Genomic DNA, 72,089 nt, shown 5'->3' on the forward strand with positions numbered 1-72,089 from the left:
TCATATCATTCGTTGATATATTACTTTTAAAAAGGGTTGTTACTCGCAGAAAGAAGGATGTCAGATACTGCCAGCGGAGGTGCCATCATTAACAAAACACTGCGTCAAGCAACAGAGCTAATATTGATCATGGCAGCCACTTCTCAACAATTCAGCTCCACTCGTGACACCTCTTAGAGGTGAATGAGGTAAGTATATCCTCCCTTGATTATCAAATTTTTGAGTTAACTCACTTAGTAAAAAGCATTACCACAGAAAACACATAGCGAACAAGGGTGTGCAAAATTTGTGCACTTCCTGCACATCCCATAGACATGTGTCCTACGCTTCAGGAAGATGACCAGCAACAAGTCAATGCAGTGGGTGGATTTCCAAGTAAACCATAAAGAATATACGACCCTTTTTCCAACACTTACAACAATGGATGGAGAGACCACCCAAACTTTAGCCACAGAGAACGGCAACAGAATTACAGACAATATCTGAATAGACCTCCACCGCCACTGCAATTGGCTCCTCCAAACCATGGTATGTATCTTGAAAAAATTATTAAATCACTTACTACTAATGCCCAACAATTTCAACAGGAGAGAAGAGAAAGCATTCAATATTTAGAGACCTATGTTAGCTAGTTGGCAACCTCCATGAGCAGGATGGAGTCCCAAGGCAAATTGCCTTCCTAGACATAAGTGAATATGAGGTCAAACATCAGTGCATTCACCTTGCGAAGTGGGAAAAAACTACCAAGAATTCCTACAAAAAAAAAGCCTTAGCCGATGTTTAGAAAAGGAAGTAGAATCAAAAGCCTTGGGCAAGGCCACCAAGTTAATAGCAAATGACAGCGCCCCCTCAGCTGAAATAGACTCTGATCATGGCAATTCGATTCAAGCCTCCCCATTATTTCCATAGAGGTTTACCAAAATAAAGAAAGAAAAAGAGGACAAAAAAATTCTAGAGACATTCCACAAGGTTGAGGCCAATCTTCCCCTACTTGATATAATCAAACAAATACCCAGATATGCCAAGTTCTTAAAGGAATTGTGCAGCAACAAAAGAATAAGTGTGGAGGATAACATCTCGACTATCATATATAACAAATTACCACCCAAGTGTAAGGACCAAGGTATGTTCTCCATCTCGTATAAAATAGGTACCTTGGGCATCAGAAAATCATGTGCAAAGGCCTCCATACATGTAATGCTCATGTTTATTTACTCTAAGCTGAGTGACAAACTTAAAAAAGCGGGACTCATCCTCAAAGTAGTAAACAGATCTATTGTTTACCCCGAAGGAGTTCTAGAAGATGTGTTAGTTCAAGTGGACAACCTTATCTTCCCAACTGACTTCTACATGTTGGACATGGAAGATGACAAATCCCCGAATTCCTCTGACCTCCTGTTAGGTAGACCTTTTCTCAGCATAGCTAGAACCAAAATAGACTTCAAAATTGAACCCTCACGGGAATTCGACGGTGGAATTATAAGGTTTAATATGTATGATGCAATGAAATATCCTTCTTACTTATCTTATGTCTGGAGCATTGATCCCCTGGAAGTCCTGAACCAACAATATTTCAGTCAAAGTTATGGGGATGAGGTGAACATTGCACTTTGCAATAACCTAGATGCTGACAACTTAAGGGTATTAAAAGAAAACCATGTGGCTAGTCAGGAATTGTAAGAAGCTGTGTTCGAGTTGGAGTCCTTTAACTAAGTAAAAGGTACGACTCCTTAATTAGATCTCCCCACTGCTCATATAAAGACCCTCCCTCTATTTTGCAGGCTCCCAAGCTAGAGCTAAAGCTTCTTCCTGAGCTCCTCAAATATGTCTTCTTAGGTGAAGGAGAGACTCTTTCGGTGATAACCTCCAACAAACTCAGCCAAGCTAAAGAAGAAAAACTGGTAAGAGTGCTTTGTGAGCATAAAAAGGCAGTCGGTCGGACCATCGCGGATATTAAGGGTATTTCACTGTCTAACTGTATGTATAGAATTCTACTAGAAGAGGTTAGTAAACCTAGCAAACTGCATAAAGGTGCCTAAACCCACCAATGATATAGGTGGTGAAGAAAGAAGTTTTGAACTTATTAGATGCTGGGGTCATCTACCCAATCTCAGACAGTAAATGGGTGAGTCCAGTTCAACTTGTATAAAAGAAGATGGGGATCACAGTGATAGAAAACCAAAAAAGAGAGAAAATCTCAACTAGTGTATACAACGGGTAGAGGTTGTGCATTAATTACCGCAAGTTGAATGCCTCCACAAGGAAAGACCATTTTCTCTTACCTTTCATTGATCAAATGCTGGAAAAGTTAGCCAGTAGAACTCATTACTATTGCTTGGACGGAAATTTTGAGTTTAACCAAATTCTAGTCGCACTTGAGAACCAAGAAAAAACCATGTTCACATGCCTCTTTGGAACCTTTACCCAATGATGGATGTCGTTTGGCCCATGGAACACGCCTACCACATTCTAGAGATGCATGATCAACATCTTTTTTGATTTCGCAGAAAGAAGCATCGAGGTGATCATTGATGACTTTATAGTTTATGGGGACTTTTTTCATGAATGCCTCAACAACCTCACCAAGGTGCTGAAAAGATGCCTTGAATCCAACCTAGTGCTCAACTATGAAAAATGATAATTTATGATGGACCACGGACTGATTCTAGGTCATGTGGTGTCTTCAAAGGGTATAGAAGTTGATAAAGCAAAGGTCGATGTCATCAAGTCAGTATCTTACCCCAGAAACGTGCGGGAGGTACACTCATTTGTATGACATGCTTGCCTCTATAGGAGATTCATCAAAGACTTCTCGAAAATAACACAACCCTTGTGTCACTTACTATAAAAGGAGGTAGACTTCACTTTTGACGAGCATTGTAAAGAAGCATTCGAGATATTTAAAAAGAAGTTAGTGATAGCACCCATCAAATTGGAAGCTACCATTCCAAAGAATATGTGATGCAAGCAACCAAGCAGTAGGTGAAGTGCTCGGGCAAAGAATGGGAAAAGACCTGCATGTAATTTACTACGCCTTCTGCACCCTTGATAGTGCTCAAATGAACTATTCTACTATAGAAAAGGAACTATTTGTTGTTGTATTCACCCTGGATAAATTCCGGTCATACTTGCTGGGAACAAAAGTGATAGTATTCTCTAACCATGTAGCGTTGAAGTACTCGCTAAAGAAGAAAAAAGCCAAGCCAAGGTTGATGCGGTGGATACTTCTATTGTAAAAATTTGATCTTGAAATAAGAGACAAAAAAAGGATGAAGAACTTAGTGGTAGACCACTCAGCCAGTTGCCATTTAATAGGGAGTCTTCACTATTGAACGATGAGTTTCCAGATGAGCATTTGTTTTTAGTATAACAAGCAGCACCATGGTATGCAGACATCGTCAACTACCTTGTTACCCATAAGCTACCAGCTAATCTCCCAAGAGCCAGGAAGGAAAAGATAAAAAAAAAAAAGCAATGCATTACATATAAGATGACCCGTACTTGTGAAAACATTACACTGACCAGACAATTAGAAAATGTATTCTAAAAACCGAAGTAGCCTCAATCTTGCCACTCATATGCATGCGGGGGGCACTTTGGTCTTAAGCAGATAGCAAGGAAGGTATTGAAGTGTGGTCTGTTCTGGCCACCCTTATTCTGTGATGTATATACCTTCTGCAAAACATGTGAAAACTACTAGCGTACAAGCAACATCGGCCATAAAGATCATATGCTACTTGTGCCCATTTTAATGTGCAAAATCTTTAATGTATGCACATCAATTTTATAGGACCATTCTCGTCTTCCTTCATAAACACATACATCTTCTTAGTAGTAGATTATGTTTCTAAATGGGTCGAAGCAAAGACAATAAGGATTGATGATGCTAAGACAATTGTTAACTTCTTTAAAACGCAGGTCTTTGTGAGGTTTGGAGTTCCGATAGCAGTAATAGGTGATCGAGGAATGCATTTTTGCAATTGAGTGGTGAGAGTTCTTTTAAAAAAATACTATGTCGTTCACCATATATCCACTGCTTACCATCCACAAACCAGCAGACAAACGAGGTTTCAATCAAGAGGTCAAATCCATTTTAGAAAAGATTGTCAACCCAAACAGAAAGGATTGGAGTGTGAGGCTAGATGATGCTCTATGGGCATACCGGAAAGCATTTAAAACACCAATTGGAATGTTCCCATACAGACTAGTCTTCATAAAGGCATGCCACCTACCTACTGAGCTAGAACACAAAGCATACTAGGCTATCAAAAGCTACAACATGAAGTTGGAAGAGGCAGACAAACATAGGAAGTTGCAGCTACAAGAGTTGGAGGAAATATAAAATGAGGTTTATGAGAATTCAAGAATCTATAAAGAGAAGACCAAGATATTCCATTACCAATTTCTTTCAACGAAATAATTCTAGATAGGACAAAAGGTCCTCCTCTTTGACTCTCAACCTAAGTTGTTCCCTGGGAAGTTACGGTCAAGATGGATTGGGTCATTTGTTGTCACTAGCATCTCCCCTTATGGCATATCTAAAATTAAAAGCTTTGACACTAACAAAATCTTCAAGGTAAATGGGCATCGAATTAAACCTTTCTATGAGGGATTTTCCATGCACAACATTGAAGAGGTAACCTTGAACTTACCTAAGGCACATGACTAACAACAGCAGAACACAGTCCGGCCTTAGACAGTTATGAAGGGTGCTCATGGGAGGCAACCCATTTCTTTTCCCTTTTCTTATCTTTTAAATTTGTTTAATTAGTACTCATTTCAATCCCTTTACCATATTTTTCCTATATCTAACGTGAATTCTATGATGATTAAGGTGCAGAAACAAGGATTTCATATATCAAAAACCAAGGTAAGCTAAGGTCCTGGAGGACCCGCACAAGCCTTGCTTAAGGATTATGCGAAGAGCCTTGTAGCAGAGCTGTGCCAATCCCCACGAAAACCCCTTACACCACCTGACACCACTTTGTTTTAAAAAAAATCCCCTTTTAAAAACATTAAAACCTAGCCACCCCATCTCCACTTCCCCTACAGCCACACCCTCACCTTTCAAACTGAACCGCCTCCTCCACCTACACCAAAACCAAATGGGGTAGAAGAGATTAGTGAGAAAGACGAGTGGCCTCTGGCCCTTCGCTCACCTCCAAACTACCAACCTGGCAACCCAAGTTACTCCACCAACTTCTATCCCTCAAGCCCTAACCCGAGAGTAGTCTCCTCTAATCACTATTAACCCTTTAACTTCTAAATAAAGACGCGTAGCCCAATCAATCATTGACATCCCTGACTCTCATCCAACATCGAACAACTAAGCCTTTACATCGCTAGCCCCTACCACCGCCACCACTGAAGAAGAAGAACAATATGCTCGACCACCAAAGATGGCCAGAATCCGACAAGGCCAACCTCTCCACAAACCCACAGAGTTTGAACTTCGAGGGCACCTCACATTTGAGGACGAAGAGGAAAGGGCGCATTACAATGTGGTCTGCAAACTGCCATAATCCCAGGTAAGTCTGTTCACGACCCTATCTTTAAAACCCTGAGCATTTATAACGGTGTGCACAAGCTTCTTCATTCCATCAATTGGAAAAATTACTTTACCGTAGATGTAACCGCCTATGTAGAACTCGTTAAGGAGTTTTACTCAACCTTCAAATTTTAGAAATCCTCACATTTCACCCTCAACACTCTCAACCTTATTTCCTACAGACTGAGAGGGCAACACTTCAACCTCTTTATTGCCCAGTTCAACACAATCCTAGGATTTGATAACCCCGAATACAGGTATCTATTTTGTAATTTCTGTGATGATTTTGACCTTGTAACAGTCTACGACGAACTGTGCACCAACTACCTGGATCCCTATGACCCCAACAAATTGAAAGAGCTTTACCTATGTGACCCATACATGAAGTACATCCACAGGTTCCTCGTGTGCTCTTTTTTAAGGTGCAAGGATGCACCAACTATCGTGTCAAAAACCAAGCTCTATTTCTTTTGGTGCATGATATAAAGATGACTAGTGAATTTGGGATACTAGTTTGCCTCACAATTTGCTGGGCATTGTCTTATTCTGCAAGCCATTGATCATCGACTCGATCATCACCCGACTTATAATTTTCTCAACTAAGTTTGACGTGGATGACACCAACCTCCATATTGCTTGCCTGCAAGCCCCCTTGGACATACGCACCTTAGACAATATGGGTCTTTTGGAACTGAAGGACGTTAACCCTTGTTTCGCACCACCAGGACCACTCATACCCCATAATAAACGCATCTACAGTAAGTTGTGCAAGCAACAAACACACCAAAAAGTAGCCCCACCACCCCCAAAATTTTAAGAATTCATGGACCGCACCATCACATTGGGCTCATCAAGACTAAACTACACTCTAGTGATTTCACCATCCATTAGTTGCATATAAAAAATAGATACCTTGATGTAGCTGTTGAGTCAAATCTTGCAGTCCACCACCTACCAGTGCAAACAATGACCATAGAAGAGTTTCATATCTCCTTTACTTTCATTTTATATTTAATTCCTGCTTTAATCATAAATTATTTTATTCTCTTTTACTTTAACTGCAATAACTTTTGTCTCGCAGCTCACCAAGAGAAAAAATTACTGACAGATTAACTCACTTCCACCTCTGAAGTATTAAAATAATGCTCGCCTAAAGCTTAGGCCACCTTGCTCCCAACCAAATTGCAGAATCATTTCAAACACATACCGCTTTGTCATGCACACTATATTCATACAACAAACCCAGGGGAGTACTCTGTCCCTTTCTTTTTGTTTCTTTTCCATTCTCTATATCCCATTGGAGACAACGTGTGATTTAAGTGTGGGGGAGAGGCATTCTACATTTTACATTTTGTATTTTTGCATCAGAGATAGCCAGTTTACTTTTAGTGGATTTATCTTAGCATCGTAGGCATAATTTTTTTTCAAAACTCCTTCTCGCCTTTAAACAACTCAGACGAGGCAACTTAAAACCCGAATTGCACTTATCACCATCCCCTAGGAACTATAGTTGTTTTTTATCTTCCCATACCTGGAGTTATTACCTTTCGCTATATATTTCCAATATGACATGCTTGAGTATCGTTTGTTCAAAATCCAATTATTCTCATCTTTGAGGAAAGCCAACATCTAGAAAAGAACCCTACTGCAACCAATCTGGATTTGCATGTTTACTACTATGAGTTCTAATTCAAAAAAAGAGAGAAAAAAAAGAAAGAGCATGCATAATAATCTACTCCTCTAGTCACTTGAATTAAACACTTACTGAGTAAATTTCATTCATCACAATTATTCGTACTCGCGTCAAAAAGTTAGTGACATTTCAAAGCATTATGAGTAGCATTAGCAACCACTTGAAACTGTGACCAATTGAGTAACCAAGGCCATTCATCACAATTGTTTGCACTCAATCAAAAGGTTAGTGACATTTGGAGTAAGCAATAAATGTTAAGTAACTTATATATAATTTTTCTATTTTCTGCATAAACCGATTGCGTCAACCCTCTACATCCAAACTAGTTCGGTGCTTATTCTACTACGTGTTGGTTGTTTCTCTTGACTCACCTTAATCCAAAAAAAAACTTTTACTCTCCCATGTCGTGTTTGAATACTGTTAAAATATCAACTGCGGGTGTAGGTCCTTGCAACTCAATTTAGTTATTTCAGCAACTTGGTGGATGAGTTGTAATAAACGGATTGTGACGAAGCGATTGGGAATAAAAGCCTAAAAACAGCATCATTATTACCCACTCTTGGGTTATTGAACTTGATGGTACATCATCTAATCCAAGCTATTCTATGTGTTTTGTTACAGTGTGGGATACAAGGGCAGAATAGAGAAAAATTGCATAAAGAAAAGAAGAATTCATGAAGTGGATCTTGAGTACAGAAGTAAGCCTTGGGCAAGTCTTAGGTCCAGTACTTGGCGACCTAGCTTTTGGCAAGGCCAAGAACTGCGCGCAGTAGTCAATTCAAAAATAAAAAGGCACATACATGAAATTTGAAAACAAATCCCATTCAGATCAGATTTATGGAAAGAAAATCATGGAGACCAATCTAGAAGCTAAAGAATTGTCAAAAATCAAAGTAAGATTACAGATCATAATACAAAAAAAAACAAAAAACCTAACTCCTCTTCTATAAAAAAGGGAAACGGTTGTCAAAGCAGGATCATCTTTTTCTTCCTGCCACCGCATACAGTTGTTTCTATAATTTTTCTTCTTCACATTTCTTCTTCCCTTTACTCTTATAAAACTTTTTGTATTAAAAAATCCACCTATGAGTGGCTAACTTATTTTCTTGTCCTAGTTAATAGATCTAGTAAACTCCAATAATGTATTTGCGAGATCCAATCAAATTAATTTGGGTTTTAATCCAGATTTGGTATTTATTTACTTCTTGCACCTATATATATTTGTTGTTTTGAATCCGTTTGAATAAGACTCGTCATATGAGAGGAGAAACCGTAAGCAACTAGCCGAACTACTCAAATCCGTAATTGTTTGAGTGGTTCTGGCCCCAAGTAGCGATCAGTGTCACATTGAAGAGGTAAGTAATCTAGTTGACCGGTTCACGCAGATGAATCCAGCAACTTGAATCAAGTCCTTCTAGCTCTCAAGGTCGTTGATAAGTTAAATTATATGGACATTCCCAGAACTGCTCGGCAGCAAAAAACCATTCTTGGTTGGTTTAGGAATAAGAAAGGATTGATTGTCAGAACTTTCCAACAACTATAACTAATGTATTATATTTTGGGTAAAACGAATCCTTACATCTATGATCAATTACAATACAGAGTTAGTTATTTCATCAACTAGAAATTCTTCTTATAGTTGTTTTAGTTTCTACTTTGCAGCCAAGAGTTTGTTTAATATTATTTTGCTCATTGTTTATTTTATATTTTGTGTATTGGATTTTACAAAACCTCTTTTGTTTGCTTTTTATCCGTTGGTCAATGAAGAAAATTAAATTCTCTGTGGATTTAACCCTTCTTACCACTACTACAATACTGTTTTATTGGTTAATTAGGAATTTATTTTTGAAGGATTCAACATCCATCAAGGGACACAAATGAGTAATTCAGAAGCTTTAAATGCTCAAGAGAAATCGGTTAGACAGTTTAGTTTGGACATGTAGAGTTAAACAGCCTTTAAGGGTGAACCCATGAGGTTTTCTAGAAGAAATCTGACACTAGAGGTTTGATGATCAGTTCTAAATAACTCCTTACATTCCCTTAAATTGTTTACTTAAATAAAACTAAAAAAATAGAGCTTTTTAAACTGAGGAAGCCATGGAGACAAGGCGAACTTAGTGGTCTCTAAATGAGGTTTATCTGATTTGGTTTAGGTAATAAAAGAAGGTGGTTCTGTATATTGAAGTATGATGGACTGGTATGTAAACAGGCCTGCATCAAAGATGGAAATATAGTCCAAACAATCTAGCATTGAGGTATAACAGAATATAGAAAGGGAGTCAGCTTACCTTGTAGAAGAGGCTTTCTGAATGCTCTATTTTCTAGTCCTAACACCCTCCTAGCTTCTCAGTCGTTCTTCGCTCACTCTCAGTCTCTCCTGAAGCTCTCCTCACTCTTAGCTCTCTTTTAAATTTTCTCTCGGGGTCTTTCCCTCTCTCGCGCATGAATTAAAGAGGAAATAAATCAAATTAAAGGAAAAAATTATATCTTTTGTAATTAATTATAATTAATTGTCTATTTTTTTATCATAAAAAACCTGTATATTTAGGACTGTAATATTTAATAGACTGCACATCAATAAAAAAATTCATTTTTTAGTAGTTCTCATTATCCACTAAATTGTATATTGATTGTTTTGCAATATATTTTGCCTCTATGTTATTTTAGCTGCAAAATTTGTTCGATATATGTATATATAATATTATATTAAGAAACTAAAGATATATTGTTCTAGTTATTAGTAATACTTCAAATTACCACTAATTTTTTAAAATGGCTACATGAATCGATGAATCAAAAAGTAATTAAATCAATGTTATATTCATGCATATATATATTAAATTAATTTTATTATTAATTTAGATGCATGAATTGATTGTTTATATATATATATTAGAATATAATATGTTCTTGCTCACATACCATTTGAAATTATTTCAATTAGTTCAATATATATGTATATGTTTTAAACTATGATATCTATTAATGTGGAACCTAGGATCAACAATACAATCCTAACTCATACAAACATAATTAACACATAAACTTGATCTCTAAATAAACTCTTCCTACTTAACTCACAATTAATCTATAATTAAATTAAGGTAATGTGAAAAATATGTGTTATAAAACATCTCAAGAGTTATATTAATTAGAAGAACTAAATTTTCACTCAATAAGAAGGTTGAAGAAAACCTCACAAGTTGACAAGCAAGTCATTGGCTATGAAGCTAGAAAGCTTTGTATTTGATTGATGAAATTTAAATGATTACAACCAATGTATGAGACCTATTTATGGGTGTAGGTAGAGAGAATTACAATAGAAATTGAACTCCTAAACGATTTCTAATACTTATTTAGGAATCTTAAAAAAATTATAAATTACATATAAATAAAATAAAGACTATTTAGTGGAGATATGGCACGCATGAGGAGATCTCTTGCTTTAAAGAAGATCTCTCAATTATATAAGAAAACAAGGACTTTTTTCGTTGATGATATTTGATCATGCTTACATAAGAGGAGATCCCTTACTTTCTTAGGGATTTGAAGTGAATCCATCAATGATTTGTGGAGTAAGTTTCTTTAATTTCTTTACATGTTTAATATGCTTCTTTAGAAAAAAAAGATCTCGGCTAAGAAACTTATAAAAAGATATGATCAGATTCTCCTTCGTTTGATTTTTGGGAACCCATGATTTTGTGGATTCTTGCTATTTTGAGATGAGATAAAAAGGAAGAAAATTTCTCTTGTGAGAAAAAACTTCTCACAAGTGGAAAAAACCTCCTCTTTTAGGAAATCTAAGTTGTCTAAAAGCTTTAAGACATTTTTTGGCTCGTTTAGGATGAGTTGTTCATTGATGAAACTCATGTGGATAAATGAGAACAGCTTCCCATCATTATAGTAGACTCAATATATGTCATATATCTTTTAATGTTAAAGTACAAGCTAATTTAGTATGTACACGAATTGAATCGATACTCACTATATTTACATGTTGGGTACTACTAATCTTCAGTCTATCAATTTTTCCTAGGTTATACTAGGAAAATATTACTCTTAGATGTATTATGATAACATGTCACTTAATTAATGATTTGCTCAAGATAAGAATATGTGATAGTATTATAATGATTCTCATAAAAGGTAAACCCTACTAGTTCTTCACATTCTTTAAATGGTAGCTGCTATATTATCATCATTTACATTTTTTCAGTCTTCTAATCATTTTTTTCTCTCTTAAATAACTTATAGTTTCTCTTAAATATGACATTCTTTATTACAATGATAACATTTGAATTTCTCTTTTAATTAAGAATTTCCTATGGTTTACTATATCCCTGAAGATCTTTATTCTTGCTCCTACTCATGTTTTTTGTGAGAAGAGCCTATGAACAATCTAACCAACATCCCTGCATCTTGTCTCTTCATTTTCTATGTTATCTTTTGCTATCTGTAAAGTGACAACTTTATTGAGAGTAGAATTGCTAATAAACACTACCAATATTTTTTAACTGTCTAATTAATAACTCAACAAAAATAAGCCTGCAGTTCATCATTGAATTCTATCATCATGATACCTAATTGATTCAATGAATCCTAAAATTTACTCAAATATTTTACTATGAATCGTCCTTCTTTAAATTTTAAGTTTACAAACTTGTTGATTATAGAGGCTTTGTTATGTGCATTTTTACCTTTGTATGTATTTCCTAACTTTTTTCATAATACCTTAGCATTAAGTTTACCGCTAATGTGAGATTACATACAAAAATTTTTAAATTTAAAAGAATACTAATTAGGGCTTTAAGTTAGTAGAAATGATGAGGCAGTACTCCCCATGATTCTGATCCAGAGTATGCTCCTATCCACTGATTAAAGCAATGACTATTAGAAACGAAATAATCCTTTATTATTTTAGCCTACCAACTTTTTCACTTTTTCTTAGAAAGAAGAATAGGAATGAAAAAAAAAAAAGATCTTTTTTATTTTAGTCTTTCTTTCATATATTTCGAGAAATCAAATTTGTGTCATAAATCATGAACTAATAGAATGTCTAATTCTTCTTTGCAATCGAAAACGATGAGCTGAAATACTTATTGATATTTCTACAATGAGTATTTTATTGAAGGATTAAGTTACTGTTCAACAAATCAAAATGGAACTTTTTAAGGGATGAGATGAATTCAGAAGCATTTTTTTATTATAGTTATAGCAGACAGAATTCCATTGGTATAATTAGGGGTCTTTCGATAGATTTAGATTTTATTTATTCTACAACCGTATCAAGATAAATAATACTAATCTGGTCCTTAGATTTATTTGTGGCCATCGAGGAGCCGTATGAGGCTAAAACCTCATGCACGGTTTTATAATAACGATGGTAACAGTGATGAGGATAAAAATTGCATTCGATTTATTGCCTAATAGTTTCCATAGCTTTTTTGTGCAATTTTCTGCAATCATCATCAAAATTTCCATTGTATTTATTTTGTCCTTAATTTTGCAAGATCACATCAATCTTTATAACACAAATAATTCTTAATCATCAATTTTTAAATCGAGTAATTTGTACTCGATAATCATTGACTATGCTGAATTATCGATCTTAATTTACACAATTAATTTTACATCTTAAATAATTGAATTTTGATAATATTTGTTGTACTATAGATAATTTTAGTTGCATGAATTTTATCAAACTTAATTATAAAAAATTTAATAAGTGCAAGATAAAACAAGAACACAAGATCTTATGTAGAAAATCTTTCAATATAGAAAAAAAAAACTATAAAATAAATTTCGAATTAAATTTATTATTAAAAAATTGAGCAGTAGAAATAATTTTAAATTAATAACAGACTTAAACTATACCACAATCGTTATCCAAATTCTCTCTAGCGAACACCATACATCTATGTTTGTAGATAAATATTAGAGAAATAAATTTTTACATATCTTAAATAATAAGTATTCGCTAATTCTTCGTAATATCCAAAGATTTAAAATAAAAGAATCATAACATTTTTCTCCATTTTGTTTACAAATGTAAGCCTCATTCCTTTTGGCTTTTCTTTTCTTTGTTGTTTTTGGTTTTCTATATTTTTAGTTGCTATGCCTCATTGGCCAAAGCCTCTCATATCATAATTTTTCTTTCCTATTTTGGTTCTGAAAGCAGAAATCTATATAAATATGTATTGTATACTCTTGTTCTTTAGGTGAAATTAATGTCAGCTGGACCCCACAACAAAAATTACATATTATAAAAAATATAATAATAATTTTTATTTTGTACTTATTGAAATCTTGTGTTATGATTGAAAAATATTTGAATTTTTGGTAAAAAAAATTAAAAAAATAATATAATTATTAAATTTAAATTGTAATTAAGTTCATAAATTTAGTTATAAAATAAGAAAATTAAAAATAATAATTTATTGTATAATAAATAATTAAATTACGTACCGGTGTGATAAACAAACCGTTTTTTAATTTTTTATTTTTTATTTTTTCAAATTTTGAAGAGCCATTGTAACTAAATCATTCGGCACACTCTATTTATTCGTTGCACGTAACCCTTGAGAGGAGAACAAGAAAAAAAAAGAGGAAGACAAATCAGAGAAAATTTGTCCCTCTCATACCTTTCTCCCTCTCAACAAGTACCAAATCAGACATCCTTCCATAATACCTAGACCCTAAAACCTCCAATTTATATATAAACCATCATCATCGTCCGCCCAATTTCTTAATTTCGATCCTGTAAATGCTCCCAATCTGTTCTTTGCCCTAATTACCGATTCTTTGTTGGGAGGTGCTGAAGATGGACGTCGAGCAGAAACAAGAGGAGCTAATCGATCACTTTGTCAAACAAGCTTCAGCTCACAAGGGCTCCGCTCTCGGAACCGTCGTCGTTGAAGCCACATCGCATCCCTCCCTTTTTGCATTCTCTGAGATTCTCTCTGTACCAAATATCGTCGAGGTTTGTTCTAAGTCCATTCTTCTTTTTCTTTTTTCTGTTCAACTCTATGTTTTGTGTATTGCGCGCGAAAAGATACTGCCGTTTTATTCTGTTACATTTAATAAATGAACATGAATTGGAAATGTGATTTTCGGTCGTGTTTAGGGAAGTGCTAGTTCGGCTGCAAGTTAGTCTCGTGAAATGAACTTTGAGCCTTATTTCTGTTGTCTCAATTAGTGTTTGTCTTTCGATTTTTGAAGAGTTTGTTCTGTATTAACTAACTTTACTTCATGTTTGATTACTGATAAAATCAAATTGAAGAACATTAAGGCTTGATAATTTGTACTTTTAACTACTAATTGATGCTCTGTCCAGTCAATCGTAAGCGTTGGATATGTTGTGAATTGCATAGGTAACTTGGGGTTCCTTTTGTTTTTTTCTACTTTATAATGTTGGTTTTATGGGATTTAGCTAACGGATGTTTTTCTTTCTGGCCTGTCTGGGATCCTGTGCTTATCAGTGGTGGAGCATCATTGACACTGTTTGAGTATTTTTCTTTTTAACCTGTACTTCATATTTGTCACTTCTGGTTGTGTTATAAGTTGAACTTCTGAGGTTTTTTGGTGATTTGAACTTTCATGGCTGGTTAATTGATACTTTTTTTGCAATTTTCCATTGGGTTTATCGAATCGCTGATAAACTCTTGCAGCTTGAAGGGACTGAAAATTCCATTTTCTTAGATGTGCTTCAGTTGTTTGCCCATGGCACATGGAGTGATTACAAGAGTAAGCACACAAGCCTTGTTTCTTTCAGGATCAATATTTACCTTTAATCCACTTTATTCTAATGTTTCAATTTCCAAGGAACCTACAATGAGTTTAATTGTCTTCTTAGTCACCTTGATTTTGTAGTTAAGATTGTTACTTGTTTTTTTAAAGGCAAAGATGATCCTTTGTCTGTGAATGTTGTTTATGTTATGTGGTTAATTTTGTATTTAATTTGTAGCTCTGTATCCTGCATGTATGTCTATGTCTGTTTCTTTTCCTGCTTTTGCATGGAATAGGAGGGAGCTTTGATTACTGCAGTTATTTGATTTCATAGGCAATATTAGTCGGTTTCCTCCACTGGTTCCTGATCAGGTTCTGAAGCTAAAACAACTTACCGTCCTTACATTAGCTGAGACAAACAAGGTAAGTTTCTTGAAAATCTGAATTCTTTCCTCATTTATTTTCTTGCTTGGTATATGCTGATATTCTACGCTTCTTGTGTGATGGTGATCATTTTCAATTTTTAAGTGTGGGATCTTCCACTTAGTGTCACAATTGTATATTATATATATATATATATATTGAACGGGAGAGGTTGGCTCCTACTCTTTTTCCCAATTCTGTCACTTGGTTGTTAAATGAGAATGTACTTGACTTAACATGATTGTTAAGTTTCTGTTTCCTTGCATTCAACATATTTTTCATGGTTTTTTCATGGTCATGAGTTATGAAGTTTTGTGCTCTTACTAAAACCTCACATGAGTGAACTCAAAATTTGGTTCCAGGTACTGCCCTATGATCAACTAATGCAGGAGTTAGATGTTACAAATGTACGTGAACTTGAGGATTTCCTTATTAATGAATGCATGTACTCGGTAGGTATTCATGATGTTGGATCCTATATTCCTATGCAATCCATTTCACTTGCACCCTGTAAAGATTACACACATGCTACTAGTGAAATGAACATTCTTACAATTGGCTGTTAACTGAAGGAATTGTCTTTAGAGCTCTGAATTTGCAAAACTTATTCCATATTGTGCTTTTTGTAGAGTTTTTGGTTGTTCAACCATAAATAACTGTTTTCTTGCTTATATGTAGGTTTTTTCTGGACAAATTAGGGATTAATTTGCTTAGTTAAGGATTTGGGGGAAACCTAGATATTTTATATAGGGTTTCTTAGGTATAGTACCTGAGAATTTAAGCTATAAATAAAGTCCTGAAGCTACTAAAGACCTAATGTTAACCATACTATTACATTGAATAGTAGATTAGGTAGAAACACAATTGCTAGTCTATTCAGAAATTCTATCCATTCTATATATTAAACCTCAACCAAGGTATCATGTGAATGAGAAATGGAATTTGATTGATTTTCTTTGTGAAACACTAGTGTTTATAGGGATTCTTGAGAAAATGGAGTTGCAAATAAGAACTGCATATGTACGGAAAAAAGAATATTCAGGGATGATGCTGATTGTTGTATTTTTTTTTCTTTTCAGGGTATAGTTAGAGGAAAGCTGGATCAGTTGAGAAGATGCTTTGAGGTATTGGTTAACTTTTTTCCACCTGCTTCAAGTTATTGGTTCTCCTTTTTTATCATTTAGATGTTTTGATGTTCTTGATTTACCTGATCTCATATCTTCTATGAAGTGCAGGTTCAATTTGCAGCTGGGAGGGATCTAAGGCCAGGACAACTTGGGAGTATGATACAAACACTATCAAACTGGTAACACTCTGACTACCTGCTTTCCTGTAAGTTAGTTGCCTTGGTCAGATATATCATATTTGATAGTTGTCATTCAAAAGGTTGTTCCTAATGCTATGGCTAGTTATTCTTAAAATCTATTCAATATAGGTAAAGTCACTCTTGGATCTCACTGTAGAAAGACTCTTCCATGACCATTCCAATTTTCAGTTTACTTTGACTACACAAAATAAGTGATTTGAACCTCAGATGGGCCCTAAAACTTTCCCTTTATCCAAGTGATTAAGTCTAGTTTATCCAAGATTATTTGACGCCTGTTGTCAATGAAAATGTAGGTTGTCTACATCAGACAATCTCCTTGTCTCAATCCAGGAGAAGATAAAATGGGCTGACACTATGAGCGAGTTGGACAAGAAACACCGGAAGGATGTCCATGATAAGGTGGATGAAGTAAAGAAGGCCCTCTCTCTAAAGGTCAGTTGAATCCAGTTTTACATTTCAGTCAATATCCTTTTTTATTATTAAAAAAAAAACCACGACCCTCTAGTTGATGTATGGACTCTGGAAATAAATGAGCACAAGTCAGCTCATTGCTGCTATTCCATGTGTATCATATTAGTTGAGAAATGAGTCTTTACTCAATACCGAGGTATGTTGGTCGATGTGTCTTACTTACGTTGTGGCAGAAGTTACACACTGTAAGCAGGCCGACGTTGACTTCCGAGGGCACGAGGAGATCTACTCTGAACCTGGTGGAGTGATGGACTATGAGGAAGACCGAAGCCGACCCAAAAGGTAAAATAGTATGGCTTTTTTCTCCAGATTTTTAATGTATAGTTAGCATTTTTTATTCCTGCAACACATATTACTTGGGTTGAATAACACTGGTATTTTATATGCAAAAATATATGAATGAAGAAAGGAGCAGCCAGCTGTTTGGGGATTGATTGGAGAATACTATTGGGATGGGTCAGTTCACTGATTCAATTGCCTTTATATATTTGACTTATGATCTGGAGAATTGCAGGAGGCGGCATCCAATATCCTGAAGATAGAGATAAGAGTGGAATTCATTGGATGGGTATTTAGGCAAGTTGTCGGATTTTTGTTCCTGGCATTCAAACAACAGATGCTTCCTGATTTGGTGGCAATGATACTTTTGGTAGTGAATATGTCATTCTCATGTCTGTCTGATTTGAGAATCATTATCTTGTCTTGAACCCATTGTTCATTCCATTGAGTTGGTAAGAACATGATGGTGTATCATGGTGCGGCAAAAGATTTTTATGTAGGTAGATACTCAAGATTGTATTTTCTAGCTTTGTGCTTCTTTTGTTTATTGTTGCCGTGGAAGACTAATTTTTGTGATGAAAAGAGCTGCTTATCATATATTACATGTTTCCTGAGATTCAAAGTTTCAATTTTTTGATGAAACCAAATAATAATTTGCTTTTAATGAACCAAGGATGAGATTAAAAGGTCATCTGGTTCCAGGCGTTCTTCTTTACTGTGTTGCTTCCCTGATGTAAGTGGTTGCAAGTTTGGCATCCTGTCAGTTTCATTGGAAAAATTTAGTCTCCCTTTCATGAGGGATTATGCTAGAGTTCACTTTTAAGGGTATTGAAACATTACCTTTTGGGTTCGTTATTTTGTTATTGTAATGATATATATTGTGAATGTCTGACAAACATATATATTTAAATAGTTTACAGTAGTTCACTTTTGCAATATATTTGAGAGTTTTTAGATGAGCAGTGTAGAAGTTTTTTAAAGTAGAGTGGATGGAAGTCAAGTGAGGAAGAATTTTAAAGAAATTTTTTTTTGAGAATTTCCTTTTTTGTTTCTTTGAGATGGGTGTGAGAGTTAATTTTAGTAATTGATATTTAGATCCACTTTTGTTCAAGGGTTGTTATATTGTAGCTTATGGCTATTATAGCTTTGTGGTGTCAATATTTTGCATCCAAGTGGAAAAAAATAAATTTATTGCTGTTGAAAATTACCCACTTTCAAATTTTTTAATTACAAAAATATCGTTGTTGAAGCTATATATATATATATATACGTATCTCCTTCCCAAATTGATTCTAGAAGAATGGCTTCTGTATCTCTCCCAATTTCTTCCTTGAAGCTGTAGGCCAGACTCGTCACCTCCAAACCCAGTTTCTTCCTCATAAAACATGATGCATATGAACCAAGGTAGACGGTTATGAGTATTTAAATCAAAAAGATATTTAAGTTCTCTTGCCTTTCTATTTGTCGTAACTTTTTATAACTATTTGTACTGAAATAGTATAAATTTTTAATTAAAAATATTGTTATTGAAAATTTTTAATAATATTTTGATTAAACCATTAGTTAAATATAATAAAATTAAATTAAATTTTATTAATAAGACAAAGATGGTGATAATAATTAGTATGATAGTTATTTTGTATATAAGATGAAGTACTTACGAAATTTAATTTTTAATTTTTAAATTTGGGTTGTTGATAAATAAAACTTTAATAAATATTTCATTCTAACTACATTCCTAAACTCTTAAAATAAAATTTTTGAACACTACTAACTTTTTTTGATTTAATAGTGAAATTTAAACTTCTCTTTAGGGAGTGAGGATTTTTTATGCCTCAAGGAGACTAGCAGGCTCCTCTTCACGGCCACACATGTGAGTTAGGACACTCACATATGCGACATGCTTGGGCCGCAGACTGCCCATGAAACTTGGGCCTTCAAATTCAAGTTTTTAATTATCCACTCTTGGACCAAAAGATTGAAAGCTCGTTGAAGTTTTTTACTCCGATTTCTTGTGATCGGGTTTAAAGGCATTTGGATCCTCTTTCCTAATTCTCCAAGCCCATCTTCTTGAATGTTATTGGGCTGCTATTGAACTTATAACAGATTAAGAAACAAAATTGGGCCAAAATCAGTTTTCTTTTTAGTGTTATGGCTGCGGGAATCCGAGTGGGAGTAGGACTCCTCCTTTCCGCGAGAAATATCCCCTAGCCCGTGGGAATCCTCTTGTGCACTACTATTTTCATGCACGCACACGTTATCTGCGAGTGTGCTACTGCTTTGTGCGCACAGATAGTCATGTGTGCTGCTTCCGTACGTGTGAGGATCTCCTTTTGTGCGTATCCCACGGGCAACTATCTAAATCCTGGCTTGCCCACGGGCATGCTCTTTTCAAGTGTTTGGGAAATGTCTTCTTGTGTCCAAGATCACATTATCTTCCTCTTCTTTGAAAAGATTCGTTCTCGAATCATCACCTACATTAAAAGAAGAGATATCAGAAACATTAAAGGTAACGGACACTCTATCCTAACATAGAAGATCAATCTTGTCAATGTTATTGTTGACATGCTCCAAGATTTAAAATGGCCCAACCCCTCTAGGATCCAACTTAGATTTCCTTTGTTTATGAAACATTTCCTTTCGCACATGAATCCAAACTCAGTCGCCTGGTTAGAACACAACTCGTTTCCTTCATTTATTGGCATTACGTGTATATGATTCATTTTGCTTCTGGATATGTTGCATAACCTTCTCATATATGGCTTTGATCACATCAACTCTCCGTTGCTATCTATATTTGTAATTTTTTTAAAGACAAAGGAGTTAGATCAAGTCGAATTAAATGATTAAAATCATAAATAATTTCGAAATGTGAAAAGCCTGTAGAAGTATGAATACTACAATAGTATGCAAATTCAACAATCAGAAAACAATCTTTCCAAGTTTTTAGATATCGACCAACCACAATCAATAAAAGAGATATTAAGAATCTATTAACCACCTCTATTTGGCCATCAGTTTGGGGGTGACATACATAAAAAATAATAATTTAGTTCTTAATTTACCCCATAAAACTCACCAAAAGTGGCTTGAGAACTTTACGCCCCTATCACTCACTATTGTCTTAGGAATGCCATATAATCTCAAAACACCCCTAAAGAAAAATTTCATGATATTCATCACGTCATCAGTTTTATGGCATGCAATGAAGTATAATCTTACTAAATTTATCCATAACAACAAATATATTATCACTGCCTATCTAGTTCTAGGCAATCCCAACACAAAATTCATAGAAATATCTATTTAGGAAACCGTAGGGATAGGAAAAAATGTGTACAACCCATGGGGTAGAACTCGATATTTGGTTTGTCTACATAAAATACATTTACTACATATGTTTTCCACATCCTTTGTGATGTTAAGCCAGTAATAGTGTTCATGCAAAATGTGTACCATTTTTGCTGCGCCAAAGTTACCCATAATTCACCTGTTATGTGATTTTTGCACTACCAATTCCCTAAATGAATAATTAGGAACATATAACTTACCATTCATAAGGAGAAAACCATCATGCTTATAGAACTTATGGAGTCCATAATGCTCACATGTATGATAAACAGATAAAAAATCATAATTATCAGCATACATCTCTTAAATATGTTCGAATCCTAATAACTTAGAGCTAAAAGTAGAAATCAAAGTATATATGCGAGATAATACTCAACCACAATGTTATCTTTTTCTTATTTATACCTGATGACATAAGGGAATGACTCAATGAACTCGACCCACTTACCAGTGTCGATGGTTGAGTTGACATTGATCCTTTAGATGCTTTAGGGGCTCATAATCGATGTGGATCATGAATTCCTCCGGTAATAAAGAATGTTGTCATACATCTAATGCTCGTACCAAGGCATATAACTCATTATCGTAAGATGAGCGATAAAAGTGAGAAAATTTTGGGGAATAAGAGGGTTTTCGGGTCAGTTTTCAGTGAAATCAGAGGAAAAAGGAGAAAACCGTAATGAAGATTGAAAAAACATAAATAAGTTCAAAGGAACTTCTAGAAGAGCTTGAAGACATAGAGAAAGACATGAATTTTCAAGGAATGTTTTGTGAAGAAAGCAAGGAAAAGGATTAGGTTACTGTTTAGTATATAGAAAAATAGAGAAGAAATAGGAGCTCGGGAATTGGACGCCACCATTTAAATGTGGTAAAGTTTAGAGTTTCCTTTTTTCTGTAATTTGCAAAGTTTCAGTAAATTTACATCTCACTCACTTTTCCTTTCATTTCATCCATTCCCTCTGCTTTGACGTGATAATTTTTATTCGGTAATTAGATTCGGTATCTATATTTGAATCTTTGGTGAACTTAAGAATGGCGATAAGGTTGGATAAGTAATTTTTCTATGTAATGGATAAACTAGTTTAGTCATCTTCCTGTGAATATCTAAGTTTCATTTACATGATCTATTGAGATAATGAAAGAATATGATAATTAACGTAGCTTATTGGATCCAAAACATGGATTACTTTGATGAAATTAGAACCCATATTTGCATTATCATTTATGTTAGATTATGTCTTTCTCTACTTGGGATTTTTCATATAGTCACCATCATTCATTGCTTAGTCTTCACATACTAAAATTTCTCTTGGTTCTTGCAAAACATGGTTGATTAATCTTGTGGCTTTTATTATTTGTTTAGAGATCAACAAAATATATGATAGAATGTTTGACCTTTTATTTACATGTGTTTGATGGCATATTACCATTTCTTTTTTTTTTTAAAAAAAAATAAGAAGTATAAATATGTATCACTTACAAGCACCAACGTGGTGCTAAGTCCATTTACAAAAAAATCTATAATTCAATTAGCATATCAATTAGATCATCGACATTCTCAGTGGAAAACAAAAGTTGTCATTTAATCCTAATATATTATGAGTGTTCTTGGAGATACATTTGTTATGATAAATATTAATTATTTTTATGGACAAACAATAATAGTCGTAGTAGCAATCCTAATTCATGGATGTGATCAACTCATATCCACACCCACAATATCCATGTTTAGACATGCTGCTAGGCAATAATAGATCATCATATGTTATGCAAATAATTACCAAAGCAATGGATTGTTTTGGTCCAATAACTTTTTTCATTAAGATCTTAATTAATGACACTTAATTGTTTATATGTTTTTGTAAGCATATTTTCACTTAATATCCCAATAAATTGATATTTGTGTTTTTTTTTTTACTTACATATAACTCTGGTTAGTATGGTCGTTTATGTTATATTTGGTGTTATATTCTTTAAAAAATTTATGGTACAGGTGAGTTCGATGGATTTTTCTATTCAAATAAATTTTTTTGCTACTTCATACCCTTTAGGAAAAATTTTAGTTTCAATATGCATGAGAGAAAATAAAAGCTTAATTATACATATTTAATATTATAATTAATGGTAGAATAGAGTTTTGAAGATATACTATATTTAATAATGATCAACTTTCAAAAAATAAAATAATATAATTGTAATGCATACTATCTAGTTAAATTAAAAAAAAATATCTAAAGAAAATCAATTATTTTAGAGAATTAATGTGAAAACTTCTATTAAATACTTTACTCCCTATATATTTTTCTTAATTCTTATAAAACACGTTATATGACTCATTTAATGATTATTAACACTACTATTAGATAAAATAAAGATATTAATTTCTATCAAAGAAAAATACAAAATAAATTATTATCGGGATCAAATTTTATGTACACTTCAAAAAAAGTTTGAAGAAAAAAATTAAAATATTTTAAATATATCTTTTTTAATTGATTTAAAAAAACAAGAAACACTGAAATATATATTTTTAAATTTATCTATTTATTTAATTATACTAGAAAAATTGTATATTTTAAATATCAGAATTAACTAGCTAGATGTCAATTATAATAACTAATACATGAATACCATTAATATTAATGCACTTATTCATTTATTTTAGTGGCAAATGTATCTTAGAATTAGTTTTCACATACTTCAAAAATATTCAACAAGAGTTGAACCTAAATGTTGAAGTAGGAAATTTATCTCATTATCAGTTGTATTAACACTTATCTAATATCTTTTAACATTTCTATAGGATGTTCTTTTTCGAATGTAAGATTGATTTAATGGCTTTCCTTCTCAAATAAGCTTTAATGCAAGCTGGGTATGAGATAATTGAGACTAAAATCCTCTTTATCAAACATATTAACTAGTTATAAATAGCTATCAAGTACCATAATGAGCAACAAATGAGATGTGTACACTCAAACATTCATGTGAACCAACTATTAGGATTCCATATCTTATAGGCTCATTTTTTTCCATTTTCAGTAGTAATAGTAAAACACCCATCAACTTTGATTACTTACCTTAATCCAAGATATGTTTCATGTTTGCTTTAAAGAAAATAATATATTTATTTAAAAAGCTATTTAAGTAATGCAATAAATATAAGTAAATATGGTAAGTTTTATAATATTTAAATATATGTCTCTAGGTCCATGCATCAATAAATCACAATATATATACTAATCTATAGTTTTGCATTTCTCTATATAAAGACTAATATTATTTGAGTAATTCAGCAACAATACCATATCTAGGAAAAAAGTGAAGCTTGCCTACATCACTAATCAGTATGTGGGAGAAGCCACCTTTAAGAAGAGAAAAAATGGTTTAATAAAAAACATTAGTGAACTAAGTACCTTTTGTGATGTTAAAGCTTGTGCTATAATTTACGACTCGTACAAGTCACAACTTGAGATTTGGCTTTCACCTTTAAGAGTCTAAGAAGTGCTGGATGATTTTAAGAAGATGCCTGAGATAGAGCGAAATGAAAAAAAAGATGACTCAAGAAGATTTCATTAGTTAAAGGATAACTAAAGCCACCAAGCAACTGAAAAAACAACGTAAAAATAATCATGAGAAAGAGATTAAATAGGTGATGTTCAAAAGCCTTATAGGAAAGCCTCTTAACCAACTCGACGTCATTGGTTTGATCAATCTATAATGGATGATAGAACAAGAACTAGAGGAAATTTAAAAACGAATTAACACACTTAACGAATCATCTCAGCCTGAGCTGCAATTAATGCTACAACCACTAACAATAATTGCAGCTACAACCCCAAAAATAGTTATGAAGGGTTTCGGAGAGACATTTACTCCAATCAATATCAATTTTTCTCTAGAAAAGCAATAACAGCTGCAACACCAACCCTTCTCCATGGATTTAATGAACTCAAATCTATACCAATAAGATCAAAATTTAAGGTTTATTAGATAATAAGCAAGACAATGAAGACTAGTCCAATTCCTCTTTTTTTTAAGACCTCAGTTAACCATGTTTTGGTTATCTACATGTTTCTCTAGGTATAATTTTAGTCATATATTTCTATAATTTGATGTATTTAATATAATTCTTGCATATCTTCAATCCTCAGTTGTGATGCTCCTATTTATGAAATATCAGAGATGTAGGTTCAGTCCCATATTATAGTAATGTAAAATATTAATGATATATTTTCAAACCCATAATAAAATTTTAATTTGATTGAATATAAGTCAATATATTGTTTCAAGAATTATAGATTTGGATTAAAGATATATCACTCAGAAATTATCATAGCATATTATAAGAATGTAATTTTACATACAAGACTTTGAAAGATAAATATTTGATGATGATTCATCAAGTTAGTTGTTAATACTAAGAATAAAAAATAAGAGCTATGGCCTATATTAGACATCATAGATATTAGAGGTGAATAGATAAATATTAATGATGTATCACTCGTTGATGAAGATGGTGATACCCAACCTAACTCGATGAATATGAATCAACCCGTCAAGCCAGTCTTACTTTTTCTAAGAAAAGTCGATGCTGAGTTGGGTTAGTTATCTTTTTAGTAAGCTAAGGCAAATTAGGTTCGCTTTTAAATATAAAAAAAAAAAAAAATTTGTTAGAAGTTGAGCTAGTTAATTTTAATTTAATATATAACACATATTTTTAGTTTAAATGTACATTAAATATCCCAAATTGAATATGGAAGAATCGCCTTTGTATCTCTCCAAGCTTCTTCCTTGAAGCTGTTGGCCAGACTTGATGTCTCCAAGCCCAGTTTTTTCCTCATAAGACACGATGCATATAAACCATGGTATATGATCATTCATAGTATAAGCACAAACTATTAGTTAAAATAAATATTTTATTAATAAGACAAAGATAATTATACTAATTAGTATGATAGTTATTTTGTATATAAGATCAAGGTATTTAAGAAATTTAATTTTTAAAATAGTATGAAATTTTTCAAAATTTTAATTTTGGTTGTTGATAAATAAGAGTTTAATAAATACTTCATTCCTAAACTCTTGAAATAAAATTTTTGAACACTAATAACTTTTCTTCAGCTGTGAATAAAGCCTCTACCAAGTTTGTTATATGGTAAAATCTGAAGTTTTTTCTTTTCAGTTTTATACAAATATGAAATTAAGGGTTTAATTTTAGATAAATATTTAATTTAGTCCTTAAATTATATCCAATTTTATTTTTATTTTTTTATTATAAATTAGTCCATAAATTTTAAAAATTATTTGAACATGTATGGGGTCCATACATGTTGACACCAAATGAAGACCTTCTTGAAGCGATTTATTCGGCACATAAGCATTTATGAAGAAGAACGCTGCTTGGAGCTTTCTGGAGATTTAAATACAAAGTAGAAGTAATGTCGGTGATGAGTAATGACTTGAACCGAACTGTTTCTTCCAATATATCATGTTCTGGATTTGGCAGTGTGATTCCCTACAGGAGTTATTCTTGTTGATGTATGATGTAGTGATTCTCAATGAATAGGTGATAGTTTATAGTTTTTTTTTTTTCTCGCCATGCACGCTATGATTGTGCCATAGAACCAGGTGATCCACATGATTGAGGCATATATAAATATTTTTCAAAAATCTATCCGTAAACTGAGGGTTTGGCCTGGTGGATTGGTAGAATGAGATCCACACCAGAAGTAGGAATTTGGGGAGAGATGCCAGGGTAATCTTGTCAATGGGTATTCTAGAAATGGGTGGTGAAGTATGTCTTCATCAAGTTACTTTGTTTCATTTATTCCCCACCAGAATTTTGGGATGACATGGGTGAACTGGTTGATGATTAGTTTAGGAATTCTATAAATGGAGGACAAGAGGACTGATTAAACAAAAGTTGTTCTTTCTTCATATGATAATGTCAGGAATCTGTGCAGGAACTCGAGTTAACCTCAAATTTTCACAGATAGTTTGTCCATGAGAAGTGCAACAAACTCTACAGTCTACAGACGAAATTTGTAATAAACTCAAGTTGATTTCAATTTTTTTTTTTAAAAAAACCTAATATCTTTTTTACAATAATCCTAATCTTTATTTGATCTTTTCTATAAAAACTCAAGTAAAAGAAGGATAGCTATCATGCCCAACTTTGTCTCATCAAAATAAGAACGCTGAGTACATTAAAAATAATGGTAATAATACTAACAGAAGGATGTAATCATTATACAATTAAATAAATTAATTTTACCCATAAAATTGTAATACCCAGTTAAAGGAAAAATATATATAATAAAAAGTATATATACAATTAATTATAAATTAAGAAAAAAAAAAAAAAGAAGAATGTAGAGAGAAAGAGAATAAATCAAGCGGCAAATATGTATATATATATATATGTGTGTGTGTATATATATGTAATAAAAAAGCGGAAGAAAAAAGAAAAAGAAAGAGAGGAAGAGAGCTGAGTGAAGATCGGGGCCGAGAGAGTGGAGTGAGGGGAGGAGCCTTGGCCGCGTGAGGAGGAGGAGTGAGCGACAGTCAAGGAGGTGAGACACAGCGGAAGGGGAGACGTCGCGGGAAGAAGAGAAAGAAGAAAAGGAAAAGAAAGAAGAAGAATAAGGAAGAGAAGAAGAAAGGAAAAAAAAAGGAGAAGAAGACAGAGAAAAATCATAGTCAACTATAACGCCCCCGGAAATGTTCAAAGGAAATGAATGACAATTAAAGTACGAAAGCGAAATAAATGTTCAAAGTTTACATTCTTTACATAATAACTTAAAGTACCAATTAGTGTTACGGAATTCACCATTTTAAAAAAAATATAAAGAAATAAGGAAATGAACGAAAAATAAAGAAAACTAGCATTTTACTCGCAACCCTATTATGGATCAGGATCTGGATCCTGGTACTCTTGATCTGAAATGGTTAAATAAGAGATGAGTTACACTAGCCCAGTAAGAATATCACATTATATCATCGATACATAAATGAATGCTGGTAGAAAAAAACCAGACAACAACTAATAGACCACTAAATTAAGCAAATTCATTTATCAATAATAAAACCATTTACCGTCCACTTACCATAGTAAGATTTATAGAAAACAATAACATTATATGTATCATGATTCCGTATATAGTTGGCAACATAGCACATATTATACTTTCATATTCAAATCATCAAACAACAATTGCCCCTTTTTTCACCAGCCTAATGGTATCTACGGAGGTTCATAGGGGTGTCTCCGCTATGCGTGAACCTTTTCCTTTAACATTCTCAATTACAGATCATTCCCATACCCCATCCGGTATAAATGTTAAATTATCAAACCTCAATACCCCATCTGGTATGAGGGTAAAGCGGGCCGTCTCCATACTCCGTCCGGTATGAGTGCTAAGTTACCAAGTCTCCATATTATCAAACCTCAATACCCCATCTGGTATGAGGGTAAAGCGGGCCGTCTCCATACTCCGTCCGGTATGAGTGCTAAGTTACAAAGTCTCCATACCCTGTCTGGTATAAGACACGTCATGATAAGGTTCCTGTGTACCCGGTCCATCCACTATCTCCTAAGATGTCCAGTAAGGCTGTCGTTTCATCCAATCACTTAATCACATAAGTTTTTCGTTTACCTTTAACCTCTATTTTTTCAATTTAACCGTAAACATGTAAAACAATAATACATGCATTCAAAGCTATAAATAAATCAATGAGACACTATCATGCATTTAAACTGTAGAAGCAATCAACAGAAATTAACAAAGAATAGTTTCCAGTTCTGGCTCCATTAGCAATCCGTAATTAATCAGGAACATTTTCTAAGTTTCACAAAATATTGTATTTATTTTTAATTAGACTTCAATCCTATAACAGAGAATAGGGTGAGGGATTCTTACTCAATTTGATGCTCAAAAGGCTAAACTGTTAGCTGCACCCACTGGCGGACTCCAGGTTCTCTAAATTTTTCTTCGGAAATCAAAACGTATTATAAGTACCTACGAATGTCCCAAAAAAACCATAAATCAGTCTTAGGGCCCATTTTGGCCAATTTCAAAATTCTGGCACAGCGGCTTCGCCGTGCTCTAACGACAGCGCCGCCGTCCACGGTGGTGGTCCGCCTAGGGTCGATTGTCTTCGTCCGGATTTTGATGATTTTGCATCAAACCCTACGAGAAAATATGTTAAGGGACCTTGGTTGGCCGAAAAAATACAAAAAATCGAAACTCACTAGCGGCGGGGCTCTCTAGTACGGCGGCTCCTCCGGCTCACGTTACAGTTGAATGTTTTGCTCCAGTCAACCTGTAGAGAAAGAAACGGAGATCACAATTGTGAAAAAATTACGTAAGACGAGAATCGGAAAAGGCCTCATCAGAGGCGTTTTGTAGAATTTCTCACGGCAGCGCTGCCGGACTTTGTCCACGTTTTTCAGCCAATCGGTCAGTTTTTTTGTTCCGATTTGGCCTTGAGTGTGTTTAAAATTAAATTCGAAGTAAGGGAAAAAATTTTCACATCTTTTAGCGGTCGGAAAGGGCTCCAGCGCGGCGGTGGGTAGCAGCAATCTCCTTCTCCGTGGCTAGGTCTTCTTCTCCGACGAGGGAGTCTCGCAACTAGAGTTAGGGTTTGGTGTGGATGAGGGTTATTTATATCCGTTGACTTTTGATCTAGGTCGTCCATCGCGTTTGATCTGGACCGTCCGATCAGGATTAAATAGGAAGTGAATCTGGTCCGTTCATCGCAATCTAATTTGGATCGTTCATCGCAATCTAACCTGAACCGTCTGATCACGTTCAAATCTGACCATCCGATCGCGTTTGGGGAGAGAATGCATTTGGGTTGTTCATGCCCGTAAGAACGGATCTGAACTGTTCGATCGCCGGCATGCGGATCACTGGCGTGGCCTCCAGCATGGTACCGCGTCAGCGTCCGCTGCCACGCTACGCGTCCTGATTTGTCAAGGCTGCTGACCGGGCATCCTATATGGCGAAACTTTTTAAATTGCATTTTGACCCCTGGTTTCTGATTTTTTTAAAAAAAATACATCCAGAACCTAAATTTTCACCCATTTTTCTAAAAATTATTTTTAATTTAATCTTCCATCAATTTTACTTCATTTTTACTGTAAATTAAAATTAAAAAATTATATTTATAATTAAATCCTAAATTACAAAAAAAAATTAATTTAGGGTGTTACAGTCGAGTAGATAGAGAAAGAGGATAGAGAGAAGAAGAAAAAGAAGAAGAAGAAAGGAAAAAGAAAGAAGAAAGAAAAAAAAAAGAAAAGGAATTGCAAGAAAGGAGGAAAAAGGAAAAAAAATATAAAGAAGAAGAGGAGTTGCTAGGAGGAAGAAGAAAAAAAAGGAAAAAAAAAAGAAGAGAAAGAGAAAAAAAGAAAGAAAGAAAAAATAAAATAAAATAAAAGGAGGGAAAAAAAGAAATAAAATGAACGAAGAAAAATGGAAGGGTGGCGACCAAATATGATGTTGGTGCGCTGGATGCGACAACACGCGCTGATTCGATCATCAGCGTTTGGCATTTTCAGTAACACGCCTATGATGGCGCGTGGTGACTTTGGCAACTGGGACTGCATGTCCCAAGATAAAATCCGTTCCTAATTTTGCGTAATGTGATTTTTAAAATTATTCGTAATTTAATATATGTGTTTCTATTATAAACGAGTAAAATTATCTAACGGTATTCGGATTTTCGAGATGACCATAGACTGAGGTAAAAATGATTTCCAAAGCTTTCCTGATCACACTATAGGTAAAAATTATGTGTTTTCCGTATATAGACATAAATTATATATTTATGTAAATGTGTATATGTATAGTGCATTGTGTGTGAATGTTTAAATGTATGTCTAATATAATAGGAATATAATTAGTATGTCTAATTTATATTTATTTGTGTTTATGTAGTGTATATATATACGTTGTTATGTATGTGTGTGTATATATATATGTTGTTACGCATGTGTGTATATATATAAAAATATACAATGAATGTGATATGAATTGATAAAAACAGAATTGATAAAAATAAAACTGATAAGAACAAATGCGTAAATAAATATATATATATATGTTATGTTGTGTGTGATTGTGTATACATGTTTAAGCATGAACGTATGTGTATATATCAGTAGAGATTATGTTTGTGAATATAAATATATATTCTATTTGAGACATGAAATGAAGATACATGTTTGTATTATAATATGTGTATGTATTAAAATATGTGTACATATGTTATGCATGTGAAATGTATAACCAGTGTGTGTACGTATAAAATTTAGATACATTGTACTGGCTGTGTGATCTGGTGCAGATGTATGATGCACTGTACTTGTTATGTGATCTAGTACAGTTATGCGAAGAATCTGAGTATCATGTGTTGGCTGTGTGATTTGGTACAGGATAATTCAGAAGTGTTTTGAAATGTATAGTTATGATGTGCGTGATGATATTATGTATTTTGTGTGTGTTTGTATTTAATTATACATAGAAATTAAGACCTTAGGTAAAAAATGAGTGAATTAGAAATGAGAGGTATTTGAAAAGAGTGTAGAGTGTAAGAACCCTGGATACATACTCGTTTAGTATGAATCGAGGAGGGGAGGGTGCGTGTGTGGCTGAAGTTCAGCTGGTATGGTGAACCTGCATATGGATAGAATCTGAAACCTAATCTAGATGTGGATAAGCATTCATGTGAGTGTGGGTCACCTAGAAAACGTACGTGTTGTGCCCATTGTGTGATTTGTGTGTGTGTTTTATCCATGCGATGGGGAGATCCATTTCGCCTTTCTTCGATGACGATATAAAAGCATCGCGTAATGGAATCTTAGATGTGATATTTCGAGTGTATTTTGATATTTCGAGTATGAGTGTGATTTGAAAGGAGAACAAAAATTAGGTTATAAGAGTGAGTATTAGAATATGTTTTGTGTGATGATTTGTTTAGCTGTGTGTTTTAATTAAGATGTTTTGTTTGACAGTTTTTTCATTATAAATATTATTATATTTTACATATTGCGTGAATGTATGTACGTAAGTCTCCATTATAGAATTCTTTTTCTTACTGAGCTCATGAAATTCACCCCAATTCACCCTCATCCAGGTAAAAGGAATTCAAAGATCAAATAAAGATAACAGAAAAAACTTTATTAGTGTTTATTTTAATATTGTAAATTAATTTAGATGCCTCAATTATGTGTAAACAAATAATTATCCAGTCACAAGAGATGTGTATTAAAGTGTAATTCCACCGTATATTTAATATTTATCTGTTTCACTAGTTGGGAATGTTGTGCTAACGTCCGTACCCACCGACATTAGGGTTCGGGATGTTACAGGTGATATCAAAGCACACGTTCCTCGGAACCAACCCTTGTGAGATAAGGCGTAAGAACCTTAGGAGGCGTAGGACCAATAGAATTTAGGAAAATGACTCTTAAAAGATGTTTTGGACATTCTCTGAAACATTTTTCAATATGAAAAATAGGAGAACAATATTCCACAAACCTAGTAATAAGAACAACATAGGTTATTTTCTAGCAAACTTGGAACCCAACCAATTAGGAGTTCACCATGAAGTTAACAGACGATGATACTTAACCAACCACTGTCGTCGAATTTCACATGTGTTAAGGAAAACTATCAGAGCCTTAACTTTTTATTGACCTATTGACCCCGTAGAGTCAAATGACAGCAACCAAGCTCTTAGGAAAAAGCATTTAATTTCCTTTAAGATAAGAAAGTAGTTCTTAAGGGGGGGAGAAATCTCCTAACTGAGAGAAAAATTTTCAAGAGCGAGAAACACTTTCTCATTGGGAGCCAATGTTCCGACTGGGAGACAAATTCCCATCCAAGTGGAAGCCCAAGGAATCTCACCCATGCTACCACAAAGGTCACCATATCGTTGTTGATGGAAAAAGTCGATGTCCATATTTGTATTGTTTGGTAGTGTTTATAGATAACTCATGGACTTCCGGTGAGTGTATGCATGAAATCATTGGGGTCAGTGAATTTTGCTTAGTCATTATTCATACCATTGAGTTGGAAGGTTCCTATTGGTCTCCAAAGGTTCTGGAGGTAGCCAAGGAAGGCACAGTAGCTAATGGCTTTGCTTAAGAATCATATAATCACACGGTTCTTCATGGATTGTGAAATGTAGTTATGAACTTTGTCAGGGAATGAAATTGTAGGGAGACCATTTTTCAAATTGATAACCATGTCCTCATCCTTAATCTCAATATCTTTTATTTTTTTCTCAGAATGCCTAGTGTTTGTAAGTTTGTTTCGAAATGAGACTCTTTTACAACTCCAGGTACCATTGTCCTTCGTTTCGTCTCTTTCTGCTTCCACACAATCCTTTTTTTCAGTAACAACAATCTCCATGTCTTTCACTTCATCCATTTCTTCATCACCTATAGATTATGCCTCTTCATCGCCATTCGTTCCTAAACTAGAGGCTTTATTTCTTATCTTTACCTTTTTAGTTGATGGTGTTAACAGTAACTTAGTTATTTGCTGAAGATATTTTATTTTTACATATTTTTATGGTTAATGCTTTGATGGTTCCTAAGTTTTAGCATTTTAATTTATGTTAGTGGGATTATTGCTTCATATTTTACAGGAATTATAGATTAGTTGTTTACTGATTGTAATGTCTATTTATAGGCTAATTTGCTATCACTTTAGATAAACTTTTAAGTTCAATTTATGTCTTCTTATTCTACCAATCCTATTTCTGCAATCTATTAAATTTGAGGCAATAGTGATATTAGAGCCACAAGTTTCTGGTTCGTACAAGAAAGCAGTAGCTTTTCTTTTGCTGAAATTATTATTGTCAATAACATCTGACAAATTTGTACAACCTACAATTTCTCGCTTCGATGGTCACTATAATTATTGGAGCATGTTGATGGAAAATTTCCTCATATATAAAGAGTAGCAAATCATTTTGGAAGGGATTCCAGAACCAGCAATTAGAACAGTTGTGTTTGACATACAGAAAACAGAAGTTAAGAGATTGAAGTTGAAAGACCTCAAAGGAAAGAATTACTTATTCTAGGGTATTAATCATTCGATCTTGAAGATCATCTTACGCAAAGATACCTCCAAGCAAATTTGGGATTCAATAAAAAAAAAAAAATCCTAGTGGGAAGGTTTCCTAAATGAGAGCAACATTCCTTAAATAAGAGAAATCCCTTAGGTGGAAAAAAAATCCCTCGAGTGAGAAAATTTTTCAATATGAAGAAATTATCAAAATGAGAGAAACTCCTAAATAGGTATACTCCACCTATTAAATTCTAAGCCTAATATGAGCCAAATGGCGATTTAAATTTTTCTAAGAATTCTCATTGTATCCCTCTAGGGAAAACAAATACCCTTACTGTTCCAAAATTCTTTTCCAACTTTGTTTAGATACTCCAGTAGTGGTTCTGAATCCTAAAGAAACAAACAACCGAATCCTTAGGAAATAAATTGTCATTATAGGAATTAAAATCAAACAACATCTAATTAGAATTATCATTTCTAAGAGTTCTAGTATTCTTAGAAAAATAAATTTTCGTAGGTGAGGGGTATGGTTGTAGGAGTTGTCCTCACATTCAACTATTCGAAAAATTTTCAATATGTTTCTCATCAAAGTAGCGCAACGGAAGCATGATGAACCACGACCACCACCTTATTGGAACCTAAATTCCTAAATGACCGTGCTTATAAAATTAAATTCTGAAGAGAAAATAAACAAAGTCCCTAAAGAAGTGTTCTTATAGCAAAATCATTACAATGATAATTTTTTTTTTTGAAAAAAAAAATAAGCTCCCTTACAATGAGAAAAAATATAAAGATAATTGGGTACAAAAATGCCATTAAACCTACAGACCTTCACTAGTAAGAAATTAAAAAAGAAAACATCAGAAGATAAAACGATTTCATTAAAGAATATATCATAACCACTCTAATCTATTGATGAAAGTGTTAAGAGAATACATGGATGAGTATTTCATATTCTCGCAAATGAAAATTTAAAAGATCAAATTTCTTAGGAGGAGACGAGATTCCCCAATAAAGATAAGTATATTCTTAACGAGCGAAAAATTCCTTATTAACAAGAAACATTTTTCCAAGTAGGGAAATGAGTGATTTCAATTCGATGACTTTTAATTTGGAGGACCAAATTATTTTAAGGGAGAAAGATTTGTAATACCCAACTGGTGTCCAACTGGGTATAAAAGAAAAAAATATATGTAATAAAAAATATATGTATAATTAATTATAAATTAAGAAAAAATAAAGAAAAAAACGTAAAGAGAAGGAGAATAAAGCAAGCGTCAAATATGTATATATATATATATATATGTAGTGAAAGAGCAAAAAAACAAGAAAGAGAATAAGAGAGCTGAGCTCGAATGGGTGAAAAAGGAGGCCGAGGTGAGTGAGGATCGAGGCCGAGAGAGTGGAGTGAGGGTAGGAGCCTTGGCCACATGAGGAGGAGGAATGAGCGGCAGTCGATGAGGTGAGATGTGGTGGAAGGGGAGACGTCGTAAGAAGAAGAGGAAGAAGAAAAAGAAAAGAAAGAAGAAGAAGAAGAAGAGCAAAAAAAAGGAAAAAAAAAAGGGAAGAGAAAAAGACAAAAAAATCATGGTTGGGTAGAGAGAGAAAGATGAGAGAGAGAGAAGAAAAAGAAGAAGAAGAAGAAGAAAAAAGAAGAAAGAAAAAAAAAGAGGAGTTGTGGGAAAGAAGGAAGAAGAAAAAAAAAAGAAGAAGAAGGGTTACGGGAAAAGAGGAAGAAGAAAAAAAAGGAAAAAAAAGACAAAGAAAAAAAGAAAAAAGAAAAAGAAAAAAAAAACAGAAAAAACAAATAAAAGAAAAAAAAAGAAAAATAAAAGAAAAGAAAAAAGAGGAAAAAAAAAGAAATAAAGAAATAAAATGAAGGAAGAAAAATGGAAGGGTGGCGACAAAATATGATATTGGTGCGCCGCATGCAACAACACGCGCTGATTCGATCATCAGCGTCTGGCATTTTCGGTAACACACGTATGATGACACGTGGTGACGTTGGCGACTGGGATTGCATGTCCCAAGCTAAAATCCATTCCTAATTTCGCGTAATATGATTTTTAAAATTATTCATAATTTAATATGTGTTTTTATTATAAACGAAGAAAATTATCCAAACGGTATTTGGATTTCCGAGATGACCGTAGACTGAGGTAAAAATAATTTTCAAAGTTTTTCTGATCACACAATAGGTAAAAATTATGTGTATTCCATACGAAGATATAAATTATATGTTTATATAAATGTGTATATAGATAGTGCATCGTGTGTGAATGTTTAAATGTCTGTGTAATATAATATAAATATAATTAGTATGTCTAATTTGTATTTATTTATGTTTATGCAGTGTATATATATATGTTGTTACAAATGTGTGTGCATATATATATGTTGTTACACGTGTATGTGTATATATAAAAATATACGATGAATGTTATATGAATTGATAAGAATATAACTGATAAGAACAAATACGTAAATAAATATATATATATATATTATGTTGTGTGTGATTGTATATACGTATTTAAATATGAACGTGTGTGTATATATCAGTAGAGATTATGTGTGTGAATACAAAATATATATTCTGTTTGAGACATGTAGTGAAAATACATGTCTGTATTGTAATATGTGTGTGTATTAAAATATGTGTACATATATTATGCATGTGAAATGTATAACCAATGTGTGTATGTGTGAAGTTTGAGTACACTGCATTGACTATGTGATCTGGTGCAGATGTACGGTGCACTGTACTTGCTGTGTGATCTAGTACAGTTGCGCGATGAATTTGAATATCATATGCTAGTTGTGTAATCTAGTACAGGATGATTCAGAAAGTGTTTTGAAATGTATAGTTCCGATATCCTTTATGATATTGTGTATTTTGTGTGTGTGTTTATGTTTAATTATACATAGAAATTAAGATCTTATGTAGGAAATGAGTGAATTAGAAATGAGAGACATTTGGAAAGAGTGTAAAGTGTAAGAACCTTGGATACATACTCGTTTAGTCTGAATCAAGGAGGGGAGGGTGCGTGTGTAGGTGAAATTCAGCGGGTATAGTGAACCTGCACATGGATAGAGTCTGAAACCTAATTCAGACGGAGATAGGCATTCGTGTGAGTATGGTTCACCTAGCAAACGTACGTGCTGTGCCCATTGTGTGATTTGTGTGTGTGCTATCCATGCGATGTGGAGATCCATTTCGCATTTCTTCGATGACGATATAAATGACATCGCGTGATGGAACCTTAGATGTGATATTCCGAGTGTATTTTGATATTTTGAGTGTGAGTATGATTTGAAAGGAGAACAATAATTAAGTTATAAGAGTGAGTATTAGAATATGTTTCGTGTGATGATTTGTTTTATTGTGTATTTTAATTGAGATATTTTGTTTGACATTTTTTTTATTATAAATATTATTATATTTTACATATTGAGTGAATGTATGTACGTAAGTCTCTATTATATAATCAATTTTTTTACTGAGCTCGTGAATGTCACCACAATTCTCTCCCATCCAGATTAAAGGAAGTCAAATATCAAAGAAAAATGACGAAAAAAACTTTATTAATATTTATTTTAATATTGTAAATTAATTTAGATGTCTCAATTATGTATAAACAAATAATTATCCAGTCATAAGGGATGTGTATTAAACTGTAATTTCACTGCATATTTAATATTTATTTATTCCACTAGTTGAAAATATTGTGTTAATATCCGTACTTACCGAAATTAGGGTTCGGGATGTTACATAAAATTATTATTATTATTATTGTAAGTTTCATTTCTGTATTTGAGATAAAAAGAAAAGAAAAATAAATGAAGAAGAAAGAAGAGAATCCCAGGAGAAAAAAAAAAAAAAAAGATAACAAAAAAGAAGATAACAGAAAAGAAAGGAAGAAAAAAGAAGAAAAGAAGAGCCCAGAAAGCCAAGGCCGGAGCTAGCCGGGCCCACCCCACTGATCATCTAAAACGATGTCGTTTGATCCAGGACATATGAAAGTTACATTTTATTTTTAAAAGATTATACTAAAAATAAACCTTGTTCAACATAGTTAACTTTTTGGGTGGCAGCTGGGTTGTTTTGGATTCTGTATATATTTATATGTCAATAATAAAAAGAGGGTCACAAATTGGAACAACTGAACCTAAAACAAAATAATTGTATTTTGACAGCTACATTTCTTTAATTAATTGGATTGATTATATTTTAAAAATTAATTAATATATAACTGTTGATAAAAAGAATAAAATTTATTTAATCCTAATAATGTGACCTTGTGAGACTAATTATGACTCGAGTGAACTCATACTAGTTTTTTAAGTCCGTAATTTTAATTGTTACTAAAAAATAATCACGCATGATTTTAAAGATAATTATGGTAATAAACTGAGAATTTAATTGAAAGAAAAGGTTTTCATTAATTAACAATTAAATCTTAAAGATTACACCAAAATTGTTAATTCTGTAGTGGATTGAATCAAACAGTAATTAAAGCAAACGAACAATTTATAGACCAAAATCATTTATTAAATATATAATTCGTAAAATTAATAAAACAAAAAAAATAACTTATTCAATATTATTACCTCTTTTAATGAAATTTTCATCTATTTTATTTATTTGTTTCAATCTAAATTAAGTAATCACTATTCACACTTCTAAGAACAAACATCAAAATACTAAGTGTTAGTATAAATAATATATTGATGACATGTACTTTTTATTTTATATTTCTTTACGCATTAAAAAATATAAACACATATATATATATATATCTCTATATGTAAAAACCTTCTAAACTTTTATGACATTCTTCGTTAGGATACTAAAAATGGGGTAGCCACGAACCAACATTTTTTTCTTAAAGAAAATAATGACAATTTATATAAAGACTCGGAATTTAAAGAGAAATAAATTTATAAATTTAATGCAGAAGCGATTAATAGAGTTAGGGTTTACATTTCTTACACAATAATTTAGAATGTCCAATAAGACTACAGAAATGTCCCTTCTAAAAAATAAATAGAAATTAAAGAAATGAAACGAAAAACGAATAACTAAATATCGTAGAACAACTTTCACTAGCACTTGAAGGGAATCTGGATAGTGAACTACTCACAACCCTCTTGCTGATCGGGATCTGAATCTTTATCCTCTTAATCTGAAATAGTTAATGAAATGGTGAGCTACACTAACTCAATAAGAATACCATGCTAATTACAGATACGAAAAATTAAAAATTAGAAAAAATCCTAAAATAACTAATTGAGTACTTAATTTGAGTAAATTCATTTAATATAAAGAAGACCGTTTATTCCGAACTTATCATAACGAGTGTTTCAAAATAATCTATGAAGACCCATAATCATATCACTCTTCACTTTCACACATAAGAGAACAGGAAACAATAACTTTCCTTCCTTACCTGCTTATTGGTACCATTGGGGGTCCATAGGGGTGTCTCCCCTACTCGTGAACCCAATAACCAATTTTAACAATTAACTAGCTGTCCCCATACCCCGTCCGGTATGAGGGTGCATCATATCTCCCAAATTTTTCTGGTAAGGAACTTCTAAACCCTATTCGACTGAGGTAATGTTCACGGTAGGGTTCCCTATGTACGGAGCCCATTCACATTTTTTCTGGGTACCCAGTAAGTCCTTCACATACAAATTTTCATCAATAAATAACCAACAACGCATACCAATATCTCATATCATATTCACAAATCAATTAAATTACATTCATGCTGACTGTATATAATTAAAATAACTAGATAAGTCGATATAATCATTAAAACTATAAATTAAGAACATGTACTATATGAAAATCAAACAAGTAGAACAATACAGGAAATGTGAACTAACCAGTTCTGCCTCCACTAGTAACCTATAATTATTTTTAAAGTTTTTTAAATTTTCACAAAATATGAAATTATACATCGTTAAGTCTCAATTTATTGTAATGGAGAATAGGGTGAGGGATCCTTACCCGGATCGGCATTTTGAGATATTGAGCTATATACTACGCCTCCTAACGGGTACCGAGTTCCCTGAATTTTTTTAAAATTGGTGTCCAAACCTCATTCAGGCCAATTTTTGGGGCTCCTGCGCGGCGATGCCGCTGTGTTCCTACGTCGGCTCTGCAGCCCACGATGGTAGTTCACCTTGACCTAGCCAGTTTTAGCTGGTTTTGAACGGTTTTGACTGGTTTTGGCTATTTTTAACTGGTTTTGATCATATTTCTACAAAAAAAGTACGTTATGGGCCTCGGTTGGTCGAAAAATCTAAAAAAAAATTGAATCTACTTGCAGGGGGACCTCCGAGTGCGACGGCTCCACCGGTCCTCCTTCGCAGTTGAGGTTCTTTCTTTAGCTACATTGCACAGAAAAGGACGATGAATACAATAATCAAAAAATTATGTGAAACGAAAATCAGGAAGGGGCTCATTGGAGAGGTTTTAGGGTTTTAGTCGCAACAACTCTGCCAGGCTTTGTCCGCAATTTCCGGCTCACCTATCGTTCCTCTTGCTCCAATTTGACCATAAAGGTACTTGAAACTGAATTCTAAGCGGGTAGGGAAAAATTTTACCTTTTTTACGGTCGATCGCTTTCACTCTTCTCGCGCTCGCCACTCGTGCGGCGTCGTTTATGGGATGGGCCGATCACGCTGTGTCCCTCGATCGGTTCTCTAAACTGCGGTGCGTTGCAGTTCTTAGTTACGTTCACAAGCAAATCACGTATATATTGTTATCTGCTATGTTTTCTTTTTAAATGTCAATTAGTTGATAAATATTTAATTATTTGATGAATTTTATAGTTATTTAGATTCTTACGTAATGTTTTTGTCCTAATGGAGGAAAATTAGGAACTTAAAGCCTTACGGTAACATAATTTAGATCTCATTTTTAAAGGGAAGGAAATAAAGTTTTGGTACAAGAGGCGAAGTCTAATGTGGATTTAGTACGGATTTCCGTTAGAGTTTGTATTAATTCTTGAACTAAAGGGAAATAATCCGTTTTAAATATTTTGTGTAGTAATTAATGCATTAGCGCTTGCTTAATTCAGAATCTAAACCACTAGGTAGACTATCCTTTTTCGTAGTTGGTTGTTAAAGGTAAATGAACTTCACTTTCTTAGCCTTTACTCTTTATTAAGGAGGTCTGCCATAGTTAGAAGTTGTGCTCATAAATACTTTATGATGTGAAAGAAAATTTTATTTTATAACATGAAATCGATATATGTAATTAAGTATAGCTTATTTGATCAAAGGATATATTCTTTTTTTAAGGAGAAAATGAATCCCTATTTGTAGTTTCTTTCAGTGGTCTTTGTACTTCTGTGCAGATGCTCATCTTCTAGGAGTTATTTTGTGTGATGCAAAATATTTATAACCATTCCGCGTTGATTTGGGTCATTCATCGCGATCGATTTCGTTTGTTCAATCGTGCCTAAAGAGAAAATGAATTTAGATCCTTCATCGCGATTAATCTTGACCATCTGATTGCGCCTAAGGTGGAAACGGTTCTAGGCCGTCCACACGCGCGGGATCGATTCTGGGTCGTCCACTCGCGGGCCACGCGGATCGCCAGTGTGGCCTCCAGCGTGGCACCGATGTCAATGCACCTTGCCACGCAACGCGCTCCGATTTGTCGAGGCTGCTGACTGGGTAGTCCTACGTGGCTGAACTTTCTCTATTTGTACTTTGACCCCCTATTTTTAATTTTTCTTTTAAAAATACTCTCATAACCCAAATTTTTTACCATTTTTTCCCAAAATTATTTTCAATATCATCTCTAATTCATTTTTTCTCAAAATTTCACTTAAATAAAAGTAAAATAAATTAATCAAATATTTTAAATTAAAAATTAAAGAGAAAAAAAATTATCTCGGGTCGTTTTTTCAGGCCTGGGTATTATAATTCGGAACTTAAAGTGAAAGATTATTAATATGCAAAGAAAAGACATAGTGACTCATGCAATTAAATAGTCACAACGTTGACATTTAGTTTTAGTTTTGATTAATGACAATACATGTTTTATTGTAAACAAATGTCTGAATGTCATCCATTTATCCCAACATTACCCCTATAACCCACTAAATTATCATAAAACAATTCTCTCACTCGCATTCATCCTATGACATTAAGGTGATCAATTAAAAAAAATTCTTTAACCATCTTACTCATCTCTCATCTACTTTCTCTCTTAACTACATAGAAATTAAATTCTCAGGTTATTCATAAGCCAAAAGCTTTAAAGTATGGAGGAAAGGCACGAATAAAGAATTTTATGCTTTTTTTGTCAACTGCATTTGGTCATTAGTTATAAAACCTCCTTTGCAACTTAATTAGAAGCAGATGAGTACTTAAAATTAAGAGCACCTTGTGGCAATACTAATCATTATAAAGTATGTTTTATAGATAAAGGTTTTAACCAGAAGGAAGAAATAGATTATAGGGATATTTTTAATCTTGAAATACACCACCATTCAACTTTGTATCTATCTTATTGCCTCATTTCCATGCAATATTTCGTATTTAGATGTCTCGAATGCTTTTCTTTATGTGGATATTGATCAAGATGTGTACATAGAACAACCCACAGGGTTTATTAACAAAGAATTTCGTAATCATGTATAAGCTCCATAAAGCCTTTTGGCCTTAAGCAAGCCCCACATCTTGGTTTAATTGTCTAAGTTGTTTTTTACAACACAATGAATTTTGCTCTATCAAAAGATATTGTTCTTTGTTCAATCTAAACATGTACTATTAATCTATTTCTTTTTTTATTAATATTATTATTGTAATAAGAAATTCTACAACAACCATTCAATAGACTATAACATAATTTTAGCCAGAATTTATTGTTAAACATTTAAGGACACTTCATTATTTCATTGGGAAGGAAATTTTATACGATAATAGTAAACTTATTCTTACTCAATGCAAATATCTTCCTAACTTACTTGCTAAAGTGAATATGAGTGATTCTAAACTTGGTGGTTCCATTTTTTCTAGCACTGAATAATACAGATAAATGATTGGTGCCCTATAATACGTCACTCTTACTAGGTGCGATCTTACTTTTGTTGTCAACAAATTGTGGCAATTTATGGATAGTCCCTCAAATTATCATTGGGTTACAATTAAGAGACTTTTACGGCATGTAAAATAAACTTTATTCCTTAGTTTCAAGTTTGTTCCTTCACCAATCACTTTGTAGTGCTTCTCTGACATTGATTGGGGTGGTTGCCTAGATAATCCCCACTTCACAAATGGTTTTGTTGTTTACCTTGTTCTAATCTTATTTCTTAGTAAATAAAAAAACAATCTACTACTGCACGTTCTTCCACTGAAAGTAAGTATAAGACAATTACCAATGCAATGACTAAATTTCATCGGTTGAGATCATTATTTATAAACCTTAAAATCTTTATTTAATCATCAATAATAATTTGGTTGTTTTAGTTAAAATAATTTAACAAAAATGTAAGTAATAGGGGGAAGTTGCAAAATACAAAAACAAGGTCAGAATAAGAAAAAAACAAATGGTAAGGAAAAAAAAAAAGAGAAGAAAAGATTTCAACAATGTTATCATGTCTATAGATGTGTTAAGTGGGTGGTTTTAAGAGATTTAGTAAAGATATGATAGTTTTACAGTAGTGTGTGTGTGTGTGTGTGTGTGTGTGTGTGTGTATATATATAGATTTGTGTTTGAGTTAAATAAAAGGAAAGTGGCCAAGTTTAATTTACATGCTTAAAATATATGCAAATTGGGTTAGTCAAGAGACCAAGAAACATTTGTAATTGCAACATGTAATATAATAATGAAATTATTAAAAGGATTTTAGAAAAATATAGTTGGAGTAGTATATATTTCACAAGTATATAATCACTTATCACATAAGAACATAAAATTATTCTTTATTTTAAAAGCATTATTTTCAATCTTGACAACTTAACATACATGGAGAATGTTTAGACTGAATTTCTCTTTCGTGGTCAAGGCGTTTAAATTAATTATTGACTAAAAAATTACAAAGCAAAGGTATAAACCCCAAAAGAGAAAAAGTTTCATCTTCATATTCTTAAAAATATATTTCTATAAGTAAAAATTGGAGGCTGCTTACGCCAGCCCCTAATTTAAAAAAGTAAAAAGAAAAAGTAGTGAGACCCAGAAATTATATAATAACTATATAATTTTTAAATTTTTATTTATATAGCACGATGCTATATATTTGATAGTAGTAAATGTAATTGAAATTTTTAATGATAATTAAAATATAATTAAGAAAATTAGAATTTTTAAGCTGATAAAATTTTATTAAAATTTTTAACCCCATAAAATTTTATGATATAAGACTACACAAAGATTAGTCGAAAGCTAAATAATTTACCAAAATTTTTGTAATTTTGTGAATCTAAAAGTAAAAAATAAATAATAAATTAGGAAATTAACATATTTTTAAAATTTTAAGTGTTATGAAGTTAAGATTCATTACACCTAAAACTTATATCAGCAGGTCCACTTTTTTTTATAAAAAACAAAAAAATTAAAAATTAAATAAAATAAATGAAAAATCAAAACTTAAAATGAATTTTCTTTTTTAAGAGACCAAAAAAAACATTTTCTTTCAAATAATTTAGGTTAAAATACTAAAATTCTCTCTATATTGTATAAAAATATGTAAAATTTCTCTAATTCTTATTTCAAAGTCAAAATTTCATGTTTTAGTAATGATTATTTGTTATAACAAATCATGTCGTTATTAAAACTTAGTATAAATAGCTTTCTATTGATATAATTTATTTCTTCGTTCCACTATTAAAAGTGATTTTATACAGACATGATTCATTTGTATAGGTTTGTTTAGTTACGGTAAAAACTTTTGTCTTAATAAAAACATTGGGCTATACAAGCAGTTTGTGTTTGTATAGGTACAACCTCGAACCTGTCTGTTAGTATTGTGAATAATTTGTCTTGAAAATTCTAAATTTGTACCCTGCTTGATCTTCACTCTTACTCAATCATCATTAACTTGTTTCTCCAAGCGAAGCTTTCTATGCTGATCTTGTTCTCTCTCTCTTTTGCTTTTTGTCTTCTCTCTTTTCTTAGGTTCAAGCTGCGTATTAATATGTTTCTATATGTATGTATGTATGTATGTATGTTATGTATATATATGTGCATATGTGTTTGTTTATGATTTAGAGGAGAATGAATGCAGAGAGAGTTGAAAAGTATGAAGGTAGCATGAACATGGTCAAGAAAAGATGCTCAGGTGTTAGGACTTTTTCGAACTGGGTATTGGTACGTAAAGTGAGCTGCATTCTTATGCTTGTAAATTTAATGTGTTATATATATATATATATATATGATAAGTGTGGCATGATTATATTGGAATTTTCTCGTATAAGTGCATGAGAAGTTAGTAGCCGGATAAGTCTTGTTTGAATAAATCAGCTTGAAAGAAAAATTTCACAAGGCAAGATCTTTATTTGACTTTTTCCTTATCTAAATCTTGTAAGTTATTATCTAAAAATATTATTTGAAATAGTATAAAAATTACTAGTTAGGGAGTTTAAGTTGTAAATTTTAGGTTAGGTTAAAAGTTGAGTCTTTTTGTATAAATAATGTTGTGAATGAGTATATATATATATATATATCTACCTAGTTATATTTATAATAATTATATTTATAATTTAATCAATTATATAAACATAAATAATATTTACAGTTTATAGTAGGGAGTCAGTCAGCATGAAGATAATGCTTTATACCAATAGAGAAAGCACGATAGTTCTTGGTACTTATCCATCCAACCTATGCAAAATGAAAATTTTCCATTCAAATGACTTATTATATCAATTAAATAATATTTTATTAAGTAAATCAGTTATAACTCCTACCATCAAAATATGTTTTGATATTGAAATCTCTGTCAGGTGCCCAACCAATTGATTTTAATTGAATCTATTTTTAATTTTTAAACAAAAAAATTCATTACTTATATTGATGCCACTTCAGTAATAAATTACTGATTATTCCTAATCTTTATTATTTATTATAATTTGATATTTTCTTCCGACAATCAACTCTACTTATATTTATTAACAGATAAAGTTTAAAACAATTAAACACATTTTAAAAATAACTTAAAAAATAATAATTATCGTTTTAAGTTGATTAACTAATTAGTAATTAAACTAATACATTGTTATTAATTTATTTTAATTAATTCTTGAAAAGATGAGTCGGTTTTTAAAAATGTTTTAACAATTTTAAATTTTTTATATTATAAAACAAAAAATTAAATATTTAAAATAAATAATAATATATATATATAATAAATGCGACGTCGTCCTGGATTTTGGCGTGCAGTCTTTTTCGCATATTTCAACCAACGGAAATTCAAAACAAAACAAACACTTTCATTTTCGACGCTTTACATCCTGATCGTTCAAACACGACGAGGGTTCCGTCGGCCGGCGTTTAGGGCTCACCCTCAAGGGCTGATAATCACAGGATCCGATCAAATGAGGAAAATTAAGCTTCGCTTTCGATCCCCTCATCTTGTAAGCTGCCTGATCGTAAGCCACCGCCGCATCCTCCGCCGTCTCATAAGTTCCCAGCCATACTCTCGCTCCGTTCTTCTTTGGATCTCTGATCTCCGCCGCGTATTTTCCCCACGGTCTTCTCCTCACCCCTCTGTAATTCGATCCCTTTGATAATGTCCCCTGTATGTCACGCATCTCCCCAGTATCTTCACTCGTTTCCGCTTTGATGATTTCCCCTGTATTAATGGTTTCAGTACGATTGGTAAGCATGGCCGCCACTGAAGCTTCGAAATCATCAGCAAGGAGATGGTGGCGGATTGATTCTAGAAGAGCTGAATCCGAAGATTGCCAGGTATCACTCCCCATTCCTTCAAAATTGAATTGAGTTGTGTTTAGGGTTTCTGTTCAGCGAGTATTGGGGAGTGGGTTGGTTTATAAAGATTTTGTGTAGGCAGTCCTGTATATACACACATATAGGTTTGGAGATACTTCTTCCTTGGTTCGTTGGTTTTCTACATTAACAATCATATTTCCTTTGCTTCTGTGAAGTTTCATTTTCCTTCACGTGGCCTAATATATAAATTTATTCGTAAAAGAATATGAATTTATTAAAAAATAATAATTTTAAAATTAGCTACCTTCTGAATTGATTTGATCAAAATAGTACGTCACTAATATACATACATATATATATATAATATATATGTATGAAGGTTGGGGTCGTTGGTCTTGTTCATTTCTTTTAAAATATATTTATTATGAAGTACAGCATATTTGGATTTATTTGTAGGAATTATTAATAAGGATAATAATCATAAATATATTTATAGAAATCATTAATTTATTTAAAATTTCTGCATTTGTAATTATTCTTTTCTCATCTTAATAATAATTTTTTTACGTGCATGACAATAAATTACGGGAAGATTTTTAGAGTTGGAATATTATTATTATTATTATTATTATTATTTAAGATGCACGTGTGTTTATTTATTTATTATTATTATTATTATACTTCTGACTTGCAGCAGAGAATAATAGTATTTGATGAAGGTCAAATAATCCAACTCGTGGCATTGAAATTCTTACTGCAATCTCTAGGTTCCAGGCACCATCGTCTTTCTGCTTTTCTTTTTCACCTTTTCTTATATCTTTTTAGTCACGTGTTATGTATGTATAACGCTTATATAGTTTATTACTGCAGCCTTTTTCATAAATATATATATATATATATAAAAGAAATTTCTCATTATATATACATATATATATATGTAGAAATTCGTAGGTATTTTTGTTTTTAAATTAGGGTTCATAAGTTTTAGCATCTTAAAATTTAGGACTTGTTATTTTGAATTAACTCCTTCAGGTATTCTCTTGATTAATGGATTTTTACACATAAGCCAAAAAACCTTCGAGGAAGAGAACTTTGAAGTGAAGGAAAAAGATTTTGGGGAGATTTTAACATCAAGGGCAAAGGAGGTAAAGCCAGAAATTTATTCTGGAGATGAATTTGAAGATTAATTCTTATATTGTTTGGATTCAAGAGTAAATTCAATTATATATACACATCAATCTTAACATATATAACGAGAACGTACGAAAAATATATATTTTAACTTAAACTCACAACTTTCTATAAAAATAAATAATTATTAAATTCAACTTTAAATACTTCAACTAAAACATAGTGTACATGATGTAAATAAGAAATTATAAATTGTTGTTGTTGGAAAGTTAATTAATAAAATTATAAATTACAAATTATTAAAAATTATTTTATAATTTATTTCATTATTCTCCCTGCTCGGGTAAATCTGATATTTGAAAATAATTTAATTCTGGGTGTACCACCGTCTGTTGCCTTGATTGTATATACTTTATTATTTTTTAATTTTAAATTTATATAATATTTATGCATTTATTTACTTGTGTATTTTTTGGAATAATCAAGTGCAAATGAAAAATAATTTTTTTAGAATATTAAAAATAGTAAATTTTCAAGCTTCATTTTCATTTTCACTGTTATTTTCTTTATTCAGAAGTGATTTATATAGTTACAAAAAAATAAAAATTAGAAGATATTTTTAATTAATTTCAGTCCCTAACTAAATCAATCCGAATTCTTTTTATATTGATTGGGTCTTCTCATTCTCAAATTAAAGTAGTCATCGGAAGGAGATATTTCTGGTGTTGAAGATATGGCATGTGTATTTTTGTTGCTCTCAATTTTTAATACTCTTACTTAGAGTTGTGATGCATTTATTAACTTCAGCATAAGTTATGAAACCATTGAAAAATCTTATTTGACCATATTATATGTAACGCCTTAGAATTTCAGAAGTTATCAGTTTATAGATATGTGAAAGATTTCAAAAAATTCAATAGCATGGACACATTCATCTAGTTTGTTTGTGTATATAAAGAAAGAAATTATGAGGGATATATAGCAATTGAATAGAGATTATCAAAATGTTTAGGCCAGGAAATTTTGAAAAACAAGTTCAATCGCATGTAAAAAAATATATATATATATATACTGGTATGAATTTAAGAATCTGAATGAAAAAGATACAAAATAAAAATTTATTAGGCGCACATCTTATAACAAATTTGTTTTTTAGAGTGTAAAACATTGAAAATTTGATTCATTGTGATAAGGATAAAACATCTTAGACAGTAAAATTAGAATAAAAAAAGTAGGAGGTTTTTCATAATATAATATTCACCAATTAGGTTACAAAGAACTTGTATTATTAAAATATAAACTACTTGTCTATGAGGAGCTAATGAACCATCATCTTGCACAGTTACTTGTTTAAATTTAAGATTTGAAGTAAAATAGACAGTGAAAATTTATTAGACACATTTTTGACAATTTTTTTTTTTTTTTTTAATGTTAAGACATTGAAAATTTTTTCAACATGATAATGATAAAACATTATGCAATAAAAGTTGAACCAATATAATAGGAGATTCCAGAATATAATATTGACCAATCGAGTTGCAAAGAGCTCATTTTGCTAAAATTTGAGCTATTCTATTAATAACAAAGTAATTAAATATGTCATCTTACATATTCCCTTGCCTAAATTTAATACTTGAAGTAAAATAGATAAGTGTAAATTTATTAGACGCACGTCATATAACAAACTAATTAATCATGTCATCGTTCATATTCATGTCATATTATAAGTTTAAGATTGAACTTAACCAATTTATAAAAGTTATTACGATTGTTATAGATTGACCTAGTGAGTATGAAAGAGTTCTATTAAGCTAGTGATACTTTTTAACATGATTATTCATTTAAGACAATTGTATTATTTTGTCCTTAGAATCAACATATTTTTGTCTTTTACCCTTTAATTCACATAAATTAGAGCATAAGAACAACGTTGTCAGTTCAAAATTAAATTAGGATTAAATTGAAGACTGAATAAGAGTGGAGTTTTATACTGAAGATTATATCAAAATAAGTCTATATTTTTTTAATGTTTAATTAGTAAACAATAACAACTAATCTAAATAAAATTTATTTTTTATTTCTTGTTGAAATCAATTCATTTTGGTTTGGACAAGTTGATTAATTATTTTGGTCCATTAGTGTTTAGACCGAGCATTGGAATTTAAGCACTCTTAACTTCTTCTCTCAAATTGTCCTTTGAGATATTTGCCAGAATTTGAGAGAGTATTATATTAAAACGGATTGTATCTTTTCTCCTATCAAGGTCCTCTTGGACCCAAGTTTATTATATATCAACTCACTTCACTTTCCACTCTTTTTATCTCTTTTCTTTTCTTTTCTTAGAGATTACACCATATGCCCTTAATGTAATATCCAGGCCTGTAAAAACGATTCGAGATAATTCTTTTTCTCTTTAATTTTTGATTTAAAATTTTGATTATTTTATTTTATTTTTATTTAATGTGAAAAAATAAATTAGGGACGAGATTGAAAATAATTTTGAAAAAAATGGGTAAAACTTTAGATTTTGGGAGTAGTTTTGAAAGAAAATTAAAAACAAAGGGTCAAAATGCAAATAAAAAACGTTCCGCCCCGTAGGATCGCCCCAGTCAGCAGCCTCGACAAACCGGGGCGCACTGCGTGACAAGGCGCGCTCATGACAGTGCCACGCGGGAGGCCATGTTGGCGATCCGCATACCTCGCGATTGGACGGCTCAGGATCAATCCCGCACGTGTGGACGACTTGGATCCGTTTCCACCTTAGGCGCGATTGGACGGTCGAGATTAATTATGATGAACGACTCATATTCGTTTTCTCCTTAGACGCGATTGGATAGACGAGATCGATCGCGATGGACGGTGTAGATCAACGTGGAATAGTTATAAATACTTCGCATCACACGAAAATCTAAATCCTAGTTGCCAGCTCCCGTCAGAGAAGAACCAGACGCAGGAGAAGGAGGCCGACCGCTAACCGTTGCTGCGCTAGAGTCACCGCCAACCGCTAAAAAAGGTAAAATTTCTCCCTACCCACTCGGAATTTGATTCTAATTACCCCTGTGGCCAAATCGGAGTAAGAGCAACGACGGGTGAGCTGAAAATCGTAGGTAAAGCCCAGCGGAGCTGCGGCGGCTAAAACCCCAAACCCCTCCGATGAGCCCCTTTCCGATTTCTGTTTCACGTAATTTTTCGATCATTGTGCTTACTGTCCTTTTCTGTGTAGGGTGGATGAAGAAAGAACCTCAACCGCTAAGGAAGACCGATGGAGCCACTGTACCAGGAGGTCCCCTCGCTGGTTGGTTTGGTTTTTTTAGAATTTCTGGCCAATCGGGCCTCTGATGTGTTTTTCTACAGGAATACAGCCAAAACCAGTTAAGTCGAGGCAAACCGCCGCCGTGAGCAGCAAAGCCGGTACTGAAACACGGTGGTGCTGCCATGCCAGAACCCTGAAAATTGACAAAAATGAGTTTTGGACACCGATTTTAGATTTTTAGGGTATTTTTAGGTGTGTGACGAGTGTTTTAAATTTTACATGAAACATTCAGGGAACTCGGTACCCGTTAGGAGACGTAATAGATAGCTCGACATCTCAAAACACTTATCTGGGTAAGGATCTCGTACCCTATTCTTTGTTACGGTAAAATAAAGCTTAACAATGTAAAATTTAATGTTTCGTAAAAATTTAGAAAACTCTAAAAATAATTACAAGTCGCTAGTGGAGGCAGAACCTGTTAGTTCACAATTATCTTGATTTCCTGTTTATTTTTCTATACTGTCCTACTTGCTTGATTTTCATTTAGTACATGTTATTAGTTTATAGTTTCAATGATTTTATCGACTTATTTGGTTATTTTGGTTATATACCGTCAGCATGAATATAGTTCAATTGATTTATGAATGTGATATAAGATATTGGTATGCGTTGTTGGTTGTTTAGTGATGAAAATTTATATGTGAAAGACTTACTGGATACCCAAGAAAAAGGCGGACGGGTCCGATACATAGAAAACTCTACTGTGAATGTTATCTTAATCGGACGGGGCCGGGAAGTCCCTTACTAGAAAGATTTGGGAGATATGATTCACCTTCATACCGGACGGAGTATCGAGGCGATGGAATGTTTGATGTCCATTATTGGACGCGGTATAGGGATGGCCGATTAATTGTTAAAATTAGTTATTAGGTTCACGAGTAGGGGGAAACACCCCTATGGACCCCCATGGGTACCAGTAAGTAGGTAAGGAAGGAAATTTATTGTTTCTTGTACTCTTATGTGTGAAAGTGAAGAGTGATATGGATACGAGTCTTTATAGATTATTTTGGAAAATTGTTTACTGTAAGTTCGGAATAAATGATCTTCTTTATATTAAATGAATTTACTCAAATTAAGTGTTCAATTAGTTGTTTTATGATTTTTACCAATCTTCAGTTTTCGTATTTGTGAATAGCGTGATATTCTTACTAGGCTAGTGTAGCTCACTCTTTCATGAACTATTTTATATCAAGAGGAACAAGATCCAGATCTCGATCAGTAAGAGGGTTGTGAGTAGTTCACTATTCAGACTCCCTTCAAGTGCTAGTGAAGGTTGTCCTAGGATGTTTACTTATTCGTTTTTTGTTTTATTTCTTTAATTTCCTTTTATCTTTTAGAAAGGACATTCCTATAATTCTATTAAGTATTCTAAATTATTATGTAAGAAATGTAAACCCTAATTCTATTAATCGTTTCTGCATTAAATTTATGAATTTTTTTTTTAAGTTTTGGATCTTTACAGTTTGTATCAGAGCCGTGTTCCTTGTAACCATTCTTTGCATAAGACTTAAAAAAAAAAACACCAAATACAAACTAACACTCAACTTATCCTTGTGAAATGCAGGTACAAGGAACTTAGGAGAGGAAGACCCCACTAAATCGAAAAACCCGGGATGGTTCACTTCGATAGAATATTGACCGACTCTTTGAGATGCTGAAGAGACTCATCTCTGCCTAGTAGGTCCGGGAGGAAAGGAGGGAGCTGCCTGATCCTCCCCCACTGCCACAATTTGAGCCACCCTTGCAGCGAGAAGACTGGAGCCACCTCAGTACAACCTTGCTCCTCCACCATACCATCCGACACTGCCACAGTATAATCCGGTGCCTCTACTGCATCATTTAATACCGCCACGGTACAACCCATTACCTCTATTGTACCATCTGATATCGCTACAAGGCCATCCGGTCCCTCCCCAGCACAATCCAGTTCATCTTCTACGGTACTTAGTTCCACCCATAATGTACCCATGCTACATTAAAAGGTACAAAAGACTAAACTCATCTACTTTTGCAGATGCATCCTCTTTTGAAGAGGTTGAGTATTGGTTGGCTGAGACAGAGAAAACCTTTACGACTCTTAAGCTAGTTCCCAAACAAAAGGTTGTACTTGCCACCTACATACTTGTAGGAGAAGCAGGCCACTAGTGAAAGCTCAAGCAGGCGACCCTGCCCGGTCCAGTCACTTGGGAACAGTTCCTGATGGCCTTTAATGCTGAGTACCTCCCAAAGCACCTCCGACGTTTGCAGGAGATGGAGTTTGCACATCTAATACAGGGTGAGATGACTGCGTCAGAGTATACTCGAAGGTTCTTAGAGTTGGGCTGATATTCCCCTGAGAGGATGATGGATGAGGGCAGGAAGGCAAGAAAGTTCTAATGGAGCCTCCACCCTGAGATCAGATAGCAGTTGTACATATTTGAGCTTAGCACCTACTCAGTCGTTCTGGCCAAGGCACAACTTGTAAAGAGGAACCTTGCATCTTTCCTCTAGCAGCGAGGAATCCCAGACCCCCGGTTTCACACTGCAGACCAGCACCCATTGCTCCAGTTCAGCAGAACAAGAGGACTAGGCCAGTGACTCAAGCTCCTCCTCAGGCTCTAGTAATAGGCCGCGGTAGGACTTGCCAACACTGTGACAAAGATCATGAGGACCGACCCTACTATTGTCTTAATAATACTTATCGCATATGTGGGAGTACCCAACATTACACGAGAGAGTGCTCGCGAAATCAGAACCAAGCTAGATCTCTTATCGAAGGTAGAGCTTACAACCTAACTCAACAGGATCCTGAAACCAGCCCGGACGTGATACATGGTACGTACACTATCTGTAATCACCCTACATATTGTTTGATTGATATTGGTGTTTTGCATTCGTTTGTCTCACACACTTTTACATAAAACTTAAATATATCACCGGAAAGACTTGATTTTATATTGTTTATATCTACTCTTGGAAGTAAAACACTACTAGAGAATATTATATACAAAGCTTGTGTTATAAACATAGGAGGTAGGAAATTGAGTGTGGACTTAATAGAGATTGACACGGAAGACTTTGATGTAATCCTAAGAATGAACTAGTTAGCAGCATACCACACCACCATAGATTATTTTCATAATAAACTTCTATTCAACCCTCTTAATGAAGAGCCATTTACATGTTAATAAAAATTTTAAATGTTATTTTCTCATGGTAATTTCTTCATTATATAGTGTTTTAACCCTGTTTTTTTCTCTACATTAGGCAAACCTAATAAAGAAGTTTGCATTCAAGAGATCCCGGTAGTTCGAAACTTCTCGGATGTATTTCCTGATGAACTACCCGGACTGCCAGTAGATAAGAAAGTTGAGTTCACTATAGATCTTCAACCTGACACCCAGCCTCTGTTGCCCCTTATCGCATGAGCCGTGTTGAGATGGAAGAACTAAGAAAATAGATCAACGAATTGTAAGGTAATGGGTTCATTCGACATAACATATCCATTTAGGGTGCTGGAATCACATTTACAAGAAAAGAGGATGGGACGTTACGATTGTATATTGACTACAAGGATTGAATCGAGTTACGATCAAGAACAAGTACCCCCTCCTAAGAATTGATGATCGTTTTGATCAGTTGCAGGGTGCTCAGGTATTCTCCAAAATAGATTTGTGTTCAGGTTACCACTAGGTAAAGATCAGGGCAGATGACGTTTCTAAAATAGCTTTTAGAACCAGGTACGAATATTATGAGTTTCTAGTAATGTCCTTTGGACTAACCAACGCATCAACCATTTTATGTACTTGATGAACATGATTTTAAGAAAATTTTTAGATTAGTTCGTCATTGTGTTTATCGATGATATCTTAATCTATTCAAAGAGCAAAGAGGAATATGCTCACCACCTGACTCAGGTTTTACAAGTTCTTAGGGAGAAAAAACTGTATGTAAAATTGAGCAAGTGTGGGTTCTGACTTGAGCAGACTACCTTTTTAGAACACATTATATCAAGGGATGGAGTATTAGTAAACCTAAAAAAGATTAAGGCAATGGTTGGATGGGAGAAATTGACATCGGTTAAGAAGATTCGTAGCTTTTTGGGAATGACAAGTTATTTTTGCAGGTTTGTAGAAGGATTTTCCAGCCTGACCGCTCCTTTGACCCGACTCACAAAGAAAAAAGTTAAGTTTGAATGGAACGTGAACTGCGAAAGGAGTTTTATAGAAATCAAGAAGTGGTTGACTACTGCACCCGTGTTGGTTTTACTGGTGGGACATGTGGATATATAGTATATAGTGATGCTTTCTACATAGAGTTGGGTTGTGTTCAATGCAGCATGATAAGTTCATAATCTATTGATCTAGGCAGTTAAAGAGTCATGACAAAAATTACCCCACCCATGACTTAGAACTTGTCGCCATTATCTATGTCTTGAAGACCCGGTGCCACTACTTGTGTGGAGAGACTTTTAAGATTTTTACTGACTATAAGTGCTTGAAGTCCATATTCATTTAGAAGGATCTGAACATGCGTTAGAGGTGTTGGATAAAGCTCTTCAAGGATTATGATTGTCATATTTTGTATCACTTAGATAAGGGCAATGTAGTAGCTGACGCGCTCAGTAGAAAAAGTGCATGTATGTTAGCTCACATAATAGTTTCTGAATGCAAAGTAATAGGGGCTGCACAACATATACGACTTCAGGATTTAAAGAGAGTTGCATGTTTGGCCTTCTTGACTGTCTAACCTGAATTGATTCAGAGAATAAGAGAAGCCCAATTAACTGATTCCACCACAGCCGCCCTCAAGAAAGATGCAGAACATGGAGTACATCCAGAATTTCGAGTCTCTGCCGATGGATTGCTCAGGTTTCAAGACAGGGTGTGTATTTCAAATGAAAGTGAACTAAACATTATGACAAAGGCTCATAACTCTAAGTTCGCCACACATTCCGGAAGTACTAAAATATATCAAAGTATGCGACCCCAGTTTTGGTGGAGTGGGATAAAAAGAGAGGTAGCCGACTTTATTTTCAAATGTATAGTATGCCAACAGGTTAAGGCAAAACATCAACACCCAGGCAGGTTACTTCAGCAATTACCGATTCCGGAGTGGAAATGGAAACATATCACAATAGATTTCGTAACAGGGTTACCTAAGGCACGCTCAGGACATGATACAATTTGGGTAATTATCGACTGGCTCACTAAGTCTTCTCACTTCTTGGCTATCAAGATGACCGACCCCTTGGACAAACTATCAAGAATGTACATCCGAGAGATAGTCAGGTTACATGGGGTTCTAGTGTCAGTAGTATCCTACAGAGACCTCAGGTTCACTTCTCGATTTTGATATAGTTTTCAACAAATTATGGGAATGAAACTATCCCTTAGTACCGCATTCCACCCTCAAACCAATAGACAATTAGAGAGAATGATTCACACACTAAAAGATATACTCTGAGCTTGTGTTCTAGACTTCGGGGGCCATTGGGATGATCACCTGCCTTTGATAGAGTTCGCTTACAATAACAGCTACCAGGCAAGTATTAGTATGGCTCCGTACGAGGCATTGTATGACCGTGCAGATCATTGATCTGTTGGGAAGAGGTGGGTGATAGAAAATTATTCAGCCAAGATCTTATGGAGGAGACTACAACAAAGATAGTTAAGATCAAGAAGAACATTCAGACAGCTCAGAGTAGACAGAAAGTTATGCGAACTCCCGGATGAGGGATTTGGAATTTGAGAAAAGTGTCAAAGTGTTTCTTAAGGTCACTCCTTTCAAAGGGATCAGTAAGTTTGGCAAGAGGAAAAAATTAAATCCCTGGCTTGTTGGACCATTTGAGATCTTAGATCGGATTGGTACGACTGCTTACAGACTAACACTACCTCTAGAGCTATCCAAGGTTCATAATGTGTTCTACGTATCTATGCTACGTAAATACAACCCAAATCCCTCATATATCTCGCCCCACAAGTTCGTTTTACTCTAGGAGGATCTATCCTATGAGAGGGTACAGTAGGCATTATAGACTGAAAGAGTAGAGTACTCTACAACCAAGAAATTTTATCCATCAAGGTCCTATGATAGAACCATATGCAAGAAGAGGCCACTTGGGAATTGGAATCAAGCTTCAGGGCTCAGTACCCCAAACTGTTCAACTGAGTGAGGAAGTGACTAATTTGAGGGACTAAATTTTCTTAAAAAGGAAAGAGTTGTAAAACCCGGGCCTAAAAAAAAGACTCGAGATAATTTGGTTCACTTTAATTTTTAATTTAAAATATTTAATTAATTTATTTTATTTTTATTTAAGTGAAATTTTGAGAAAAAATGAATTAGCGACGAGATTGAAAATAGTTTTTGGAAAAATGAGTAAAAATTTGAGTTTTGGAGGTGTTTTTAAAAGAAAAATTAGAAACAGAATGTCAAAGTGCAAATAGAGAAAGCTCAGCTACGTAGGACCACTCAGTCAGTAGCTTCGACGAACCGAAGCACGCCGCATAGTAAGGCGCGCTGACATCGGTACCACGAGGGAGGCCACGCTGGCGATCTGCATGCCCCACAATCGGACAACCCAGTGTCGATCCTGCACGTGGACGACCTGGATCCATTTTCATCTTAAACATGATTGGACGATCGAGATTAATTGCGATGAACGGTCTAGATTCGTCTCCTCTTTAGACGCGATTGGATGGACGAGATCAATCAGAATGGACGATCCAAATCAATGTGGAATGGTTATAAATACTTCACATCATACGAAAACATAACCCTAACTGTCAACACCCACTGGAGAAGAAGAACCAGACGTTGGAGAAGGAGGCTGACCGTTGACTGTTGCCACGCTGGAGCCACCGCCGATCTCTAAAAAAAGTAAACCCCCCCACTCGGAATTCGATTCCAAGTACCTCTATGGGTAAATCGGAGCAAGAAGAATGGCAGGTGAGCCAGAATCCGCGGGTAAAGCCCGACGGAACCGCTGCAACTAAAATCTCAAAACCCCTCTGATGAGCCCCTTCCCGATTCTCATTTTACTTAATTTTTCAATAATTGTGCTCACTGTTCTTTTCTGTGTAGGGTAGCCGAAGAAAGAACCTCAACCGCGAAGGAAGACCGGTAGAGTCGCTACACCCGGAGGTCCGGTAGGTTCGATATTTTTGAGATTTTCTGACCAATTGAGGCCCTTAACGTATTTTTCTGCAGGAATACAACCAAAACCAGTCAAAATCGTCCAAAATCGGCCAAAACCGGCTAGGCTGAGGTGAACCACCACCGTGGGCGGCAGAGCCGGCCCCGGAGCACGGTAGTGCCATCGTGCCAAAACCCAGAAAATTGGCCAAAATGAGTTTTAGACACCAATTTTGAATTTTTGGGGTATTTTTAGGTGTGTGACGAGTATTTTGAATTCCACATAAAAAATTTAAGGAATCTGGTACTCGTTACGAGGCGTAGTAAACAGCTCGACATCTCGAAATATTGATATGGGTAAGGATCTCTCACCCTATTCTCCGTTACGGTAAATTGAGGCTTAACAATGTAAAATTTCATGTTTTGTGAAAATTTAGAAAATTCTAAAAATAATTACATGTCACTAGTAGAGCCGGAACCGATTAGTTCACAATTGTCTTGATTTCCTGCTTATTTTCCTGTACTGTCCTACTTGCTTGATTTTCGTATAGTACATGTTCTTAATTTATAACTTCAATTATTTTATCGATTTATTTGGTTATTTTGATTATATACCGTCAGCATGAATGTAGTTCAATTGATCTGTGAATGTGATATGAGATATTGGTATGCGTTGTTGGTTGTTTATTGATGAAAACTGTATGTAAAAGACTTATTGAGTACCCAAGAAAAAGGTGGACGGGGCCGGTACGTAGGGAACCCTACTGTGAATATTACCTCAATCGGGCAGGGCTGACAAGTCCCTTACCGGAAAGATTTAGGAGATATGATGCACCCTCATGCCGGACGAGGTATCGAGGTGATGAAATGTTTGGCGTCCATTATCGGACGGGGTATGAGGACGGCTGGTTAATTATTAGGTTCACGAGTAGGGGGGATACCCCTATGGACTCACAGGGGTACCAGTAAGCATGTAAGGAAAGAAAGTTATTGTTTCTTCTTCTTTTATGTGTGAAAATGAAGAGTGACATGAATATGGGTCTTCATAGGTTGTTTTGAAAAACTTGTTACGATAATTTTGGAATAAACGGTCTTCTTTATATTAAATTTACTCAAATTAAGTGTTCAATTAGTTGTTTTATGATTTTTATCAATATTCAGTTTTTCGTATATGTGATTAGTGTGATATTCTTACTGGGTTAGTGTAGCTCACACTTTCATTAACTATTTCAGATCAATAGGATAAAGATCCAAATCTTTATTAGCAAGAGGGTTGTGAGTAGTTCACTATCTAGACTTCCTTCAAGTGCTAGTGAAGGTTGTCCTATGATGTTTAGTTATTCACTTTTCGTTTCATTTCTTTAATTTCCGTTTATTTTTTAAAAGGGACATTCCCGTAGTTCTATTGGGCATTCTAAATTATTGTGTAAGGAATATAAACTTAACTTTATTAATCGCTTCCGTATTAAATTTATGAATTTATTTTCCTTTAAGTTCTAGGTCTTTACACTTGAAATCATAATCTCTTTCACATTTATATATTTATGGGGTTTGACAAAAAAGTTAATAAAGGGTCTCCAAGTGTTTTGTCAAACAACAAATGAATTTTCCATAATACTAATCTTTCGAAATTGCTACTTCTTTTTGTTTATCTACGATGACCATTTCTAGTCTTTTGAAAGGTAAACAATTACATATATGGATTTTTTTTTTATCACTGTTGCTAAAAAATTGAAACAAACTAATCAAGGACAGGAAGAAGAAATTTTATAGGTAACTTGGATAAGTGTTGGAGATTCAAGTTTTGTTTATTGTAAAAACATAGAGTACTTCTCGTGGCCTAAGAAATAAAAAACAAAAAACTAGTCATCCCTAAAGCATAAGGTAGATTTTCATTGAAAGAAAAAACTAAACTCATCACTACTAGTTACAATTCATTTTGACATCAGAGATCCACCCTCTGATAACGAACAAGACCAAGAAAAAGAACAAGAAGAGGAAGATTCTGGTGACCGACGCTTGTTAGTAACTCTAACTGGCTCAAAGTTAAATGCATCGGAGCCAATGAGATGGGGAAAGTTGAGCTTAGCCTTGGCTCCACGCATCTTAAAAGTGGCTTGGTCATATGCTAGGGCAGCTTCCTCCGGCTTCTCATATGTCCCCAGCCATTTTCTAGCCCCTTTTCTCTCAGGGTCTCTGATCTCTGCCGCGTATTTTCCCCATGGTCTTCTCCTTACCCCCTTGTACTTCATTATTGATCTCCTCATATCACTCTCTTTCAAATTCGATGTGGTTTCGTCCCTACTATTACTTCCTGTCCTTCCGGAAAACACCATAGTACTGTTATTGTTAGATTGAATAGTTTCATGGTCATCATCAAGAAGATGATGGCGGATTTCTTCTAGAATGGCAAGCTCAGAGTTATAGGGTGGATTCATTGCTTGTAATTCTGAAGTTGACTTGATGAGAGTGAGGTTATATATATATATATATATAATACAAGCTCTAACTGTAGTAGGTACTGTGGTGGTATCTGATACGCGTGTGTTGGTGTGTACATATGGGTATAGATGGGGTTGAGTTCTTTTGCCATTTTAGATTGTGAAAATGAAACTTCCCGGCTATAAGGTGGTGGGATCTGAGGAAGTTGTTGATTTTAGTCATGTGTTCCTAATGCAATGTTTCATTATATTTATATATTTATGTATATATTTTATGGTATTTCCTTTTTGGATAAAATATTAACAGAGTTTTTGAGTAGTCTTCTCCTGGTTTGTTTATGGAAAAGCGTGAATATAATTAAGTCCCACTTGCTATATAAACAACCTAAAATATGCCTTCTTCTGTTGTCCTTCCTCGTCAATATCACATGCACTGACAACACATGTTATTATTATCAGTCGTTACAAGCATATACATATGTATATAATATTTATGAAGATCCAAACGTTGAAGTACACCACATTATGTAGTGGGGAAGACCAAAGAATATGTGTGCAAGACCGCGTATATATATATATATATATACCAAAAGCTCTTTTACAGAATTGAACATTATTATTATTTTTTTTTTTAATAAATTTAGTTAAATGACTGATATTTTTACTAATCTTTATGCAGATATAACTTCAAGAAATTAATTGTGTTAACAGACTTACCAAGATTTAATCCATCTTCATTAAAACCATTTCTTTGACTCCTCAGTAGGATTGAATTCTATTACATCTTTTTTCATTGTATGGAGTGTTTTGTAATTGAATAATAATAATAATATATATATATATATATCATCAAGCATTGTTATATATCTATATACACACACATACACACGAGTAATGAACTTTAAATTGCGTTAATTTTCTTTTTGTTTGCCATTATATTTTTAATGTCAAACTAGTTATGAATTAGTTTGACTCAGAAATAAATTATAGATGTTTATATATATATATATGTATGTATATTTTACTTCAATTGGCTCATAAGCACAAGATTAATAAGTCAAAATTAAAAAAATAATAATCAAAAACTTTTAACTCTTTTTCTTTGGCTTTTTAGCCTTGTAAATAAAATATATTTTGGTTTATGTTTTATAACCAAAAAAAAAAAAAAATCATTGTTTAAAAATTATGAAGAACTCTTTATCTCGAAAATGCAAATTATAAACTCTTAGATGTACTTTTTAATTATTTTATCCAATTTTTAACTTCTAAATCATATTTTATTAAACACATATGACTCGTGAAGACTTTATAAATTGAATAAAAATTTATTAATTACACAATTTTTACTTAATTTTTAATAATTTATAATTTATTTAATGAAAATTCATATATAAATACAGTTTTATTAAATTCTCATTATTTATGAAGACATTATAAATTGAACAATAGTTTATTAACTAAATAAATTTTGCACTTAATATTTAAAATTTTATAATTTTTTAAATAAAAATTTATAAATTTATTAATCAGATGATAATTCAAATTGACTATAATATAATTTCTTAATAAGACATTCAGAATACAAAATTCACAACTTTAACCCATGTTCTCTTAAAAAATATTAAAAATATTTGCCATCCAATTGAAGAATTTATAAGATTAAAAAAATAAAAGAGCCCAAGAAGTTTTACTTTTTAGTATTATTTCGAATGCATTATATATAATAATCACATGCCACCCTCTTCCATTTCAAGGAAACATTTATTTATTTAATATGAGATAAGATGCCTCTTTTACTTTTTGTAATTATTTATATATTTTTACATATAAAAAACGTGCTTATCAATAATTATATATTTCTTACTTTTTTTAATTATTTGATTTTTAATATCATGTGCCAACTTTTAATGCTATTTTGTTTTCATTCTGTTTTGGGATATGTACTTACCTAAATATATATACATATATATTAAATTAATTTTTATATACTTATCAATCAGTCAATAACTAAGTAGTTATATTAGAAAATAAATTTAAATTAAACTATGCATCTTGTATATTTTAATTAAAAAATTGTAAAGATTATATATAGTATTATTAATCTCCATAATAGAAAGCTCATGAACCTGGCATAAGTGTAAGATAAAACGCAAGAAATATTACCTCAAAATAGAGTTCTCTGTCACACTCTCTTCGTATGTTCACAATTTTAAACATGTGCTCACTAGACTTGTTTGGTTCTTCATACATCAAACAATAATTATCTATTTGAACACTTTTTTGCTTTATTTTACTCCCACATATAAAATGTCTTTGCATAATTGTCAAATAAGATGTTTTTATCTTAGGTGAAATAGGAGTGTGTCAAATCTGCTTCCATAAAAAGAATAATCCCCTAAAAGTGAGCCACCCATTTCTCTTGGTCTATCATTTCATATTTGATAATATCTTGTCTTGATTTGTATAATTTTTATCCCTTGAAAATTCTAAAGTAAATTCATTTAGTAGTAACTTCGACTCAATAGATTCTTAGGATTTACTCTACTTTAAAAGAGTGAAATAAATGTTTGATTAAAGGCATATTACATACTGAAGTAGATGGATACATCATTTAGATACCATAATAGGATGATTTTTAAATGATCGTGGTGTCCATATACGACTTACTGTTTGACAAAGTAATCATCTTTTTCACCGATCTTGAATATTTTGGTATTGCCATTCAATCACAATCCCTCTCCTAAAAAGCTTGTTATTGCTAAAATGCTTCCCTAAATGTAACTTAGTATGGATTCCATTTGTTTGAAATAAAGTTACTATCTATTATATTGATAAAACAAAACTTAATACCAAAATAATAACAACACATCCTAGGACATAATATTTTTTAAGAAAGTTATACAATTAAAGATAAGCTAATAATATATAGATATGAATACAAGAAAGCAAAATCAATGTCTTAATACCCCTCTAATGCATCAAGCAAGACAAAAACAATACATTGTCATTATTAGCTCTTCCATTGTTCTTATAGTTTAAACAAAATCATTCATACAAAATCATGAAAGTATTGACAAACTTTAGTTAGCCCTTTGTGGGTTGAGGTTTTTCAGTTTAAAATGTTGTATTTTTTTTTTTACAACTCACTAACTCCATTTAAATGTTAATCAAAATAATTGATTATCTTAACAATAAATTTTTTTAAAAAAACATGTGACCACTTCCCAACTACATATGTAGACCCCTGTAAAAAAAAAAACAACAGTTAGTGCCTTCTTCCATCACTAAGGTCTGTTTAAGAAACTTTCTTGTCCTTTTCTCACGTATCACCTCATTGTCTGCTTTTGTTATTATTGCCTCCTGAAGGGATACCCTAACAAGTATAGCTTCATTGTGTATTTCGTCCTCTTCCTAGAATTGGATTTTATATACCTTGCCTCGAGCATAAAACCATATTAACTTTAGGATTTCCTTAAGCGAAAGCACTTTAATACACAAACTCACTATTTCGTAGCTCGCGTCAACATCAGTCTACTTGTGAATTACCACCAACCTACTTATATGTCTATCAAGTATAATGAAAAATCTTTGTGTCCAAGCAAAAAGAGAGACACATTAGCAAGCAATGCAAACCCTTATACATGTCGTCTCATTTCTCTAAATCAACTTCATATTATTTTAAGTGGTACTATCCCCATACTTACCTCTTGGTAGCCTTCCCCTTTACCTCTGAGTTGTAATATATCACTAGTAACATGTCTCCTTGCTAATGTTTGACATTTAAAACTGTATTAAATAGCTCTTTATTGGCTCTCTTATATTTATTGATCACCATAATGCTATCTAGCCATCCCTCAGTGTTTGATATTCAAAAGCCACTCTAGTCTTGTTCCATAGACTGATACATGACTCCACGAGTTTTGAGTCCTGCATCACTTATCTTAGGATATTAGTGTAAGATTTCTCCCTTTTCATATATTCCTTATTTATCAAGCTACCTTCATTCCTTCTCTCCCTCCCATATCATGTCTTTGATTATTAAACAACATCTTAATTATTCTACTAAGTGACATACCTTCATATTCCCTAAAAAATATCGCCACTAACCTCTCACCATGAAACATCACAATCATTTGCCTCTTAATCATTCTTGTCGCTTCAATGAGCTTTCGATACCTAGCAAAGTCAAAGAGATTCCTTCTAGTTCTCCTTTGTTTTCTAGAAATATAGTAGATCTTCACCTTATCAAAGCTCCTAAACTATTGAAGAAGATATCATGGATTCATTTTTGAGCTGACATTATCCATAAAGGTCGAATGTAGTGTCCTCTCCATTATTTAATTTAGACCTCTTTATTTGCCTTAACTTTACCTACATTCTTCTCAAATCTTTTACCATGGTAAGCCTCTCATCCAGAGCCTTGATGTTCTCTCTCTATTTCTAGTAACAGTCCACTCAATGCTTCCATGTTTAGCACTGGTGTCAATCTAACTAGTTGATGATATAATGGATGATATTTTTATGATAATACAATGGATGAAAATGCATGTTAAATACATTTGATTTTTATTTGATAAAATATTGAAGTATTGAATATTATTTATAATTATTATATTAACCTTTAATCTCAATATATCATTATTTAAAGTTATTGTTAAATATATTTATATTTATTAAAATTAATAAATTATTTTTTATTATATTCACCAACTAATTTTTCAATAAAAGTGGATCCATCAGTGAATAAACTTACTAATTAATAAATTATGTAAGATAAATTTCACCAACTCACATGAGCTATTAAAGAATCTATAAGAATAATCAATAAATCAAATAATAAAGTTATCACTATTAGTAAAGTTGTTAGTAAATTTATAACTAAAATACTTGTTAGAGCATCACCGTGTATCATCACTGAATAGAGTTGTCAACATTGTCACAAAATAAGTGACATATGCCACCAATCTTTTTATAACCAGGATCTAACTTTAGAAAATTCATTTTTTTAATATCGGAAGTTTTTGGTTCAAGGACAATATAAGGTGAAAATGTGTGATGCACCTATTTTGTGATATAAACTAATTAATAGTGTAATTTGTATGCAAAAATGAATTTTAAATCCTATATACGTTGTGTATGTGCTAGTGACATCATTTACGACATAATCCATTAGTTAAAGTAATTATCATCGGGTGAAACTAAACCACATCAAATGGCGAAAACAAAAAAAATAAAGAAAAAAAAATTACAAAGACCTTTCCTCAAGCTTTCCACATAATCCTTCCTTCCAAGCCTCCATTTCCCAATGAGCAGAAAGATGTTTCACCACTATATTTATGGTATTTAATATATGGATCAACTCTTACTTTGTATTTCCATTATTTCTGCTCTTTCATTTACTTCCAATATTCCATTCCAAGGAATTTCACTAACTCAAATAATTTTAATAGAAAAGTAGTGTGTTATACATAAATAACATTATAAACAACAAACATCATTTTTAAAGTCTAAGTAAGATCAATAAATTTCATTAACTTCATGCATCAAAGATAAATCCTATTCAAATCACTCTTTGCTACTAACAAATTTACGAACTAAAATATAAGTAAAAGGTGGGTAAGTTTTAATCTATATAATTCCTAAATGAAACCAAACATTTCCTATATGAATTTTCTTACCAAGATTCAATTATTTAGAAATAAAGAAGAAGTACATATAATCATCATTGACTTTATTACCAGGCTGATTCAAGATTAAGTAAAAGAAAAAATAGTATGTGATAACCCAATTCAAATCACCAAAGAACATTAAAGGAATAAAGGAGAAAAGATTATAACTACAAACAATAGACCCTCTTTATAAAGCCAAATCATAGCTTTCTAATTTTCTTATTTTGACATGACATTGATATTAAGAATTAATTTACCTTCATCATAAAATTAACAACAATAAAGGGAAATGAAATTAGTAGGAAGCCTGCTTAATCACATAAAATTATTCATAGAGAGATGACAACTAATTGCATCTATAAACCATATGTAAATTTACATGCACAAAACTCAATCATTAAAGTAAAAGAATAGAAGATTTGGAAAATTATACCTAAGAACTAGAAATCCTCAACAAACTATTCCCTCATTTTTTCTGTCAGCCTTTTTCTTTTTCCTTTTTCAAATGTAATATGGAGCCTTGTTTTTGTCCCTTTCTTTGGCCAAAAGCTTCTTCATTAATAGAGGAAGTTGCTCTCTCTTGATCCCAAAGAATGCTCTTTTCATATCCATCTTCCTTGGAGAATCTCGCAGCAGGTAATTCGTCTCTCTCTTAGATATCCAAGAAAAAGTTGCAGCCTCATTTGGTGTAGGGTCAACAACTGAATAGGCAAATTTATTATCAGTTTGTTGTTTTTTTGGTAAGAAAATTTTACATTGAAGTCATATTTTATTGAATTTAACACATCTTAAGAAAAGAAAGACAACAGAAAGTTAGAGCTACATACCATTCTGAGATGATGCAGCCATAACGTGATTGAGAGACCCCTTGAAAAAAATCTTAATTCTTTGACTCATTTCTTCTCTCTATCTAAGTATTATGTACAAAACTTTGTAACTTTAGCTGATGGAAAATATCTGAAATGAGAATTTGTGCTCCTTTTATAGATAAGAGGAGAGGCCAAAACACATTTAAGATACTTAAATGTGTTGATAACCGTTTCTATTATTGTAGATTAATACCTATAAAATATAATAATTCTATAATTTATTTTAAGGTTACCCACTCCATCAAGGTACCTTTTTCTTTATAACGGTTATCTATTATTTTGGGTGTCCTTTAAGTTGACTTCAACCATTATAAGTGGATGAGAAAATAAAACACTAGATTAGTGGGTCATCCACTTAATTGTTAAAATTAACATTCTCTCACTTGACCCATAAAACCGATTATGAAAACTATAATATATATACATTTTATACTAAAATATATTTATTGGTAAAATGAATTTGATATGTGATTACAATAAAATCAACCAACAAACCCAAAATTACTATACCATAATATTGAAATAACTTATATTATAAATGTGAATATAGCGGTCCCATGACTTCAATGTCACATTTCCTTCTATGCACTACATACTAATAACCTTTACTAATTCAGTCCATAATGTCAAAATAGTCTCTATAATTTATCATGTCAAGACATTTCTTATTGACTAAATATTAAATTGTGCACCCATGATTAAAAATAGAAAATAACATAAATAAACTTTAATGCACAAAATGTCAATGATTCAACCACTAAAATATCAATTGTCATATTATGGATTACTCAAAAATACCTAACCTTACAACATGTTCTGCATATGTCTTTAGAGGTAGCCCATTAGTCAATGGATCTACAATTATAAGTGTGATACTAATATTTTCAATCGACACTTGTTGTTTTTGTACTCTTTCTCCAATAGCTAAATACTTTAAGTTTACGTGCTTGGATTCACTAGAATATTTGTCATTCTTAGAGAAGAAAACAACTACAATATTATCACAAAATATTCTCAGTGACTTAGCAATAGACTTAATAACACCAAGTTCTGAAATGAAATTTCTCAACCATAAAGCATAACTTAAGGCTTTAAAACATGCTATAAACTTAGCCTCAATTGTAGATGAGGCAGTAATAGATTGCTTTACATTCTTCCACGAAATTGACCCATTTACTAGCATAAAGACAAAACTTGAAGTAAACTTTAAGCTATCATGACAACCACCATAATCTAAGTCCAAGTATCCAATCACCTCTAATTGTTATGATCTTTTATATGTGAGCATATAATCTTTTGTCCCTTGAAGATATCTCATAACCTTATTTGTAGCTTTTCAGTGTTTAATTCCTAGATCACTTTGATATCTTCCCAATATACCAACAACATAGCTAATATCCGGTCTAGTACAGGTTTGAGCGTACATCAAACTTCCCACAACAAATGCATAAGTAATGTTCTTCATCCATTTCCTTTCTAAGTCATTTATTAGGCACTGACTTTTACTTAATTTATCACCCTTAAGAATAGGTGCAACACTGACTAAACATAACTGCATATTGAATCTCTCCAAAATTCAATTAATATATCATTTCTGAGACAAACCTAACAATCCTCAATAACAATCTCTGAAGATTTCTATTATGATAACATAAGTTGTCTGATGCAAATAAGGCAGGATACAAGAACATGGACCCAATTCAGATACTTAATGGTTCGATTACAAGAGCGAGGTTGAAGAAATTCAAGGATGTATTAAACGGAATGATTCAAGGTTTGTGGAATGACATTGACAAAATTCAAGAATACAACAAGGAAGCATGTATTGAACTTGGGCTGAATAACATACATCAAAACTTGGTCACATTAGCTCAAGTGGAAGTTATACTAGCCCAATATGAAATTGAACCAGTTTGCTTGGATGGGCCATAACTTGGGCTTTTGATGTCCAAATTAGTTGATTCAAAAGTCTAAACTTATCTACACATTTGGGCCTACAACTTTCATAGAGAAACCCAATCAAATTTGGATTTTATTAAAAAGATAATTGGCTCACAAGTTTCAGAATGAATTTTGACTTAGATACATTGGATCTAATTGTCTCCATTTATTGTATATAGACTTTTATTTTTCCTTATTAAATAGAAATATTTACTTAGTAATATGAAAAGTTGTGACTCTTAGAAGTCTTAAAACTTATGTTGGAGGGTTGTTTCATCTATAAATAGGTAATATTCTTTTTTGTAAATAGAAGTTGATATATGAATTTACTTATTGTAAGGTTTCTTAAGAGAGTTTTTTCTCTTGTTCTGATGTTTGTTTGAATCAAGGTTCCTACGAGTAAGCTAATTACTTTGTGAGTAATTTATTCCAAATTTCTCTTCAAGGGTTGAATTTGGGTTACAGATTTGTTCTAAAGTTCTCTTTCACGAATTGAATTATGTCAAGGACTTGGTAAATCTAATTTATCTTTCCAAGGGGTTGCTTCTAAGCATAAAGATATTGGGTCTCGGGTTTAATATACCCTTGGTTTGTATCAATTTTGTATTAGAGCTTAGGCTCTAAATCAGGTTATATCCATTGTGTTTCATCTCTTTACTTATGTTTCATTGTTTCAAGTCTTTGTTTCCATTTTTATCCTCCATATCCATTTGTTATTATTTAACATCAAACATATCAGTTTAGTGTCCTTTTGTTGTTCTATTCGTTTTAACTTGTTTTCTATTGTTATTTTTAATCATTTGTTGTTCTCCATCTCCTTGTGATCTGTTTGTCATCCAAAACTTAGTCCATTTAAGTTTATTTATGTTGTGTTACATAAAAAAATAAAAAAAAACAAAAAAATGTGAAAAGAAAAGTAAAAAAAAAAGAAGTCAAGAGGCAAAAAAATGAGGATTCGAAAAGGAATTAAAAATAAAATTCAGTTTGTTTTCCTAGATTAAAATTTTTTTTAAGTCATATTTATTTCTAAGAATTCGAGTTTATCTTTCATTTCCATCTACCTTGGTTGAGTTTCATTCAGATTATCTTTTATTTCATTCCATCTTGGTTTATTCTATCCCTGGTTGTAATTAAGCACGTTTGTATGAGCTTTGATTCTCTACAACGAATCTTAATAAGAGAATTATAATAGTAAAAGGCTGAGTGTGAGTTCATCTAGAGAAAAGCCAAAATTTAAACACGAGTGAAATTGAGTAATACCATTATTTGAATGAAACATGTGAGGGAGTGAAGTGATGAACTATTCTTTTGCTTTACTAACTTTGTTTTGCAGCTTAATATAAGATGAGTGGATAAACAAATAATCCACAAAATGAGATAGATAGGTTCCAAGCCTTAACAGAATTAATGAAAGCTATGGATAGAAGATATGGTGAGATTATTGATCGAATGAAGAGGCTGGAAGTTTTGATTACAAGGGGGCAGCCACCAAATGCTCCTAATCCAGCCATGCATGGTAGGAGATTTCTAAATAGAGTTCAAGAGAGCAATGACTTTGAAGATAATGAATCACGTGGTGATAATGAAGAAGAAGAGGAGGTGCAACCAAGAGCAAAAAACAACAATAATAGCAACTTTGGTGGTGTTAAATTGAAGATTTCATCCTTTCATAGAAGAATGGATCCTGAAACTTATTTGGATTGGGAAAAGAAGATTGAACTAGTATTTGATTATAATAACTACACTGAATCCAAGAAACTACAACTTGTCGTTGTTGTTTTTGAAGATTATGCTATTACTTGGTGGGATGATACAAAGAATAAGTGAAGAAGAAATAGAGAAAGGCTTATTAAAGAATGGAGAGTTTGAAGTCCATCATGAGAAGAAGATTTGTACCAAGCTATTACTATAGAGAGTTGTACAATTGACTTCAAAATCTTACGCAAGGTTCCAAGAGTGTTGAAGAGTGTTACAAAGAAATGGAAGTGGCCAGCAAATGTTGAGGAAGATAGTGAGGCTAAAGTGGTTAGATTTCTTAATGGTTTGAATAATGAGATTTCTAATATGGTCGAATTGCAGCCTTATATGGAGCTAGAAGATTTGTTTCACCTTGCTTTGAAGGTTGAGAAGCAATTGAAGAGAAAAGGGAACACAAGTTATTTTTCTTCCAACACTTCAACATTCAAATTAAATTGGAGGAAAGGTGATAAGGCTTTGTCATGCAAGCCTAAGGCAAAATCAAAGGAGGTTCCTAAAGCATTCGGTTCTCATAAAGATAAGAGTAAGCTTGACTCTACTACTAATGCAAGAAATATTAAATGTTTTAAGTGTCAAGGTGTAGGTCATTTCAAGCAGGACTATCCAAATTAAAGAACTATGTTTATGGTTGATGGAGAGTATTATTCAGTTAGTGAAGAAGATAATAGAAGAGAAATATCATCCTATGAAGATGCAATTGATGATGAAGATAAAGAATTTACCATGGCAGAAAGTGGAAGGGTTCTTGTAGTAAGAAGATCTTTGAATATACAAGTACAACAAGATGAATGCGATCAAAGAGAGAACTTGTTTCATACTAGATGTCTTGTGAAGGATCGCCTATGTGATGTGATAATTGATGGTGGCAGTGTGATAAATGTTGCTAGTATTCTTTTTGTTGAGAAGTTGGGGCTGTCTATTATAAAACATCCACATCCTTACAAATTGAAGTGGCTCAATGATTGCGGGGATATAAGGGTGACAAAGCAAGTTCTTGTGGCATTTAAAATAGGTAAGTATAAGGATGAATTATTATTCAATG

At 33.0% G+C, this 72,089-nt stretch overlaps 3 protein-coding genes and 1 pseudogene across 6 annotated transcripts in view; 2 read left to right on the forward strand and 2 right to left on the reverse strand.

Moving 5' to 3' along the window:
• The first annotated feature begins 13,823 nt into the window (after positions 1-13,823).
• On the forward strand, positions 13,824-18,095 carry FUS5 (Proteasome component (PCI) domain protein). 4 transcript variants are annotated; one of them, XM_022037059.2, is made up of 9 exons: positions 13,824-14,220; positions 14,909-14,984; positions 15,301-15,389; positions 15,752-15,841; positions 16,469-16,513; positions 16,625-16,695; positions 17,010-17,148; positions 17,361-17,469; positions 17,593-18,095. In XM_022037059.2, the coding sequence occupies exons 1-8, from the start codon at positions 14,062-14,064 to the stop codon at positions 17,433-17,435; spliced, it is 744 nt and encodes a 247-aa protein (XP_021892751.1). In that variant the 5' UTR covers positions 13,824-14,061; the 3' UTR covers positions 17,436-17,469; positions 17,593-18,095. The 4 variants fall into 4 exon arrangements, with proteins under 4 accessions (XP_021892751.1, XP_021892749.1, XP_021892748.1 ...); XM_022037057.2 differs by having other exon boundaries at positions 17,381-17,469; positions 17,702-17,953; XM_022037056.2 differs by having other exon boundaries at positions 17,381-17,469; positions 17,593-17,744.
• Positions 18,096-46,352: 28,257 nt separating this feature from the next.
• On the reverse strand, positions 46,353-46,844 carry LOC110810774 (ethylene-responsive transcription factor 13-like). Its single transcript, XM_022037062.2, has one exon. The coding sequence runs from the start codon at positions 46,842-46,844 to the stop codon at positions 46,353-46,355; it is 492 nt and encodes a 163-aa protein (XP_021892754.1).
• Positions 46,845-60,303: 13,459 nt separating this feature from the next.
• Positions 60,304-60,807, reverse strand: LOC110810776 (ethylene-responsive transcription factor 13 pseudogene; annotated as a pseudogene).
• Positions 60,808-70,705: 9,898 nt separating this feature from the next.
• The window catches only part of LOC148253812 (uncharacterized), a 4,723-nt gene continuing 3,339 nt past the window's right edge, over positions 70,706-72,089 (forward strand). Inside the window, exons 1-3 of the mRNA XM_088220504.1 lie at positions 70,706-71,112; positions 71,245-71,570; positions 71,697-72,037. Of these exons, the coding sequence (XP_088076630.1) occupies positions 70,706-71,112; positions 71,245-71,570; positions 71,697-72,037 (1,074 nt within the window). The remainder of the gene's footprint in view (positions 71,113-71,244; positions 71,571-71,696; positions 72,038-72,089) is intronic.

Source organism: Carica papaya, chromosome 5 (genome assembly GCF_054855325.1).
Source record: "Carica papaya isolate Zhongbai chromosome 5, ASM5485532v1, whole genome shotgun sequence".
NCBI lineage: Eukaryota > Viridiplantae > Streptophyta > Magnoliopsida > Brassicales > Caricaceae > Carica > Carica papaya.

Excerpts from the sequence above, each read along its gene's own strand:
- FUS5 (XM_022037056.2), top strand. The coding sequence starts at position 14,062 with ATGGACGTCGAGCAGAAACAAGAGGAGCTAATCGATCACTTTGTCAAA. Across the intron at positions 14,221-14,908 it reads CTGTACCAAATATCGTCGAG|CTTGAAGGGACTGAAAATTC; the intron begins GTTTGTTCTAAG and ends AAACTCTTGCAG. Across the intron at positions 16,514-16,624 it reads AGTTGAGAAGATGCTTTGAG|GTTCAATTTGCAGCTGGGAG; the intron begins GTATTGGTTAAC and ends TATGAAGTGCAG.
- LOC110810774 (XM_022037062.2), bottom strand. The coding sequence starts at position 46,844 with ATGGGGAGTGATACCTGGCAATCTTCGGATTCAGCTCTTCTAGAATCA.